The sequence below is a fragment of the Camellia sinensis genome, chromosome 1 (assembly GCF_055761805.1).
Source record: "Camellia sinensis isolate YWXY chromosome 1, ASM5576180v1, whole genome shotgun sequence".
NCBI classification, from domain to species: Eukaryota; Viridiplantae; Streptophyta; class Magnoliopsida; order Ericales; family Theaceae; genus Camellia; species Camellia sinensis.
Window position 1 is genome coordinate 189,412,565 of NC_138961.1, and position 72,089 is coordinate 189,484,653.

General features: G+C 35.1%; 2 protein-coding genes and 1 long non-coding RNA gene across 5 annotated transcripts; all 3 read left to right on the forward strand.

The window, feature by feature from the left end:
- Positions 1-14,674: 14,674 nt before the first annotated feature.
- Positions 14,675-21,680, forward strand: LOC114285842 (uracil phosphoribosyltransferase). The gene is made up of 4 exons (XM_028228921.2): positions 14,675-14,824; positions 16,425-16,483; positions 17,437-17,514; positions 21,390-21,680. Exons 2-4 carry the CDS (start codon positions 16,433-16,435, stop codon positions 21,504-21,506), a joined length of 246 nt encoding a protein of 81 aa, XP_028084722.2. The 5' UTR covers positions 14,675-14,824; positions 16,425-16,432; the 3' UTR covers positions 21,507-21,680.
- Positions 21,681-28,427: 6,747 nt separating this feature from the next.
- Positions 28,428-39,211, forward strand: LOC114285841 (beta-1,3-galactosyltransferase 7). 3 transcript variants are annotated; one of them, XM_028228917.2, is made up of 12 exons: positions 28,428-28,816; positions 28,930-29,060; positions 29,279-29,378; positions 29,489-29,535; positions 34,648-34,862; positions 34,966-35,029; positions 36,364-36,436; positions 36,521-36,641; positions 36,932-37,019; positions 38,063-38,188; positions 38,514-38,623; positions 38,711-39,211. In XM_028228917.2, the coding sequence occupies exons 1-12, from the start codon at positions 28,748-28,750 to the stop codon at positions 38,857-38,859; spliced, it is 1,293 nt and encodes a 430-aa protein (XP_028084718.1). In that variant the 5' UTR covers positions 28,428-28,747; the 3' UTR covers positions 38,860-39,211. The 3 variants fall into 3 exon arrangements, with proteins under 3 accessions (XP_028084718.1, XP_028084720.1, XP_028084719.1); XM_028228919.2 differs by having other exon boundaries at positions 28,463-28,826; XM_028228918.2 differs by having other exon boundaries at positions 28,786-29,060.
- A 6,461-nt stretch (positions 39,212-45,672) lies between these two features.
- Positions 45,673-46,753, forward strand: LOC145800833 (uncharacterized). Its single transcript, XR_014341510.1, has 2 exons — positions 45,673-45,908; positions 46,386-46,753. It is a non-coding gene; the product is annotated as an uncharacterized LOC145800833 (long non-coding RNA).
- Positions 46,754-72,089: the final 25,336 nt, after the last annotated feature.

The window sequence follows — 72,089 nt, forward strand, 5'->3', positions numbered from 1 at the left end:
ATGAAGCGCCAGATAAAGGAAAAAGGGGTGGCGACAGAAGAAGGGTGCAAAGGCAACACGCCCTCTTACCTCTCAGAAGATCGTGACAGACATGTCATGCCATTGTAAGCAGAAAGTCGGAGCCTTAGAATAGGCGACATTCAATCAAGGACTTCCAGGACTCGTTATTCCAGGTCTGAAAGAACGATGACTGAAAGGTCGTATATAGAGGGAAGCAGTTATCGACCCTCGTACACGCACCAAACGATATCTAGGCACACGAAGTTACCAAGGTCGGCTGATCTGCAAACAGTGCTCAAGGAGAGAGCCTGATAGAAAAAGGACACCAGGGCTCGCGACCCTCGCAGAGTTTCAGCCTTATAGCGATTGGCCCTAAGAACACGTAGGAGTGTCGAGGTAGGGATGCCAATACCGTGCCTTGTTTATGAACCAGCGGATAAAGTATTAGCAAGGTTACAAAGCTTGCCGTTCGTTCCGGCAATTGAGAATGCACCACTACCCTCAGGCTTCCACCAACCTAAGTTCACTACTTATAAGGGAAAGTCAGACCCCTACATGCACTTAAGCCACTTTCGCCATGTTATGGTAGTATACCGGCGAAACGAGGCTCTAATGTGTATCCTGTTTCCATCCAGCCTTGGCGACCTAGGTCTATCCTGGTTCGAAAGGCTGCCAGAAGGCAGCATAGCCTCATGGGCACAGTTGGCAGAAGCGTTCGTGACTAGATTCAGAACGAATACCAAGACACCAGTGGAGATTGACCAGCTACTCTCCATTTACATGGGCGAAAAGGAGATGTTGAGGTCTTACAACAGTCGATATTGGGAGACTTTCAACCAGATTAGGGATTGTCCTACAAATCTCGCCATCGCACAGTACAAACGGGGTTTACCAGTAGGTAACAAATTGAGGGACTCAATGACAATGATGCCACCCCTCACGATGGAATCCCTAATGGAGAGAGTACATCAACATATCCGAGTAGAGGAAGATAGCGCCCGTGCTAAAGCAAAATCTGGCACAACAGCGATGCCAAATAAAAAGACTACAACAAAAATCAATACGGTGGAACAACCAAGCAAGAATGGGTGAGGCGGGCGAGCCAACAGAGAGGACTCAGAAAAAAGGAAGTTAAGAATCCGCACTGCCGTTACCACAGTATTCAATAAACCTATATACCGGATTCTCAGCGAGATACGCGACGAACCCTTCATTCGGCGGCCAGCCAAGTTGGGAGAAGCACAAAAAGGCTATGATGAGAGGTCCCGTTACACCTTCCATGATGAGAAGGGGCACCACACTGAAATTACACACCATTGAGGCAACATCTGGAGGAGTTAGTGGCTGTTGGTCACCTGGACCAGTATATAGAATGAGGGACACAACCAGCCCCCCAGGACCTTAACAGACCAAACGGGATGCCGGTTGACGGTCCACCCCAAGGCATAATCAACGTTATACATGGGATCATCGAACCTGAGCGAGTATGTGAGCTCAGGGAGATGATCAAAAAGGCTGAGCACTTGAGAGAGGTATTAGGTGCACAACCTACCATCAAAAAGGGTAGAATAGAGGCTACGAACGTCATATCTTTCTCAGACAGGGATTTAGCAAGGCTACATTGCCCTCACAATGACACACTGGTGGTCACTTTGCGTGTCAAGAATTTCAACATTAAGCGGATTCTGATTGATTAAGGAAGCTCATGCGAGATAATGGCCCTGTTTGGTAGGGCTTATTTCTAGCTTATTTCAGCTTTTAGCTTAATTTAAGCTATTTTGATGTGTTTGGTTCAGCTTAACAATATAGCTTATAGCTTTTTGTAAGTTAAAAATCAACTTATTATTTGAGTGGGGGAGGAGAAGCTTAATTTATAAGTCAAAAATCAGCTTATATTCACAGCTATAAGCTATAAGTTGTTAGGCTATAAGTTATAATCACTTTCCCACAACTTTACCAAACGGGGCCAATGTACTACGAGACCTTCAAACAACTGAAATTGGAGGACAAAGACCTAGCACCTGCGACATCTCTCCTTGTCGGTTTTAACTCAATGCCAGAGTGGCCAGTGGGCAAGATAATCCTCCCAGTCAAGGCTGGAACTATGACAAAACAGGTGAAATTCTGGATATTGAAAGTCCTTTCCACTTACAACATAATCTTGGGATGGGCATGGCTATATGCCATGCGCTCAATGGCGTCAACTTACCATCAGGCATTACGATTCCTAAACGAAACCGGCGTGATTGAAGAAGTCTCAAGAGACCAAATCATGTCGAAGCATTGTTTCGTCACAGTAAACGACAGCCGTGCTGCAAAAGGGTTTGTTCAGATGATGGAAGAGCCAGAAAGTAACGAACTGTTTACAGATGTCGGCAAAGCAATAGAACAGAAGGCAGTGGAAGACTTGGTTGAGGTAAAGATAGATGAAAAGAACTCAGAAAAGTTCTTTTTGCTCGGCTTGTCTTTATTCAGCACCGAGAGGATAGAGGTCATGGAATTCTGAACCTCCAACATCGAAGTGTTTTCCTGGATACCATACGACATGCCTGGAATTGATCCAAATTTCATTTTCCATCAACTTAATGTCCACCCAACTGCCAGACCAATTATTCAACGAACTCACCGATCAGCACTCCACCACGTAGAGATAGTGGCAGAAGAAGTAGGAAACCTACTGGAGGCAGGAGCCATTAGAGAAGTACATTATCTTAGGTGGATCTCCAACACTGTAGTGGTGCCAAAGAAGAACGGAATATGGCGTGTTTGCGTGGACTACAAAACGGTCAACAAGGCATGTCCAAATGACAGTTTTTCCCTACCACGGATAGACCAACTGGTGGACTTCACGGCAGGGCATAATCGACTTAGCTTCCTTGATGCGTATTGAGGTCACATGATTTACAACGCCCAGAGGATTATACTGTTACAAGGTCATGCCCTTTGGCCTAAAGAACGCAGGGGCTACGTTCCAACGGATGATCACCAAAATATTTGAACCATTGTTAGGCAGAACAATGGAGGCTTACATAGATGACATGGTGGTCAAAAGCAAAGATGAGAAGGACCATCTCAGGGACCTAGATGAAATGTTTTAGATTTTGAAGTCCCACAAGTTAAGTTTAAACGCATCTAAGTGTGCATTCGGTGTAGGATCAGGCAAATTCCTAGGCTTTCTAATGACCAACTGGGGTATAAAAGCTGATCCCTCTCAGATCAAAACAATCCAAGATCTTGAGAGGCCCAATACAGTCAAAGAGGTACAACATCTCACTGGCCTAGCAGCTGTGTCCACCTGGTTCATAAGTCAGTCGTCAGACAGATGTCGACTATTCTTTCAAGCACTGAAGGCCAAATTTGAGTGGGATGAAGAATGTGATCGTGCCCTAGAAAGCTTGAAAGACTACATGACCTCTCCTCCGTTGTTAGTAACCCTGGTACTAGGAGAAGAGCTTTTTTTGTACTTAGCAGTTTCACAGCATGCAGTCAGCGCAGTGTTGGTCAGAGCGGAAGGAATCTAACACCTGTTTATCTTTTATGTTAGCAAAACCTTGCTGGGCGCTGAAACAAGGTACCTACCATTGGAAAAGATGGCATTAGCTTTGATGATGGCCTCAAGAAAGTTGTCATACTATTTCCATGCCCACACCGTGATCGTCCTAACGGCTTTTCCATTAAAGGCCTTGTTTGAGAGGGAGGATTTTTCTGGACGAATCTTGAAATGGGCGGTGGAGTTGGGGCAGTTCGATATCAAGTTTCAACCCAGAACACAATAAAAGCCCAGGCTTTAGTAGACTTTGTAGCTGAGTTCACACCAGGAAGTCATCACATCTGCACAATTGATTTGACCGACGCAACCGAAGTAAGGGGGAAAAGTGCTGCGAGAACTGCGCAACCCCTAATGCAGGATGCCCAGCCACATTGCAAGCTACACAGGATTGAGGAAAGGAAGAAAGGAGCAAATCATGCTATTCCTAGTGAGGACTCATCAAAAAGTAAAGACTTAAGGCAGTCAGACAATAAAGATCAAACCCTAACAGCAGGCATGGACTTGGAAGAAAACATTAGCAACACTCATGATCCCAAGACATCATCCGATCCCTCTACTTACTGGAAGCTATTCGTCAAAGAGATGTAGAAACTCTTCGTGGATGAAGCATCCAGTAGGCATGGTGCAAGACTTGGCGTTGTCCTCATCTCACCGGATAGCCTAACAATTGAACAAGAAGTTAACATTGGCTTCCCAGCATCTAACAATGAGGTAGAGTATGAAGCATTATTAGCAGGCTTAAAATCAACACTTTTCATGAAGGCCATCGAACTAATGGTTTACAGTGACTTCCAGCTAGTAGTAAACCAGATTTCAGGTGACTACGAGGCAAAAGATGAGAGGATGGCTAAATACCAAGACTTAGTCAGAAAGGAGATCATGAAGTTTGAACTAGTTCGGATAGAGCAAATCGGCCGAGAAAAAAATAGTAGAGCAGACGAGCTGGCAGGCTTTGCTTCAATGGCAGATACATCTATCCCACACCCATTACTAATCAACTTCTTACCCAAACCAAGCATTGAAGAACCCGAAGTAGCTGCGGTATATTGTGCCGAATTGGGTCCTTCTTGGATGGACCCCATCATAGTATTTTTAAAAGACGGCATCTTGCCTGAAAGAAAGAAAGAAGCCAACAAAATTAGAGCAAAATCACAGCGATTCTGGCTCTCTCCATTACTGACATTGTACAAAAAATCCTTCACAGGACCTTACCTAAAATGTGTCCATCCCAGCAAGGTTGAGGCATTTTTGTTCAAGATACATGAAGCCATATGCGGAAGCCACCAAGGGAGAAGATCATTAGCTTATAGAGCAATTTCACAACGATATTGGTAGCCATACATGTAAGCAGATTTAGAGAAATATGTTAAGAGGTGCGAGAAATGTCAAAAGTTCGTACACCAAATACATCAACCAGCCAGAGAGCTTCTACCATTAACTAGCCTATGGCCCTTTGCAATGTGGGGCCTGGACATAGTGAGACCACTTCCAACTGTACCCGACAATAGAAAGTTATTTCTTACAGCAACAGACTACTTCACAAAGTGGGTGGAGGCAGAAGCACTCGCATCAATAAAGGAGAAAGATGTTAAAAAGTTCGTTTGGCAGAACATCATAACTCGATTCGACATACCCAATGCTCTAATATCTGATAATGGCACTCAGTTTGATGACAAAATTTTCAGAGGCTTTTGTGAGGAATACAAGATAGAATTCTACAACTCTACGCCAGCATACCCTCAAGTGAATGGCTAGGCAGAAGCATCAAACAAAGTCGTCTTAGATAGTTTGAAGAAAAGGTTAGAGAGAGCAAAAGGCAAGTGAACTGAGGAGCTTCCTCATGTTTTATGGGCTTACCGTACCACACCTCGGCGGTCAACTGGAGAAACTCTTTTTTCCTTAGCCTATGGCATGGAGGCAGTAATCCCACTGGAAGTAGGCATCCCCATTATTAGAAGCGAAAATTTTGACCCAAGTTTGAGTGAAGAGGCCATAACCTTGGAACTTGACCTCGCAGAAGAAAGAAGAGAAAGAGCACTTGTTCACATTGCCTCATATCAGCAAGAGTTATCCAAAAAATATAACAAAACAGTGCGTTCGAGGCAATTCAAGATTGGAGATTGGGTACTGCGCAAAGTAATGGGAAATACATTGGTACTCGGAGATGGCAAGTCAGGACCTAACTGGAAAGGACCATACAAAGTGGTCGATTTAGCAAGAAAATAGGGGATTCAGGAAGACTTCGGAGTCATGTCTGCAATCGAGCTTTTCAGCAGCGGCTTTCCAGCCGCACTTGAAGAAAATATCCTTGGCGGTTTCACATTGCTGGACGTACGTCTCCTCGCCCTTCTTAAAGCCTCGGTCCTCTGCGTCCTGTATTTTTTTCTTGTCTTCCAGCTCGGCATTCTTCTTCCTCTCTAGCTTGGCCAGCTCACGTAAATAACGGTCTTTTTTCTTGGCTAAAGGCTTCTGTTTATCAGCCTCGGCCGTGCTGACTAGTCCGACAAGCCTTGAGTTTTCAGCCTCTAGTTTGGCCAGCTTGGCCTGAGCGTCTTTTAGCTCGGCTGCCTTGGATTCTGCCTTGGTGACGGCTGACCGCGCCATCTTCTGGAGCTCAAGTACTCGTTTATGAGCCACTTGGCTCTTTTGCAGGGCTTGTATAGTTCAGAGCAGTTAAAGGACTACTAATGCATTGGGACCATAACAAGTGTTCAAGTTTGAGGGGATTTTTAGGGCTTACCCGAATCATCGATTTGAATGCCGAGCAAATGGCCTTCAACTCGGTCATTTGAAGAGCAAATAGCCCTCATGCCGCTCCATGTCGGAAGGAAGGTAGACACTCTTTACTAAGTTGAAGGCCAACAGATGGTCCTTCTCGGCGCTGACGAAGTCTGAGTCCGTGATAGCGCGACTCCTGAATGTGGCTGTTGGTGCCTACGCCGGCGGGGTATGAGGATTTGAAGAGCTAGGTCGGTTGCAGCCTTGGGGGAGTGTTATTTCTTGGAGCTCGGTTTGGGATGGCTCATCCTTATCCCTTAGGCTTTGTGTGCGCGACCGTTTGCTTGGCCGAGATGACGAAGTTTGGGCTATGGGAAGGGCTACCACTGCCTCATGTGTCTGATCGGCCTATGGCACCTTGGTCTTAACCTTTGCAATTGGAGTAATGGTTTGTTCAGTGATCAGGGCTCGAACAGCTCGGCGCTTGGCCATTTCTTATTCCTCAGTAAGGGGAACAGGTTGATTTGTGGCAAGTTTGGGTCCGGTTCTGGTGATGGTTCTAGAAGAAAGACAGTTACCCTAACCTTCCTCCTTCCACTATATCGGTAAGTCAGCTCGAAGTTTAGCAGCTCGGCCCAACCTCGATTACGGTACCGGAGCGTGGCACGAAGGGCGTCTTGATTGGCATATTAGTATTGAAATTTTAGTTGGTTCAAGTCTGCACAAAGAGAAAGGCAACGGTTAGCATGGCGAAAAGTTATAAACAACAGAGCAAAAATAGAAAACTAAACCAATGTATTCATACTGGCTGTCCCTTTATTCCAGTTAATATTGTAGCCCGGTATCTGGGCTTCCTAGTCCTCAAAATTGCCAGAAACCCAAAAGAAGTCGTCGTCATTCACGTCTTTATTCGATGTGTTTTTTATAATTTTTTCTCGGCCTCTTCATACACTTAAATAACATACCCAACCGTCATCATTTTGGCCGAGCCAATATTGATGGAATAGCTCGGCCAATCCGAGGTTGAGGTCGAGCCGACGGTTTAGCTCAGCGATGCCATTTATTATCCTATATGTATTTGTGGAAAGTTGGGTGGGACAGAGTCTTATTTGCCTAAGAAATTCACAAATTAGAGGCTGGACGAGAAATCGAAGGCCGGCTTCTACAATGGATATCATGGTAAATGGGACGAAGCCCGGTTTGCCCCAAGGTGTTGTTTCTAGCTCGGCTAGGGAGAGGTGAACATCGTCCCAAATCTGGTAGTCCCTCCGAAATTCAGCTATGGCCCCAGGGGAGTCCACAAGAAATCGGTATTTACCCATGATAACTTATTATGTCAAAATTGTTCACAGTAGCCTAGCTCGGCGTATCTGAGGCTTTGGTTGGCTCGGTTGAGTAAAGCCATCTAGGGTCAAGGTGCAAAGGTGTGCCTGACCAACCTAGTAAAGTCTGCAAAGTGACAATAAAGTGTTATGCCCAGATAATTGAACCGGGCTAAGAAAACAAGCAGAAGTAAAATAAACCTAGCTCGGCTACATTTGGGTTACAGTTAGTTCTTAGTTCGGTCGTAAGGTCAGGATCAACCTAAGGTTCATGACTTGGTCTGGAATAGACCTTGAAGTCACAAGCGAGTACCTTGTTTGGTCTTAGGCGACTTTGGATTCACAAAACAAGTGCCTAGTTCGGTCTCAGAGAGATTTTGGATCGAAACATATTTTTTGAAAACTAGTTGGTGTGCCTTTATGATTGGCAATATTCCTTTCAAGTTCATAAGTGTTTGTTCAAATTTTTTCAACACACGTACATGGAAATTAAATATTAAGAGATGAAAATACAAGAATGAATACAAAGGAGCATAAGGAAAAAAGGTTTTACAAGAACTTACGAGTTTGAGTGTGAATGAAAAATCCAAACAGCAATGGAGTAAGTATAGTGCAAGGAGATACTGGAGCACAGAGGGAGTAGGTCTCAGAAGCACAATGGTGGAAGAAGATGAATAGTGGGGTTAAGATTCAGAAAATGGGTTTTGAGTAGGCATAGAAACGGTGGGACTTTTCAAAATGTTTTTTGATAAACGTGGGACGGCTGTTGCAATTTAAAGAGTCAATAGACATCTGCCACGTGTCACGGATAGAACATGGTGTCAGGAACATGAAACGACGGGTCGTGGTAGGTACAGAGCTGAAGACCGAGCTTATCCATCTCGGTGGGGTTGGATATTTTTATTCCAGAGGAGTTACTTATTTTTAGTTCGGTTCACTTGGATGTTTTAGCTCTACTGAAGAAGAATAATCTCAAATCATGCGTTGCAGATGGAATTAAGGGGCAATTGAGAGGGTAATTTATGTTTTAAAATGGGTCGAGCTGAAACCCAATGGGAAATGGACCGAGCTATGGGTTGTGGTGATGGCTTGATTAGCTCGGTCCTTTATCCTGTCAGTTTGGTCAAAACTGTTTGCCAGTAGGCTGGTTTTAATGTTCTGAACCGAGGTACAGAGAGAAGAGAGCCGAGCTGTGAGAGGCAAGGTAGAACTGAGCTAGGCAAGCTCGGTGAAATTTGCCGTAAAGCACGGTGGTGCTAGCTTGGTTGTTTTGTTATGCTACCGTGATAAAACTATCTCACTTAGTTAAGCAGGGAGGAGGGTGTAGAAAGATGAGCATTACCTTTTTGATTCCTAGGAGGACTCTGCTAAAGAGAATTGAAGTCCTACTAGGATTGTGCTATATGGATTCTATAAAAGCTCATTATAGACCTATGTACAGGTATCACAATCTTTACTCTAGAATACACAGAGTTTTTGTGTCTATTGTCTATTCCCTGACTTAGGCATTGGAGAGGTTTCCGGCACACACCCGACGGCTAGCTCATGTTTGTGTTTTCAGGTGACAAAGCGATGACGTTTGGAGGAGTGCAAACTTGATCAACAAGATTATACGAGAAGATTATTTCATACTCGTACAAATGTCTATTAGGTTGCATTAGAGAGGGGAAAAAAAAAAAAACGAGAGCAGCAGCAGAAAGCCACGGGAGAGAGAAAAGAAAAGGAGAAAAAAATTAGGATTTTGTTTTGGTGGCTTTATTAATTTTTTAATTGATTCTTTGATCTTCAAAAAAATATTGTGAGTACAAAACCCACTTCTCTTGATTTCTGTTTAATTTGTTATTTTTATTTATTTATTTTTATTTATTTGATGTTGGTTTGATTTTATATTTACATGAAGATGATTGATTGATTTTAATTATTTTGATTAGTTGTGTATGTAAGGTTTAGGGTTTTTAGATGATTGATTGATTTTAATTATTTTAATTAGTTGTGTATGTAAGGTTTAGGGTTTTTATATGGATTTATTTTATGGTTGTAATCACACTCATGGATATATGAAATTAAAATAAACTTAGAACCTATAGATAAATTCCTTATACTCTACCATGATTCCATGGATTGTTGTTTTATTTGAGTATCGGTAAGAAATAGTGTATAAAAGAAATGTGAGGATTATAAGATTTATTTGAATGTCTTAGGCTTGGCATTATTATGTTTGATCTCATGAATGGATGAGAGATTGTGTATATATATATATATATATTGTTATCTCGTTCTCATGAGTAGACGAGTACTTTGATTTACGCGTGTACGTATATGCTAACCATCTAAGGAGTGTGGGTCAAACTCGGGACGATATCCCCGTGCAAGTTTGGCTTCGGAGCGGTGTTAGGTATATACAGGAGGCACATGGGATATATGTGTTGGTCGGAAGTGAAGGGCCGAAGTGGTGGAGTTAAAGTACAAAGAATTTAATTATGAGTTTATTAGTATAGTGTGAATTGTATTGATTTGCACATCTTGAAAAATAGTAAACAACCTCAATAAATTATGAAATTTGAGCAGAGGCATGTATACGTGATTCTAGACAACTTTTGTGTTTTAACTTCTTATTAAAAAGATCGATTAGAACTTGTAATTGGATTATCTTGGTTACAATAGTTTTTATTCATTTTAGCAGGACATACTTTATATGTTGTTTTAACTCACGAAACGAGTTCATTTTTATTGGTTTCTTATAAATTAAAATAAAACATTATTCTGCACACTTTTCGTGTTTTGAACTTTTCCGAAAAAAATCATCTTAGGGAAGTTTCTGTTCGTTTTCAGCTTTAGATTTTTCGGTTTAATTCCGTCTAGGTTCTTCTATCTAGTTTTTCTCTCAACCTATTCAGTTTCTACTAAATTTGTTTGCAATGTCTTTTAGGAAATTTGATTCTGTACAACTTTTGTTCTTTGAATTTTGGTCAATTCGAATTATTTAAATATGAAACGATGTATTTTGATATTTTTTTGCAAGTTACTTATGATTAAATTATACTAACTTTATTTTTTTGCAGGATGGTAGGCCTTACTAATTTTTTTTTATATAGGGCCGACCCATCATATTTTTATTTTTAGTTTGTTTATTTTATACTCAATTTATATTTCATTGTGTATGAGTAAGAAACTAAATGTCACCGTGTCATGACCCGAACCCGCCCCCATGGGTTAAGGACATAACCGGCCAGTAATCACGAGATTACCTACGACCTTAAACCAAATCAAATAAGTTTTAACAGAGTTGAGGGGGCCAAACGGAAGCAATTTCAAACTTTTATCCATAGAGCTGTGCTTACATGGTACGTCATAACATTTCACAAACATACATTAATAACTCACATCAAGGAAAGTTAACGTATAAGCTTTACACAACAGAATCATTCAAGTCATGGTCAGCCAATCAAAACTATATACAATCGTAATCCAAAATTCTCGCCAACATGACAAAAATATAACAAAATAGCAAAAGGGCGAAAACAAGTCTCATGCGTGAGACGTATGGGCTGACTCTTCAAAACCTTGACTGTTTCACACAAACTTCACTGCGGCTGGATTTGGACCTCCCTTGGCTCACCTACAGACACATGAATGAGCGTGAGTGAAAGCCTAGTGAATAACATCAAATAAAGAAGATACACAAACGGTATTTAGAACAACATACATCAGACGGCCTTGGGCCCAATTCATATTTCTATCTAGTATATATATATACATGTAGGTTAAGTGACTGCGGTTCCAAACACAACAAACGGCCTCAGTCCCAATTCATTCATATTCGACGGCTTTTGGCCCAATCGTTCTTGTCCGACGGCCTTTGGCCTAATCATTCGCGTCAAACGGCCTTTGGCCCATTCATTTGTGTCAAACGGCCTTTGGCCCAATCATTTCTGTCAAACGGCCTTCGGCCCATTCATTCATGTTAAACGACCTTCGACCTATTCATTCTTTCATTCATGTCAGACGGCCTTTGGCCCAATCATTCTTTCATTCATGTCAGACGGCCTTTAGCCCAACCATATGGCATAGCAAATATTTGTCCACAATTCAAATTAACAAACTTATAAGACTTATAGGGAAATAAGCAATTGGACAAATAACATACTTCAAAATATCTTTATTAAGATTTTACTCACAGTGTTCTGTCGGTGGATTCACCATTGAACTCGACCCTACACATTACATAACACATATGGGTCACAAACGATTCAATTCGTTCTTAATTCATACATCCCTCTTAGGCTTTTTTCTTATCCTTTTAATTCATTCATAATGCTCAATGCATGCCTAAGAGTACTTAGAAGTGAAAGAGAACGGAAAATGAAACACATAACACCTTTACAAAATTTATGAAACAGGGGTCCCCACTCGAGCATAGGTTTCGACGCTCGAGCGGACCCTCATGGTCTGCAAAAATACTGGCTACCTCATTTTTACGCTCGAGCGAAATTCAGACGCTCGAGCTGAAGGTCATACTACATGACTCCCCGCTCGAGCGAACATCACTGACTGCAAAACTGCTGAGAGCTTGTATTTCACGCTCGAGCGGCGCTTTCCTCACTCGAGCGGACATGCCGAATTCTGGGTTTTCCAAAACTGTTCTTGAGGCTCAAATTCAACATTCAAAGGCCTTAAACTCATGATTTGTAATACAGAAACATGGAGGGACATCACCTAACATAAGGACATGATTAATTGGGAGCCAATTGACTAAAGTCATGGTTCATTTCTCAAACCATTTCAAATTCTTCAAGATTCAAACAATCAAGCTCTTTACTTACATGAATCTTGCATGCATGTACAATCCTAACTTGATTCCATTTCAAATGGTGCAAATGGTGTTCAAAATCATGAAGCTACACAAAATTACTCATACATGTAAAGTTTGGTGCTCAATTCTCCATATTCAACATGCCTCATGCTTGAATGTGTATAACCATGGCAATTATGCACATGCATGCACATATAAGCTTCAAATTCAACAAATTCAATTCAAATTATGTTCTTGATCACCATCAAGCCTTGAATTCACAAAATTACAATATTAAACTTATGAATTCATAACCAATTACTCACCTAGGAGCTCAACTCTCCCAAATTATGGTTTATTCTTGAGTTGGTCTTCAAATTACTCAAGTTTCTTGCTCAAATCTTCAATGGCTTTCCCCTCCTCTCTCTCTAGCCGACCCTCTCTCCCTTTCCTTAGAGTATTCTCAGCCAAATTGAATAAAAGAGGGAAATTGAGTGAAAATGAGCCTTTTTATAGGCTCTCTTAATCACATTCCATTAACACTAATTAATTGAGCACTATTTCATCAATTTAATCTATTTAATTTGATCTGAATCAATATTCAATTAAATTTCACCGTAGGCTCTAAAAATTACGCCAATCACAATGGCGTAGTCAATTCGGTTTCTGTGGCCGATAAGACCTTCAATTTAAATTCTAAAGCAGATAATCAAACAGATTTTCCTACGGTGAACAGATAAAAATTCAAAATCACATATATTCATATAAATGGCACTCAAAATCATATCAAACACATAATCACATTCGTAAGTAAGATTAATTAGCATAATACGGAGCAGGGTTACCACACACCGTATCTCGGGAAACTACCCATTCGTCTTGGTGTGGATAGAACTACTTGTCTTATCCTGTAACAAGAATTAAATGTATTTTTGTTTGTGTCTGGTGGACACATGGATGTTAAATCTTGTACTCATACCAGTATACCTGTATACTGACCTGTTTTGTTTCTTGGCAACTTAGGTGCGTTTTGTTTGAGCGCAGTCGAGCTTTCTTTACAGGATTAGTTGGGGCTACCACTACAAGAATTTACATATTTGGCGATCAAAATTGGCGACTAAAACAATTTTAGTCGCCAAAAATGGTCCTTTTGGCAACTATTTTTTTTTTAGTCGCCAAAGGTTCAAATTTTGGCTACCATTTTCATTTAGTCGACATACATTGTTTTTTGGTGACTAAAAAAAAAAATTAGTCGCGAAACATGTAGTTATAGGCGACTAAAAAGAAAATTAGTCGCGAAACATATAGTTATAGGCGACTAAAAAATAATTAGTCGCCAAAAGTTAATATTTTATGCTACTAATTCTAAGTTTAGTCGCTGAACAAGCTGATTTGGTGACTAAAATCTGAAATAGTCGCTAAAAGTTCAATTTTTTTTTTTTAGAGAGAACCCAATATAATTTGGCGCCCGATATGTCTGTCTCTCACACCATGGTTTTAAAAACCGGACCGGACCGGCCGGTTCAACCGGTTGAACCGCCGACCGGTCGAGGTTCCGGTCCGGGTACACCCAGTAAACCGGTCATAGTCGAAAACCGGCCTCTTTTGAGAGAACCGGAAAAACCGCCGGTTGAACCGCCGAACCGGTTGACCCGGTCCCGGTTCACCGAGTTTTAAAAACGGATTTTTTGTATTTTTTTCTTTGTTTTTTTTTATTCTTTCTTTCTTTCTTTCTTATTTTATATATATATATATATATTATATTATATATATATAATAAAAATTTAGTTGGAAACTCTCTTTTAAGGGTTTCCTCTTGTGAGGAATCCCATTGAGAGCTTGAAATTATTGTGAAAACTTCTATCTATTTATAAGAAAAAAATTCTCCCAAAAAAACTCAAGAAATCTATGTGGGATTCAATCAAATTTATTGGAGGGAAACTTAAAATTTTGATATCCCTCCAAAATTTTTGCTTTTCTTTCAATCAAATTACTTGAATTAAAATCATATGGAGGGAATATTGAATATTTGATTTCTTCTTCCAAAATTAAAATTAATAATATTTTTAAATATATTTTTTAATAAAAAAAGTATTAAGAGAAATATTTAAGATTATTAAAATTTTTAATTTATAATTTTATTACTTATATTTTTATTTAAATATAATTTTAATATATTTATGACGTCACGGTTCGATTCCGGTTCAACCCGACGGTTGAACCGGTGACCCGTCCACCCGATCATTTTTCCGGTTCACTCACCGGTCCGATTTTTAAAACATTGTCTCACACACACGCGGTATACACTGTCTCAAACAAATTTCCCTCTCTTTCGACACGACCAAGCCTTACCCCGCTCACCACCGTCGTTGGCCACCGGCGAGAGAGACCGTCGCACATCGCCACTGCCACCTGCAAAGCACCAGCGCCACTTAATCACAGGTATGTTTCTCTCGCTCTATCGCTCTCAGTCTCTCTCCCTCTCTGTCGTTCTCAGTCTCTATCTCTATCTGTCGATGGAGCTCTCTATCTCTCTCTCTCTCTGTGCATCTTGATCTCCCTCTCTCTTTCTATCTATCTTCCTTCCTCTATTTCTCCATTTCACACTTGCCCTAGGGTTTTATATGATTTTTGTTGTTTAATTTTGTGTTGAATTTGAGTTAATGTTGTGTTGATTTCCCACACTTGGTATAGGGTTTGTGTTGATTTTTACACAGAAATCCCAAATTCAAGCTGGATTGAGCAAGAATTTGGGACATGATTGGGGATTAGGAAATCCCAAATTCAGTAACTATATTCATTGTGCTGGTTTGGGAAATCTCATGTGTTTCCTCTTCCATGTAACACACCCATCTATTTTATACTTATCTATACACGTGTATAATAGTCTATTGTCATAGAAAGTTGATTGGTCACTCAAAATTATGGCTCCCTTAATATACTCTGGACATTTGAATCCAAGTTTATTACATTAAATTTTTAATTTTGTTTTGGTATGTATTGCTTGGTTCATTTTAATTTCATTAGATGAACAAAATGTGCACTTCAAGACCATCAGTTGAAGGTTTAGGTCTATCATTCTTGGAGCTCAAAATGCTATTTGGTGAGTTTTGAAAATAAAAAAACTACTGTCTTTTTGAGTGACTGTATTGAAATAGGATGCCCATTAACAAAAGCGATAGCATTAGTCAATTGGTATTGCGCTGAACATTTAACATGTTGCACATGTTACACAATTGAAATTGAAGTATCTTTGTTTCAAACAAGCATTAGGGCTTCTGAATTCACCTATGCGATCCTAGTTATCTGCTCTACCTTAGACATTTCTAATATGACAATGTGGATATGACCATTCTCCTCAAATTCCTGATGGTGATGATTTAGATGAATTTGGAATAGTGGAGATTGACAAGTTTGTGCATAAATGAGGTGAATTGGTCAAACTCCTAAAGATGGTTGGCAAATTTTAAGCTAATTATTATTTAAGTTGCCTTATCAAGATATGATCAATTAATCAATAAGTATCCGCACATCAATTGCATAGAAAATAAATACGAAACATTTCTTAATGAACTCTTAGCTCTTTAAGGTCTTATGCTTATTGTTATGTAGGACACATGAAATTGTATCGTGGAAAACCTTGAAGATTTGAGATTTCAGTCTAATTAACTCATTCTAAATTATCTCTCGAAGTTTATGTTTTTAATTTTTTAATGACTTGAGATGCCATTAGTGCAAACTCATTTCCGTTGCGGTCGTTCTTGAGAATATCTACTCTTTCAAGAACTAGAAGTCTTTAAATTCCTTTGTATTAGAATATGCAAATTTATTTTATCTATCTTGATTGTATTTGGTAAAGTTTTAAAGAACTACTTCTTCGTGTCCCTTTTTAGATTTTGTTTCCAAAATACAGTCTTGCTCTTTTAAGGTTTTCATTTTCCAAAAAAATTGTATTGCTTCCCATGATTTGTTACAACTTACAAATTTTAATTTTTTTTCCTTATTAATACATTAATGTTATCTGTTATCATATTTATTAAAGAAAATGCCATGGCTGAGTTAGGGAGGCTGCTCATGTATGAAGCATCAAGGGATTCGTTGGTGAGTTATTACATTATGCATGTTGTTTGACTAACAACATTAGTGTTAAAAAACTAACAATAAAAATTGTCTTGATATGGATGAAGAATGCAAGAGGAGGACCTTTGATGGGAAGGAAGTTCCTATTTTTAGAGTGAAAAGTGGATTATTATCATTTTTGTATAGTTGGTTCTCAAGGAAATTTGATCCATCCTTGAACTGATTTTTGGATTTTGTTGAAGAGTTTGAGTAATTTGAATGTATAGATGAGATAGGTCTTATGGACTTTTGTATATGGGTTGTAGCCCCTTGGTGCTCCTTATTTTATGATACACTATATAAAGACATTGATAAAATTAGTATTTTGGCAGAGCTAATGCATAACTCTAAAAATGTGGCCATTGATTTATAGGGATAAGGTTTATCTGTGTGGAGAACTTTCCTTAATATCAATTGTAGCCTGTTTATAACAAGTTCATTTGAGAATAGTTAGAATGTGGTTGTTAACATTTGATTGTATATGTCTCTTCTCCTATATATTTACCACATAAGAGTTACAAGAAAAGAAATGCATGAATAGTTAATATAAGTGTTACTCAAAGAATCTAGCCAAAGCTATTTGTTATCTTGGAATATATGCATCCTAGCAACTTAGTCAATGCTCTCTCTCTCTCTCTCTCTCTCTCTCTCTCTCTCTCTCTCTCTCTCTCTCTCTCTCTGTATGTGTGTGCATATGTATACATTTCTTCTTTCTTCCTTAATCTCCAAAGAATTTGCTTTCCAAGGGGATTATGGGAAGCTTGCGAGGAGGTAGTCTGTGAGCAATGTTGGGAGCCTGACACATCTAGTGTCTGCATTTTATATGAGCTTTTTGGGTCATTAAAAAGTGGATGTTCCGTTGGAAGCTATTTTGGTTTCTTGCCTTTTTATGTGCTTATGAATAACTATTGTTGCTATGCTTTTATTGATGGCAGCCTACCATAACATGGGAGATTCGGTCACCAATGGGTCCTACCTCTATAGAATTTATTGATCCAAGGGAACCTGTGGTGGTTAGTATATTACTCTTCTTTGCTTTTTTCTTTTTACCACTGTTACTCATTTCATTGTAATGGATAGACTGAATTAATTCCCTATCCTGCCACTGTATATAGAGTTTAGGAAGTTCCCCCCATTATGCTCGTTGCAACTTGCAAATGATTAAGACATAAATGTTTTAATAAAATGTTTACTAAAATGGTACTTCATAGCACAACAATTAATTCTCAACTAAGTTTAGGTACTTCATAGCACAACAATTTATGGTTTACTAAAATGTTTCATTTGGTACTAGTCAAACTTAGAAGTTAAAAGGGTTATGATCATGGGTATGGTATGATATTTCTATTTTGTCAAAATCTAGTTTTATCTCTTATTCGACTTGTGCTCATACTGTTACTTGCTGCCCTTGTTAATTCATAACAATTCAATTTCAGTTAGTGTCCCACAATATCATAGGTCTTATTTCTTATTATAAGGTGTCACTCTACATGGATTGATTTCAGGAAATCCTGGCTTTTGTAACTATATCTGCATGTGCTTTGTCTATTGTCATTGTTAATAGAATGATCTTAGGATTGAAGTTCTTGGAATATGTGCAGACTGCAGAGGAGGCTATGACATCGATTGAATCAACATTTTTCTTTCGATTGACAACCCCATCATACCCCATCATGCCATTGTTCAAATTGTTTGTTAGGCTCTAATTTATTTAGCCATGAATGATATTATGTTTCTTTTTTTATTGTTATTTTTATTTCAATTGATAGATTTAGTTTTCTTTTTCTTTATATTTTTCCAATTATACCTTTTAGTTGCTGCCTTAAAAGGATAATAAATTGGATTTGTGTAGTCGAAAAAGGGCGTTTCGGGGGTGAAAATTCAAAACAGCCCTTGATCCGCTGTGTGGTCGACACGAACACCTTCTCCATGCCAAATAGGACTTGTGACAAATGACGGAATGTTATTTGGACCCATATGTTGGGATTTAGAGCTGAATACGCCCAAAACTTAGTTGAAAAAGGACGTTTCGGGGGTGAAAATTGAAAACAGCCCCCGAACCGTCGTGTGGCCGACACGAACACCTTCTCCATGCCGAATAGGACTTGTGACAAATGACGAAATGTTATTCGGACTCGTAGGTTGGGATTTAGAGACGAATACGTCCAAAATTTAGTCGAAAAAGGGCGTTTCGGGGGTGAAAATTCAAAACAGCCCTTGATCTGCCGTGTGGCCGACATGAACAGCTTCTCCATGCCAAATATGACTTGTTACAACTAACAGAATGTTATTTGGACCCATATGTTGGGATTTAGAGCTGAATACGTCCAAAACTTAGTTGAAAAAGGGCGTTTCGGGGGCAAAAATTGAAAATAGCCCCCGAACCGCCGTGTGGCCGACACGAACACCTTCCCCATGCCAAATAGGACTTGTGACAAATGACAGAATGTTATTTGGACCCATATGTTGGGATTTAGAACCGAATACGCTCAAAACTTAGTTGAAAAAGGGCATTTCGGGGGCAAAAATTGAAAACTTCCTCCGAACCGCCGTGTGGCCAACACGAACACCTTCCCCATGCCAAATAGGACATGTGACAAATGACGGAATGTTATTCGGACCCGTAGGTTGGGATTTAGAGACAAATACGTCCAAAACTTAGTCGAAAAACGGCGTTTCGAGGTGTGAAAATTCAGAAAAGCCCTTGATTCGTCGTGTGGCCGACACGAACAACTTCCCCATGCCAAATATGAATTGTTACAACTGACGGAATGTTATTTGGACCCATATGTTGGGATTTAGAGCTGAATACGTCCAAAACTTAATTGAAAAAGGGCGTTTCGGGGGCAAAAATTGAAAACAGCCCTCGAACCGCCGTGTGGCCGACACGAACACCTTCCCCATGCCAAATAGGACTTGTGACAAATGACGGAATGTTATTTGGACCCATATGTTGGGATTTAGAGCCGAATACGCCCAAAACTTAGTTGAAAAAGGGCGTTTCGGGGGCAAAAATTGAAAACAGCCCCCGAACCGTCGTGTGGCCGACATGAACACCTTCCCCATGCCAAATAGGACTTGTGACAAATGACGGAATGTTATTCGAACCCGTAGGTTGGGATTTAGAGACGAATACGCCCAAAACTTAGTCAAAAAACGGCGTTTTGGGGGTGAAAATTCAAAACAGCCCTTGATCCGCCATGTGGCCAACACGAACAGCTTCCCCATGCCAAATATGACTTGTTACAACTGACGGAATGTTATTTGGATCCATATGTTGGGATTTAGAGCCGAATACACCCAAAGCTTAGTTGAAAAAGGGCGTTTCGGGGGTGAAAATTCAAAACAGCCCCCGAACCGTCGTGTGGCCGACATGAACACCTTCCCCATGCCAAATAGGACTTTTGAAAAATGACGGAATGTTATTCGGACCCGTAGGTTGGGATTTAGAGACGAATACGCCCAAAACTTAGTCGAAAAACAGCGTTTCGGGGGTGAAAATTCAAAACAGCCCTTGATCTGCTGTGTGGCTGACATGAACAGCTTCCCCATGCCAAATATGACTTGTTACAACTGACGGAATGTTATTTAGACCCATATGTTGGGATTTAGAGCCAAATACGCCAAAAACTTAATTGAAAAAGGGCGTTTCGGGGGCGAAAATTGAAAACTGCCCCCGAACCACCGTGTGGCCAACACGAACACCTTCCCTATGCCAAATAGGACTTGTGACAAATGACGGAATGTTATTCGGACCCGTAGGTTGGGATTTAGAGACGAATACGCCCAAAACTTAGTCGAAAAACGGCGTTTTGCGGCGAAAATTCAAAACAGCCCTTGATCCGTTGTGTGGCCGACATGAACAGCTTCCCCATGCCAAATATAACTTGATACAACTGACAGAATGTTATTTGGACCCATATGTTGGGATTTAGAGCCGAATACGCCCAAAACTTAGTTGAGAAAGGACGTTTTGGGGGCGAAAATTGAAAACAACCCCCGAACCGCCGTGTGGCCGACACAAACACCTTCCCCATGCCAAATAGGACTTGTGACAAATGACGGAATGTTATTCGGACCCGTAGGTTGGGATTTAGAGACGAATACGCCCAAAACTTAGTCGAAAAACGGCGTTTCGCGGCGAAAATTCAAAACAGCCCTTGATTTGCATTGTGGCCAACACAAACAGCTTCCCCATGCCAAATATGACTTGTGACAACTGACGGAATGTTATTCGGACCCGTAGGTTGAGAAAATGCAACTTGTAATATTGCATGGTTACAAATGCCAATACAAAACAAGGAATGCTAGGATCATATAAATGTTAGTGATAAATGAGGGAAAATATGTCAGTTCATCTTCTCGTTATGTGAATATTGTGTTAATGCTTGCAAATTTTCTCAGTGCATGTCGAATATCTAATTCTAGTGTCTGTCTGGATTAATTTTCTCAGTGCATGTCAAATATATCCAAAATGATGTGTTAATGATATTTATAAAAATTATGGGGACAACTGTGAAAAATGTGTTGAAATCGATAACAAATGTTTCATGTTCTTGTTGTTTTTTCCCCCTCATGTTCTGGTTGATTTTCTTCTTTCTTCTCATCCAAAACATGATGCGATGGTCTAAAACAACTGGTTAGCTAAATTTCATGATTATATTAATGAAAAAGTCCAGTCCAAGTATTGACAAAGAAAAAACTCTTTATAATATCTTCCTAGCATGAGTATTTTTGTTAAATGTTTTATCAAGCTCAAGTTCAATTTTTTTATTAAGCTCCCTCGATGGCACATGCAAGGTTACTTAATTATGTTAAATGTTTCATAATAATATCTTCCTAGCATGAGTATTTTTGTTTCTCGAAATGACTTATTTTCGTATTGTAGGTAAGGGACCTTGTTACTGGAAGACTTTTACAAATTCGAGCTTTTCTACTACCAATTACTGGAATAGTTATTGATCCAACAGAGATGAAGTTATTTTCTGGTGGTATAGATTACTAGTGGATATTTCTTTTTTGTATACAGAGGACATCATTTTTGTATGATTATCTATTTGTATGGAATTATTATTTTGGGTTGGATTATATTTGGTTTGTATAGAATTTGATGTTACAAGACCAAATTTTTGGATGGTTGAAAGTGAAATAGAAATAGACATATGTATTGTTTTGTTTATATACAGGGTGCAGGTTGCACGAAATAAATGCAGGTTGTGCAGAAATTAATAATAATAAAAAAAAATAACACTAAATAAAGTTTTTGGTGACTAAATGTTTAGTAGCCAAAAAAAACAAAATGAAACTTGTTGGCTACTAAAAATTTAGTAGCCAAAAACAAACCAAAGATTTTTTGACAACTAAAAATTTAGTAGTAAAAAATATACGAGACTTTAGAAGACTAAATAGTTTAGTAGCTAAAAAAATATATGAAAATTAATTTTTTTTGGCGACTAAATATTTTGTAGCTAATAATAAATGATATTTTGGGCGACTAAAAGTTTTAGTCGCTGAAAATGAAATTTAATTTTATTTGAAAACTTTTGGCGACTAAATATTTAGTCGCCAATTTATGACTTTTGGCTACTAAAAAATATTTAGTCGCCAATACCTCGTACTTTTCCCTACTAAAACATTAGTAGCCATTTATAGGACTTTTGGCGACTAAATTTTTTTTAGTCGCCAAAACCTTCCTCGACCGTTTTCCCGCGACAAATCTAGCAACCAAAATATTTAGTCGGGAAAAGACTTCGGCGACTAAAAACCTTACTTTTGGTGACTAAAACTTTAGTTGCCAAAAGTGCATTTTCTTATAGCGTACGGTGGTGACGTGCAATAACTGTAGTTATTGGATATGTCTTTTGGACTTCTTTTGATTTTGTTGAGCTTAGGATTGATATTAGTTTATGTATTTATTATTTTTTTATGACCTTAGTATTTTTGACAATTTTGCATTGCTGGTTGTTTTTTAACGTTACATTATTTAAGTTGTTTTGACTAGTTGTTGCTACTTTAATGTTGGAGGTATTTGTTAGTTATGAAATTACGGTGGATGGTTTGCTTGGTGTTTTGTTAGTTTTTTTTAAATCCCTTGTTATCTTTTAAGCATGAGAATTTATTTAAACCTTATGGAGACGAGAACGTTTAGATTTTGTTTCACCCCTAGGATTTGGATGATGGAATGTTGATTGAGATTTAGTCATAATTTAATATTTAATTGTCCAAACTGTGAGGCGTGACATTTTAATTTTTTGAAAAAATTATCAAAAAAATTCCATATAGGAATCAGTTATTCTAATAAGTTCCATGAATTTTTTTAATACAATGATAGATCTTATTTGTTTTAATAACTTTACCGTGAGACCTTATTTTAAATTTTGATATGATTTGGTAGACATTTTTACCCTTATTCATTGGAGGATGCTATCTAGGAAAGTTGGATTCAAATTTTGGATCACGTTTCTGTCACTCCAATGTAACACTCAAACTTAATATTAAAAACAAAAAATTAGTATACTTTTTTCAAACGTAATACTAAAAAACTCCTCTAAAGTAACACGTTAAAAAATTCATTGGTATACTTTTTATAGACATAACACTCCAACACTAAAAGAGTCCTCAATGTATTTTTTTCAAACGTAACATTTCAATAACATGACACTTAAAAAATGTAACACAATAAAAGACTTCATAGTGTATTTTTTTCAAACTTAACACTCCAATATAATCCCTCAAACGTAACACTTCAATGTGACAGACAAATGAGTCATTGTACATTTAGAAAAATTAAATAGATCACACATAAAAATATAGAATTATATAAATCACAAGCCTAAAATATGAAACGATCGTGCTACGTAGCTCGAAAACAGGGAGCCCGAATGGCTCGATTTTTTTTTTTTTTTTTGCAGAAGAAGAACGAAGACCAGGAAGAAGAAGGAAGAAAGGAGGAGGAGGAGGAAGGAAGGAGAGGAGGAAGGAGGGAGGAGGAGGAGGAGGAAGAGGACTGGAGGGGGCATAATATTCGCTGGAGGAGGAGGAGGAGGCGGAGGCGGGGCGACGGCGGTCGGAGGCTGCGGCGGGGCTGGGCTGGGCGACGATCGACGGACCTGCGGCTGGGAGGGGCGACGATCGGCGGCTGGCCGGGGCGACGATCGTCTTCTCTCTCTCTTCCCCTCTGCTTCTCTCTTTCTCTCCCTCTACTTTTCTCTGCGTCTTCTCACTCGAGCCATTCGAGACAAAATGTTTTGAGCTACGAAACATTTCCCATTATGAAACTTATTAGTCAATCTCATTAAATTATTTTTGGGCACATTTTGTTTGGAGGGAATTTAAAGATTTGTACGGCAGCCAGTTTTGTGGAAAATTATGAAAAGAAAAAAAAGGGAAAGAAAGGAAAACAGGAAACGAGAAATCAATGGCGGCTCGCGCAATCAGCGGTTTTTGACCAATGAAAATCAAAGAAACGGTATGCCTATTATAATAACATAAAAAAAAAATGTAGTATAATTTATGCATATATGATTCAAATGGGGTAAATAATAAATTATGATTTGCTCCTTTTGTGTTTAGTCATTTTTTATTTTGATTCTTAAAATTATTTTTTTTTTTTCAGTTTAGCTTTTTATGTTTTAAAATTTTCTCAATTTCCTCTTAAAGCTAATTTTTGTTTAAAATTAAAAATAAAATATCATAATAACTATCACGTAATATAAAAATATATGATTATATTAGGGTTTAAGTTTATGTAAGCAATGTGAGTTATATAAAATAAAATATTTTCATACAACGTGATTGTTAATATATTAATTTTTATCTAATTTTTAACAGAAATTAATTTTAGGAATAAATTGAGAAAAACTTGTACCATAAAAGGCCAAAGTAGAAAAAAATAAGTTTTAAAAATTAAAATAAGAAAGTGGCCAAACATAAATGGATAAAATATAATTTACTCAATTCAAATTTAACTCATATATTATAAGATTTACAAACAAAATGAATTTAGGCTACAAAATGATTTTATAAAATGTTTAGGAGAATATTTTTTTTGTACCTAAGGCCCCGTTTGTTTGGGGTTATGGGGAGGGGATTAGGTTTGATAGTGAGGAGGGGATTGAGAATGGAGTGTTTGTTTTGAGAGATATAGAGGGGATTAGTAATCCCTTGGTATTAGTAAGGAGGAGGAAGGGGGATTGGTAAGGAGGAGGTAGAGATAGTATTAGAAAAATAGTGAGGGGATTAAATTTTTTTTAATTTTTTTTTATATTGGGAATTTTTTTTAAAATATAATGTTTATTTTTTTATATTTTTTTATTTGTTTTATTATTTTGTATAAAAATAATTTAACAATTCCTCACTATTAATCCCCTCACTATTAATCCCCTCTATTCTATCTCCCAAAACAAACGGGGCCTAAGATTGTTGTTATAATAACTAGAACAATACTACATACATTAAAATAAAAGAATCAATAATCTACATTTATTATAAGTGTGATCTATATTTAACTAATTTTAAATGTAAACTATACAGTTACTTTGCAAATAAGATTGTAATAAATTTTAATTTTAATTTTTTTGTAAGGATAAATTCTACTTTGTCTTTTTTATGTTTGATCTACTTTCACTTTAATTTAAAGTTTATTTTTTTCCACTTTGGCTTTTCACATTTCAAGTTTTTCTCACTTTATTTAAAGTTAATTTTGGTTAAAAATTAGATAAAAAATGTCACAATAACTATCACATAACATAAAAAATATATTATTATATTAGAGTTTAAATTTATGTCAGATGTGTGATTATATATAATAAAATATTTTTATATTAAGAGATTGTTATTATGATAATTTTTTGTTTAATTTTTAACAGATTTTAGTTTTAAGAGTAAATGAAAAAAATTTAAAATATGAAAAGTTAAAACAAAATTTTTTTTTTAATTAAATGATCAAATATAAAGGAAAAGGTGTAGTTTACCTTTTTTTAATTTTATTTATTTATTTATTTATTTTTGTAATAAATAGCTCTCAGGATCCACTCCTTTGTCCTCCTTTGTCAATATTCCCAGCCTAATCTCCCAATCCTAATAATAAAGAGATCAAGCAGAAAGTCAAAATGGAACAATAACTAACCTACATAACCCTAATAAAGAGATCAAACAAAAAGTCAAAATGGCACAATAACTAACCTACATAACCCTAATCTTAGCTTCCCTTAGGAACACGCCAATTTAACATTCTATCTAGATCATTTCATTAGTAATATGAATCATTTAACCGGCCACCAAACGCAACCTTGTTTCTCTTTTAACAATATTAAAATCACCAATAAATATATTAACTCAAATATAACATATATTATGTGGATTGGAACCCATATTTAAGATTTGACTCTTGATTGATTTGTTTATTTATATATTTGTTATTAATGTATATAACATTATTTATTCATTTTTGCAACGGAGTATATTATTAATGAATTAATTCACATTGATGCAGCCATCCATGGTCCATGCCATCATATAGTATCAACATTTTTTTAGAATGTAATTTAATATTTTGTTTAATGTTTCCTATTTAATGTTACATGTAAAATCACACATAAAAAAAAAATATTAATATGATTTTATATTTTTAATCATGGGATTTATACAAAAGATTTGATGATCATTTTTATTTTATTTTATTTTTTTTTTTGGAAAAGGGAAAAGATTTGATGATATATTATAAGTAATTTTAGAGTTCTATCATAATTATACCGAGCTCTCTTTTATTTAAATTTTCATCACACTTATCCTAGTATCGCTAGTTAGTTGATGAAATTAAACTAAACTAAACCAAACCAAGCCTTAAGTCTTATTAAATAGAATTGGTTACATAAATTCTTATTCTCCATTCGATTCTATCCAAAGCCACTTCGTTAGTTAAATTAAGGAGATTCATATCTCCACTTACTACACTAGTCCACGTCAATCTAGATTTGCTCATTCTCTTAACATTTCCATCTATCGTCATTGTATTGCATCTCTTTATTATTGCTTCAGTTGGTCTTCACTAGTTAGCTGTCAAAGTCTGTAACAAAATATTCTTGTATCTTAGAACACCAAACCTTGGAGGTGGAGGCGAATGCAAGAATCGATGTGGATTTTGTAGTGGAAGGGTTTTGTCAGTGTGGTGAAATTGGAGAAGGAGATTGTGGAGATTGAGCGAGTGAATGTAGATGATGAGGATTTGAGTAACGAAAATTTGGTTGGGCAGTAAATACTTGAGGATAATATTTAAGGTTTGAAATTTGAGTCATTCAATAAGCTATTGAAAGTTTGTTTGATCATTAATTTTAGGATTTTGAGATTAGTCGAAATACGTACAAACTATCCATATACCTAATTATCAGAAAAACTTGGAGGGTGTGGTAATGGGAATTAATTGTGGGGGTGTGTGAATAGGGTGGTTGAGGCTAGGTTTTGTTACGGGCATTCGTAAGTGTTTACTACGGTGGTGGTGGTTGTATATCTGTCTTTTTGGTAGTGGTGGGAGTTGTGAATTGTCAAAGATCGTTCTCAAGATGTGCTTGAGGGCATTGGATGTAGAAGACAGGGGTGGCCATGTTTTGGGGAAAGAAAATGGAGAAAATGAAAGGCAAATATATTTAAGAATAAATTAGGGAGTTATTATTTTTATTCTATTTTGTTTTAAATACATTCTTTTTTATTATTGTTATTATTTTTTTTTTGGGTATAGATGACAATGCATTTGAAATAAAGTAAAGTAGGAATAGTAACTATATTATAATAAAGATAAATAATGTAATATATTTGGAACAAAATGGAGTGGGAATAACCACTCCCATAAATTATTATATTTTAAAAATAATATAGCCTGATTATCTAATTATTTTTGTCTAATTAAAATGGGAGGTTGACCAATAAGTTTCATATTTTGGATTTGTGATTCATATTGTCTTATTTTTTCTTGTGATCTATTTAGTCCTTTTAGACGTGTTATGACTCATCTGGTCACCATATTGCAGTCACATTTGAAAAAAAGTACACTAAAGAACTTTTTAGTGTCACATCATACTCGTCACATTAAAGTGTCATATTTGGAAAAAGCACACTTAAGAGTTTTAAATTTTTTTAGAGTGTCACATTATACCCGCTATGTTGAAGTGTCACATGTCACATTTGAGAAAAGTACGCTGAGGAATTTTTAATTTTTTTTAGAGTGTTACATCATATCTGCCACATTGTCACGTTTGAGAAAAATACACTAAGGAATTTTTAATATTTTTAGAGTTTCACATCATATTCGTCACGTTATCACGTTTGAGAAAAATACACTAAGGAGTTTTTATTTTTTTAAGTGTCACATCATACCCGCAATATTGTCACATTAGAAAAAAATACACTACAGATTATTATTTTTTGAAGTGTCACATCATACCCACCATGTTATTATATTAGGAAAAAATACACTAAAGAGTTTTTATTTTTTTTTGAATAAAAGTTTTGGAGTGTCATATCATACCCGCCACCCTGTCACATTTAAAAAAAATACACTAAGGAGTTTTTAATTTTTTTGGAGTGTCACATCGTTAGAGTGTTATATTAATACCTGACATATTAGAGTATCTCATCATACATGTCACATTAATAAAAATGTATAATTGTCCACCAAAATACTACCAAAATAAAAAAATAGAACTACACGGAAAGAAACTCTCTACTAATAAGGCTTAACAGATCAATAGAAAACATTTAAAACTAATTGGAGTACTTGTTTATGAGATAAAATTTATTAATAAATATCTCATTAATTTTTTATATAAATATCCCGCTATAAAAATAATAAAATTAGCTATTTTAATCACTAGTGTGGCTATAACATCATATTTTTAATTTAATCCGTTTCCTTCCCAAATAAATGAGTTTTGTATGTATAGAGGCTCGGGGTTGAACTAGACCAATAAAAGATAAAAAATAATTTCATAAAAAAATACAAAAAATTGTTGAGAAAAATTTGTGTGTGTGTTTTTTTTTTCTACTGCATATCAAACTTGGAAAATAGCTGGTAACTCAAAAGTGAAGGGTCGATTGGGTTGAAAATATTCTCTTACCGGTAAGAGAATACAAAAAAAAAACCTAAAACAACGTGGTTTTGAGATTTCGAGCCATTCGACAACTGCCAATCGGAGTTGATCAAACTTATGGCATTGACAACGGTGGTGAAAAAACCAGGCGCGTAGGAGGATCATGTTAAATGCACCCCCGCGGACTCTGAGACTCTCTCTCTCTCTCTCTCCCTCCCTCATACAGAGAGAGGTATGAAAATGTATGAACAGACATATACAATCATATAGATTAGACACACAAATCACCCAACACAACATAGGCATAAGAATTAGAATCATACACACAAACACGTATATATGCAGGTAAACGATACAAGAGTAGTTGGTGCATCGAAAACAACCATGAAGAATAGAAACACTGGAAAAGTTTCCCCTCAATGGATTATCATCCTCTGCATCTTCAGCTTTGCCATCGGCACCCTTTTCACCAACAGGTTGCTCTTCTCTCTCTCGATTCTTTTGGACTGTTTTTGTTTTCCCAATTGAAATTTCACCTCATTCAAAAGGAACAAAAAAGAAAAAAAAGACGATTAGCTACAATTCGAGTAATTATTTCCAAATTTGCATTACTTTTTATATAGTTTTTTATTTTTTATTTTTTGGGTTGAGCTGAGCTAAGATATTGAAGAGAATTTGGTTGTTGATGTCGTAGATTGTGGGCTCCTCTTCCTGAATCCAACGGTCGGACCATCTCACGGCCTCGACATGATCAAGAATTGCAATTTGTTTCCGATGATTCTATCACACAGAAGGTCCTTTTTGTTTCCCCCTCAAAAATGTTTACTCTTTATATGGTTGATTTTGATTCTTTATGTCTCTTTTTAATGGGGGTTTTCAAATATAATTGTTGATGCTTGGACAGGGTAAGGATGTAATGGGGGAGGTTCACAAAACCCAAGAATCCATTCAGTGAGTATTTGAAATTTTGGCTTCCAAATTGATGGGATTCCAACTCTTCATTCTCTTTGCTATTGTTTGTCTGCACCTCCACTGGTATTTGGACATTATTTTATGCTATGTTTCAAAATTTTAATGGAAATTGTAGATCGTCTAGGTAGTGATGACCAGGGTTTTGTGTTCGTTGGAGAGTGGAAGCACACATTAGGGAAACATGAGACAAAGGAAATGTCCAGCTGAGAGACAGAACAACCCAGTAGAGAGAGACAGAAAACCGTGATGTGAGCAAATACACTGACTAGCAGTGATGACCTCTCTAGGGTTGTTGTTAGATTTTTATTATTGGTAGTCCCGTTTGACAAAACTCCATGCAGTTGTAATTTTGTTCAACTTTTATTTCAGTGAGGCTATAAGTTTTTAGATGCGAATCCAATCTGAATTGTGCTTTGCAAAGATGTTTCGGAAGTTAATTCTTTTATGTTTGCTACTTCGCTGACTATGTTAGGGATTGAGCTGCCCGGTTAGCTCGTGGGGGTCGAGGGGGCAGAGCCTCTTGGCGGGTCCAGGGTAGCGCCTAGGTGGGGTCGAGGGGCAGCACCCTTGAAGCCAGAAGCAAAATTGTAGTTGAAGTTGTTTGGTTGCTTGAGCGACGGAGTGTGCGCTCGAGCAAAGAATCCTTGGTCCCAAAAGTTTTCACTGACTGTAAAAATATTGAGAAGTTGCATTTCTCGCTCGAGTGACACTTTGGTGGCTTGAGCGAAGACACTTGAAAAAGCACGCGTTTTAGTCTCCTCGCTCGAGCGAGAGATCTTTCGCTCGAGCAACCTTCGCGGCCCGATTTTCTATAAATACGTGTTTCAGTCAGATTTTAGGGTTACGACTTCCAGATCTTCTTCTTGGATATTAGGGTTTGTATCTGGAGCTTCTTTGTTAGTTTCTTTGATGTTTGTTTGTGTTTAAATCTGATTTGAAAAGTATACATCAAAGGATTGTTCGTTTAATACAAAATAGAGTGTTATTCTTTGGTGGATTCCGTGGAATTTGGGCCTGAAATTTTAGTGGATTCCAAAGTGGCTCATTGTCGTGATTCAACATCGGCGTTGTGGATTCAACGTTGGGCAAGACAATTCCGAAGTGAAGACGGGGCTAGAAGAGACACATAGGGTTCGGTTCGATTTGGGCATAGATTCCCTAGGTAATTGAGAGTACACTTGTGTAATTCCTTTATGTCTTCTTAGTGGATTGTTTTGTGGCTTTTGCCCGTGGTTTTTTATCACAATTGGAGACGTTCCAATTGTAGTTTTTCACGTTAAATCGTTGTGTTGATTTGTCTTTGATTGTTTGATTGGGATTGCTATTTACTCGTTAAAACTGATACAAATCAATATCTAGGGGATTTTTAGATTTTGTAGTTGTGTTGTGGGGAGGGTCACATGACCTGTGACAAACTTCTCGGATATTCCGAAATTCAGTTAGAATATGCCAGCTCATGTATGTATCAGAGCCTATTAGTTCATTAGGATTTGCCTTTATCTCCAAGCCTTTGTAAATTAGTCAAGTTGCATAGTTTTCTCTCTTGGTATGGTAGGGTTGGCCTAAGGTAATGACACCTACGGCTTGCCACACAGAGCGATACCTTTGTCTCTAGCCATCAAGCCACAGAATCTCGAAGTCCCATTGTCACGACCCGAACCCGCCCCCATGGGTTAAGGACGTAACCGGCCAGTAATCCTAAGATTACCTACGGCCTCAAACCAAAATAGACTTAACACATCAGAGTAAAAGGGGCCAAAGGGAAGCCAAATTTAAAACTTTGTCCATAGAGCTGTGCTTACATGGCACATCAAAACAAACCATACATATGTACGTTAATAACTCACAACAAAAAGTGTAATGACATAAGATTCTATACAGACAGGATCATCCAAACTAAGTCAACCCATGAAAACTATATACAGATATATTCAAAACTTCGCCAACCTGACAAAATGTAAATATATAACAAAAGGGCGAAGACGAGTCTCGTGCGTGAGACACAAGGGCTGACTCTCTTAAAACCTTAGTTGCTCCATACAGACTTCATTGAGACTGGGTCTGGACCTCTCTTGGCTCACCTACAAACACATGAATGAGCGTGAGCGAAAGCCCAGTGAATAATATCAAATCAAATACAGAAGTTACATAACAATGTAGAACAACATGTTCCAAACGGCCTTAGGCCCAATTCCTATTTCTATTTAACGGGCATATAACTATACGAAATTCAAATCAAGTGACTGTAGTTCCAAACATTCTGGCCTTTGGCCCATTCAGATTTCCATTCATGTCAAAACGGCCTTCGGCCCGTTCATTTACGTCAAAACGGCCTTCGGCCCATTCATTTCTATCAAAATGGCCTTCGGCCCATTCGTTTACGTCAAAACGGCCTTCGGCCCATACATTCATGTCAAAACGGCCTTCGGCCCGCTCATTCATGTCAAAACGACCTTAGGTCCATTCATATATGTCAAAACGACCTTTGGTCCACTCATTTCTATCAAAATGACCTTCGGTCCATTCATTTCTGTCAAAACGGCCTTCGGCCCACTCATTCATGTCAAAACGACCTTCGGTCCACTCATTTCTATCAGAACGACCTTGGTCCATTTATGTTTATCAGAACGACCTTTGGTCCATTTGTTTACGTCAAAACGACCTTAGGTCCATTCATTTCTATCAGACAGAATGACCTTAGGTCCATTTATTCATATCGAAACGACCTTTGGTCCATTCATCTCTATCAAAACGACCTCTGGTCCATTTATTTCTATCAAAACGACCTTAGGTCCAATTACTTTCATGTCAGACTTTTGCCCACAATCCCAATCAGCAATTCCAGCAATTCATAAAGCTTATGAGGGAATAAACAACTGGACATTCACAATTATTCGAATATCGATATTACTCACAGTGATCGGCTTGTGGATTTGCCCTGGAGCTTGACCCTACACGTTTCATGAACACAAAAGGGTCATTAACAGTTCAATCCGTTCTTTAATTCACATATTCCTCTTTAGGCTTTATTATTATCTCATTAACTCATTTACAATGCTTAACATATGCCTAAGAGTGCTTGCAAGTGAAAGAGAACGGAAAACAGAACACAAAATGCAAAAACAGGATTTCAGAAAATAGGGTCCCCGCTCGAGCGTGGACTTCCCCGCTCGAGCGGACCCTTAGGTCTGCAAAAGTACTGGTTGCCTTCAATTCCAGCTCGAGCGTGAACTCGGCCGCTCGAGCGTACTGCCTGTCTACATAGCTTCCCGCTTGAGCGTCAAATTCCCCCGCTCGAGCGGGAACCATGTCTGCAAAAAAAAAAAAATGCTGGGAGCTCGTTTTCTCCGCTCGAGCGGCACTTCACCCGCTCGAGCGGACATCGAAAATCTGGGTTTTCCAAATTGAGTTCTTGAGCTTCATCTCGATATTCAAAGGCTCTAAATGTATGATTTCGGTCCAAACTTCACATAATCATGTACTAACATGGTACAAACATAGAATTACAACATATTGAAGCTCAATTTCATAATTTATTTGCATGCATGTCCCAAAATATCACAACCTCATCACCAACATGCTCAAATTCAAACATTCAAGACTTATACTCCCAAGATTTCTACATGCATGCCCTCTTGACTTCATATTCACTTCAAATAATGTAATTAGTACTCATTCCCATAAAATTTAACAAAGACCTGCTTGCATGTGGGGTTACACTACCAATCTTTCATAATTTCACAAATTACATGCTAGATTTGTGATTCCATGGGAGTTCATTACATGCATGCACATATCAAGCCTCAATTTCAACAAAATGATCTCAAATCATGCTCTTGATCACAAACAACCCTTGAACACACAAGATTACACATTAAACTCATGAATTCAAGAATCAATGCTTACCTAGGGGCTCAATCTTCACAATTATGGCCAAGTCTTGCACCTAGCCTTCCCAATTCACAATTTTGAATCAAAATGCCCAAAGGTGCCTCCCCTCTCTCTCAAAGTCGTCTCTCTCTTTTCTAGAGAGTTAAACTTCAGCTAAAATGATATAAGGGTGAGGAATTGATCATAATAAGGCCCCTATTTAGCCCCACTCAACACATTATTTCATTATAAAATATTTGGGGCACTTAATTTATCAATTTAATCGATTTAATCTGACCCAAATCAATTTTCAATTAAATTCCACCGTAGGCTCTAAAAATTACGCCAATCACAATGGCGCGATCAATTTCGGGTTCTGTGGCCGATAGGGCCCTCAATTTAATTCCCAAAGTAGTTTACTCAAACAGATATTCCTACAGTGAACAGATAGAATTGCAAAATCACATAATGACACATAAAGTCATGCTGAACACATAATCATATTCAAATTAAGGACCAATTTAGCATATTACGGAACAGGGGTATCACACCCATGTTGCCTAAGTCCTGCCTCTTGATGTAGTTAATTAAATCGGTGTGGCGTGGTTACCTCAAAGATGAAGGCCACATGGATTTACCCACCTTGGTACTGAAGTCAAGTAAGACTACTTGAGTCATGTGGTTTAACCAGCTTGCAATAACTCATGCACGTTCAGTAAGAACTCCTTTTTAGGACTTGGGCACATTTTCTCTAGTCTTCCTAGTATACTATATAGGCAGGTATCCTTCTTAAAGGCTTACACGGAAGTTCCCAATCTGACGTGTAAAGTACATGCCATCATCGACGTGTGCACAACACCTGAATGTGTCAGAGATATCCACACATAGTCTTTTATCTTTATTTGCAACAAAAGCAAGTTGGTTCATTGAATTCATGACATTACCTTGTTTTTCACAAATGCTAACAAGAAAAAGTTTCAAAAACATGCTGGATACATTTCGAATCCTGCAAAAAGCTGCACTTGCTTTCCATGGAAAAAGAAGATGAAAAAAAAAAAAAAGAGAGAAAAAGGAGCTTACCAGCATACATTTCCATGGGACAATTAATTCAAATACCATTCTATGTTTCCTTGTTTTTCTCTTCACTTACTACCTTTTGTTTTCTTTAATTGAGTTAAATAACAATATGGTTTCTATGATGAATTATTTGGGGGATATCAGATCATTGCACAATACGATATCTAAACTTCGAATGGAGGTCGGTGCCACTCGGGGTTTCCATGGTGAGATGGAGAATCCTGACAATTTACCTGATGTGAGGACATCGTCTCATAATAGTCTGCCAAAGAGAAAAACATTTATGGTTATTGGAATAAACACTGCTTTCAGTAGCAGAAAGAGGCGTGATTCAATTAGAGAAACCTGGATGCCTCAAGGTATTACTCTCGCTATTTTTTGTTTCCTTTTTAGATTTTGCTTCCATATGCTGTGAGTTTCTTTACTGCAGACACCGGTGCTAACCATATTGTGTTAGATTAGGTGACAAGTTACTCCAACTAGAGCAAGAAAAGGGGATTGTCATCCGCTTTATGCTTGGTCACAGGTAAATCACTGCTTCGATATACTCTGGGTTTATGTATGTATGTGTGATGTTGTCCTTTTGTTTCTAGTAAATAAATAATTTTTATTGATAAAACAAATTACAGCACAATACAAGGAGGTATACCTCCTAAAAAATAAAAAAGAAAGCAATCAATTTCAGTCTGCTTTCCAAAATATAAACAGGAAAGCGCAAATTAGATTGTACAAGCCAATAAAGCTCTGTTACATCCCTATATTAATTACAAAAAAGCGCTATCATGATGTTCCTGCCATAAGTGATAAGCAAACACTGTAAGATGATTTTAGTACACAACCTAACATGCCTTTTTCTTGCTAAACTCTGTGACACACAATGAACTAGGCTCTTCCAGTGAGCAACCGCTGGAACAAAAGCACTACTTTCCATTTTGTCATTCCAAATGTCACAAGTAAAGATATAGGATACGATAAATGGTTATGGTTGTTGACAGGAAGTTTGCAGAAGTAGCAGTTTATCGAAGAAATAGCAACAAACCATTGGGGGCGGTCCTGACTAGTCAAGTTTTCCTTAGTCGCTAGCTAGAGAATAAAAGTAGTCCTTGAAATTGCCTTGGAATGCCATAACAATTGAGCCCAGCTAACTCAAGATGATCTGCTTCTCACAAGTTTCAAAGCCGAAGCAACAGTGATCTTACCTTTAAAAGGATGCAGCCCACTTGAGCCTATCTTTTGTAGAAAATTTAGTTGAAATGTGAATAGCACTTAATTCCTCATTTCCGTAAGCTGAATTGCATTTGCAGAGGGCCATCTCGATGTACCATTATCTGTAATAACACTTAACTGTTACAGCACGTGACAAACTGAATCATTGGCTACTTTTCTCCATCTATCTAGCGGCTGTAGAAGATGCCAGTTGTTGAAACCAAAATGGAAATGGAAAGTGGATAATGAGGTCACCCTCACTGTCTTTGTCACGAGCTCTCCTCTAAATTGGTCCACCTAGGCAATGAAACATTCCACATGCACCATGTCCTTATCTCCTCTTGGTAAGGTAGTCCCATTGGAAATCAGAAGAAAGCACCCAAAAATGAGGCCACATGTGCTTGATTAAATTGCTTAGATTGTTGATATTTGACATGATGTCTGCTTTTTTTTAAAAATACAATATAACAATTTTGAAATCAAATTTTCATATGAGCAATTCTTGAATCTCTGTACCTTAATTACACTTCTATGCCTTGAAAAAAATAGCAGTTGTGTTCTTGTTTTCTACAGAGAGTGAATCAACGCAAGATTGCTCTGGTTCATACATAATAATATATGGCCTTCACTTTCTTTTTGTACTGATCAATGCAGCGCAACATCCAACAGCATTCTAGATCGAGCAATTGACTCAGAGGATGCTCAACATAAAGATTTTCTTAGGCTTGTAAGGAAAGCTTGATTTTTTTTTGTCAACATGAAATGTATGTTTCTAGGACGGATGGTGAACAATGTTATGTTATTGTTACAGGAGCATGTTGAAGGGTATCATGAACTATCAGCAAAGACAAAAACCTTCTTTTCCACAGCAATTGCAAAATGGGATGCTGAATTCTATGTAAAGGTGGATGATGATGTTCATGTCAATTTGGGTTTGTGCTCCCCCCCCCCTCACTCTTTTTTATTTTTATTTTATTTTTATTTATTTATAAATTTTGCCCTCACGAGTTATCTTTAATTTCTAGCTATTATCTGACTTGTATATACATTTATATATGTATGTATGTGTATGTGTATGCATGTGTATTTTATTTAGTGTCTGAATCTGGAAAATGGTCAGGTATTGGGTAGGTTGAGTTAAGACTTTGCTATAGCTCTAGTTTTGGCCTCATTCTATTGAATCACAGGAAACTGAAACTTTCTACTTTTTTTGTTAATGCAGGCATGCTAGCTGCAACTCTTGCCCGCCACCGTACAAAGCCAAGGGTATATATAGGATGTATGAAATCTGGACCAGTTCTTTCTCAGAAGTATATTCTTAAACTTTATTTATTTATTTATTATTTTATTTTTCCACATTATATAGTATTTATAAAGCACGGATATGGATACAATATGATACGGATATAGCGATATGACAAAACCTCAAAAAGTAGGATATGGGTGAGGCTAGGATACGTTAGTTTAAGAAATTTTTACAGATTTTATTATTGTATTATACATAAGCTCAAAAAATGGTATGAAACAATTATTTAGAAATTATGTATTAATTGAAGAGTTAGTGGTCAGTTTACTTTTTAATTTTTCAGTAGGTCCTATAAAAATTTCATTTGCAATATCAAGTCTAAACTGCTTATATTGCCCATGTGCTTTTCCCTTTCACACTTGATATGCAAAAGTGTGAATGCTATGGTTTTCCCTTTCTGTGAAGTATAGATACGGATACGGGACACATGCATAAGATATTAGATACATCAATTTGATAAATTATGAAAAAAAGTAGGGAACTACTTTAGGGGGTGTTTGGCAAGAAAAAAAATAGCATAGTTTAGGCTAAAATTCACAAAAAGACAAAATAGGCTAAAATAGCTAATAAGACAAAATATCACATCAAACCCATAATCATTTCACTTTTTCTCTCACAAATATCACATCCAACTACAAAAAAATCCAATCATCTTCCCAAACACAAAAATTTTAGCCTACTAAAATAGCCAAAAACTAAAATAGCCTACTAAAATAGCAACTTCCCAAACGAAGCCTTAATATCACTATTTTCTTCTTCTCTAAGAACTAAGCAAAGTGTTGAAAACTATTCTTGTATTTACCCTAACAATTATACTCTAATGCTATGCAAGGTGTATCACAATCTAAATTTCATAATTGTTCGGATATGTGACCTAGAATATCCGAAACATATCTAATACTTCTCAAAATTAAAGAAAATTAATTTCAAATTCTGGATATGTTTAGGAAGTATCTAATACAAAATCGACAAGTATCCAATATTTTCATTCATGAACTGAACCACCTTTTCGACTTTCTTATTTCCAACTACTTGTTTCCTCCATAGGAATGTCAAGTATCATGAACCCGAATATTGGAAATTTGGTGAGGAGGGGAACAAATACTTTCGGCATGCAACTGGGCAGATTTATGCTATCTCAAGGGATCTGGCATCTTATATCTCTATCAACCAGTAAGAATTATAATGCTGAAGTAGCGACACTCTTATAACAAGCATTATCATGTTATTTTGATCATAGAAAATGTTCATTTATTGAGAAGAGAACATTAAATTGTTACATTCTGATCAGATATTTCATTATTTTAGGGCTTCTTCCCCCCCCCCCCCCCCCCCCCCCCCCCCCAAAGTTGTCGAGAAAGAGTGGCTATAGTTTAACAGGGCACACAACCCTTTTAACTATGATTTATGACTAGCCAAAAAAAAAAACCCACACTTCACTATTAATAGCATATTCAATCCCACTAATGCTAGTGTTTTGGTAATTCTGAATGTGAAGGCCAATATTACACAAGTATGCAAATGAAGACGTGTCACTTGGTGCCTGGTTTATTGGTCTTGAAGTTGAGCACATAGATGATCGGAACATGTGTTGTGGGACTCCACCTGGTATGCCTTTCTTTGAGATACCTTTCATAGTATTGAGTCTTTAGAACTTCATAGATGGATTCTTAAGAATTTTGAATGCCTTTCCAGATTGCGAGTGGAAGGCGCAAGCGGGAAATGTTTGCATAGCTTCGTTTGATTGGAGCTGCAGCGGAATATGCAAATCAGTGGAAAGAATCAAGCTTGTTCACGAGAGGTGTGGGGAAGATGCTGCTGCTATCTGGAGTGCTCTCTTCTAAAATTTTAGTTCAAATGTTGGTATCAATTCCCATCATCTTCATTTTCTGTTGACCAAAGAGATCACATGAAATAGCATGTAGGAGCTCACAAGTTTGGAGAATTTAGATAGGAAATCTGTGTCACCAAATGTTGTAAATCTAACAGTTTCATAGGGACTTTCTGTGATGAGAAAATGCATTTTTCAATACTTTTCTTGCAAAATTTTCTTACTCAAGACATCTTGTTATTCATGAATTTGAGACTCCATTCATGAGATATGCTTATGCATTTATACACATGTTTGTATGGAGTGGCCTTTTGATGTAGGTATATTGATCCTCATATATATGAAAGATTATGCTATATTTGGGATGGGTTGTACTTGGGCTCAGGCTCAATAGTTTGACTACACTTCGACCCTGGAGTCTATATTTGTGTATACTTATGTTATCATTATTATTGAATTTTAGTCATATCATTAATTAATACGTTCGCTTGACTATTTTGATTGGTGTTTGATAGCGAAGAGGATTGGTTACTAGTCGGTTGTAATGCTTAATTCGCCGACAGTGGGATTTGGGGGGTGATATTCTCATCCCTACATAACATTACTACGACGGTCAACCCCATTTGCTCTAGAACACTGTTTGGGAACCTAGGACAAAAAAGAAAAGAAAATTGATTACCCATGTAAAAAATCTAGTTAAGTTCTTTGCAAGCCCATTTCAGGTCGTTCAAATTTTCGAAAATTTTATAAACATGTATTACTCGGTTGATGTGGCACCTACCACATTATTGTAATGAATCATGTTTCAGATTCTAAATCATTAATGCACGTCACATAAATGACCGAAAAATGCTTCTAGAAATTAGGGTGAATCGCGCTAACGGTCTCTATAGTTTGGAGCTTGTGTCATTTTGGTCCCTAACTTTTTAATTGTGACACATATAACCCTGAATTTTGAATTTTGTTCAAAATAAGGATAATTGAAGATACCATTTGATTTTTTAAGGGCAAAACCATCAATTTGATAAAATATAATTAACTTGACAAAAATAAATGCCAAAAAAATGTTTTGGAATTTTTAAAAATAATTTCTACACACTAAAGATAAAATTATGTAAAATTAATAAATTTTTTTGACATTTATTTATTTATTTATTTTACCAAATTAATTTTTATTGTGTTTGGATGATAATCATGTAATGGGTGGTTGGTTTTGTTTTCATTAAATTAGTTTTAATTTTTCCAAAATTCAAATATGGCAACAACTTTGATATCATTATTAAACTAATCCATTAAATAAAAAAAATCCAAAACTAAAAATATTTCATATATTAAATGTATCATTTACACATTAAAAGTTTAACAACTACCCATTACATAATCATCATCTAAACATAATAAAAATTAATTTGATAAAATAAATAAATAAATAAATAAATATCTAAAAGATTTACCAATTTTACATAATTTCATCCTTGGAGTGTAGAAATAATTTTAAAAATTTTAAAGATATTTTTTGACATTTATTTTTGTCAAATTAGTTTATATTTTATCAAATTAACCATTTTACCTTGAAATTAAGCAATGGTATCTTTAATTGTCCTTATTTGAAACAAGATTCAAAATTTAGGATAAAATGTGTCACAATTGAAAAGTTAAGGATTAATGTGACACGAGTCCCAAATTATAGAGACAATTAGTGTAATTTGCTTAAAAATTAAGTTTGTATACAAATTTTCATACTTACAGGAATTTCCAGGCATTAATTTATGCTAGTGCCTTAATTAGATTAGAATGACAATGCCCACAAATAGGAGTGCTCATCACACAATAATTGAACCTTATTCCATATATATAATTGATGAAAATAATTAATGCAAAATATTAATAGAAAAATTATTAGGTGTTCCTGTAACAATATTCCACACTTATTATTAATGGACACATCTTATGCTATATTTTAAAACAGAGAGTGATAGATCTCACTACACGAACTAATAATTATTAAGTTGCGGCACCAAGATTAAAATGAAGTGAATTTGGGTTTGGGAGGATTAACCAAATAAATGTCAAGAAACTCATCCATAGAAGTATAATTGTAGTCTGGATAGAGCTTAGAGGCCTCCAAGTCTTCCTCAGTTAGCTCAAAGCTCATCTGATCCCCTTTTATGAATATGTTGCGTAGGATAGTCATTCTTATGTTGTCTGGGTGTGGTAAGGCTGTAAAAAAATCAAAAAAATACTGGAAAAGTTAACAAATTATTGAAAAACTTAAAGTTATATATTTTAACAAATTATTGAAAAACTTAAAGTTATATATTTTAGTCATCCGTTGTTTTTTTATTTTTCATATATAACTAAAAAAGTCATTCTCAAACGTATAGTTTTTTTTTTTCACCTCTTAAAAAAATCAAAAAAATTATCAAAATAGCCAAATCCCAAACCATGGCGTTACACCTATGGTATCATCAAGGTGCGTCTTTTAGTTTTTAAATTTTTATTATTACATAGCATATCACTTAGTAAGAAAAATACCTAAATTTGTTTGTAAAGTATTTTTTTAATAATAAAAATCATGCTAATGATAGTCTAATGAGATGTTAATAAAGGAAGGAAAATGTCAAAAAAATAAAGGGCACATTTTACCCCTTTTGATTTGGTCTATATACTTTTTTTATTTGAAAATAACCAAGTAACCTTTTATGATATTATATACTAGTAGGAATCCGTGTTATGCACGAGATTTTGTAAATTAAAAAAACATATTATAATTTTTTTAAAATAATTTAATATTTTGTCTTGTGGTATACATTTAATTTATAAGTTAATTTTTGGGCAAATTATATATACCCCTCGAGGTTTGGCCAAATTACAAATTTTCCCCTGAGTGCTATATTTACATAACAAATTAGGGGTTAATTTGTTATGAAATTTAAACCTCAGGAGGCAAATTGTTATGAAAATACAAACCTTAGGAGGCGGGATGTAATTTCCGAAACCTCAGGGAGTATCTGTAATTTAGCCAAACCTCAAGGGAGGTATATGTAGTTTGCCCATAATTTTTATGTTTATAACTTTTTAAATTATTAGTTTAAATTTTTTAAAAAAAATGTATATATAAGTCTAATTAGTGCAATTTTGATAATTTGTATTAAAAAAAAGTTAAATTTGATTAAATGGGATTAAATGAGTTATGACATACCTCTTTTTGTTATGAAAATATACAAATTTAAAAGTTATGATTAAGACAAATATACAATTTTATTATTAAATGTGAAATGAAGTGATATTTAACAATAATTAAAATGATATTTTTATTATTAATCCAATAATTTAAGTTACATTTCTTTTGATTTCAATTTCATAACTGAAAATACAATATGAATATAATACACACAAGAATTTTTAGTCTTTAATAATATGAAGGTTTCAAAATATTTTCAAATTTTCATCATTTTCTTTTAATTTTTTATGTATCTAATTTGATTTTAAATTTGAATAAATTTTTTGATTTTATATGAATTACTTTAACTTTTTTATTAAATTTTTATCAATTTTTAAAAGAATTTCATTCTTATCCCAATTTTTTTTTCTTTTCACCAATTTTGAAGAAAAAAATAATTTCCAACATTTCATCTTTTTAAATTTTTATCAAATTATAATTTGATAAAATAAAATATTAATGATTGAAGATTCTCTTAATTGGAATTATAGTGAAATAAAATCTTAAAAATATTCAAAGTTTAAGTTTGTGGTTGATTGAAATATATAATTTAATTAATTCTCTTCTCATATTTGTATAAAAATTGACACTTATGACTACGTCATTATAAGTCAGATTATGGAAAAACTTTGAGGTGTCAAATATTTTCCATTTGTAAATATCCTACATATTAAAAAAATAAAAAAAGTGTAACTTTTGGATATGTATTTATCAGTTTTGTTTTATGGACATAAACAATTAATGTTTCAATTTAAAAATTAAAAAGTAAAAAAAAAAATAGATTGAGTGTTTTAGAGATAAAAGAATCCATCTAACTCTTTTATATACTATTTAAGATGGACTATTTAATCACATAAAAAAATATAAATTATATTTTGAGATTATCCTTATGTATTATGCTATTATATACAAATATAGCTGTAACAAATTAACTATAATATATATGAAAAGTTATATTAAGCTTTTATTTTCAATTACTTGAATCATAATTAACAAACTAACAACTACCTGCTATTGTATATGGGATGGAAAGAGGATAAAAATAAATAACACAATGATATTTAAAAGTTTTAAATTTACCTAATGTTATAGTAAAATCTTGAATTCTCAATAATTTTTCATGTTTTCTATAAAATAAAATGTCAATAAAAGAAAAAAATTTGGTACCCACTTTTTAACTTCAATTTTATGGTCTTCATTGAAGAAAACAAAATTCGATCAAAATCTTTGACACATAACGGACATAGATACTTTGATTGCAACCATAATCACCAATAATTATTCTCCACCATGCAAACCTGTAAACAAACACATAAATCTCATTAAAACCCAAACCGAAACCAAACCAAACCAAAACCAAAACCAAAACCAAAACCAAACCAACAGCACAAAAAGAGAATCACACGTGGAAAAAAATAAAATTAAAAAACAAATAAATTTATGGAATGAGAGAATGTTACCTCGAACAACTTATACCTTACCTAACCCAATCCGTTAGTTCATTCGCCAGTGCCCACGAAGTTTAGAAGTTCGGATGACTAATCAAATTATTCTTTAAATAAGTATTAAAAATTGATTAATTTGTCCCATTAAGTGATTTAAAATTTTGATAGATATACACAAGAAAAATAGATAATTATATTAGTAAATCATAATTCAAATTTAGATATTGTTATATTTTTTTGAGGTCCGTATCTAAATTTTTATCCTTTTTTTTTGTGGTTTTTTTTTTTTTTTTTTTTTTTTTTTTTTTTTTTTTTAATCAATTTATTTAAGATGGAGTTGTAGGCTTCTATTTTTTTTTTCCAATTTAATTTATCTATAGTTTCTATTTGTTTTTAATTATTATTATTTAGATAAGTTATGATGTGAGTTACATATGTGGTAGACATGTAGGTTTTATTGATTTAAAGTATGATGGTGGGAGATATTTTCAAATTAGATTTGTTTAGATAAACTTTAAAGATTTTTAAAATTTACAATTACATATTGAGATGTAAAATAAATATTTTAACTGAATAAATAAAAATCAAATTTATTAATTTTATCTGTTTGTATATCTGATTTTTAGTTTAGCTTTTTTTTTTTTTTGGATATGTTATGTTATAATATAATATATAAGATATAAGATATCGATAGATATTAATAACTTTCATAAAAAATATTATCTGATTTTTTGAGGAAGAGAGAAGACAGACAAGTTTTAATATTTTTTTTGAAAATTGGTGAGAGAGATTAGAATGGAAAGATTATGAAATATTTTTGTTTTCTTTCCATTTGAAATTCATAAATTAAAGGATGATTATTATTTCTAAAATAATTAAATAAATAAATCAGTCAATAGTTTTTTTTTAAATCTATTTTATAAATTGAAAAATCAAAAATTTTAGAAAATTGATTAATTTGTACTATTAAGTGATTTAAAATTTTGATTGATATACATCAAAAAAATAGATAATTATATTATTAAATCATAATTCCAATTTAGATATTGTAATATCTTTTTGAGATCCATATCTAAATTTTTATCTTTTTTTATTTTTGTGTGATTTCTGTTTGTTTTTTTTTTCCAATTTATTTTAGATGGAGTTGTGGGTTTTTATTTTTTTTAAATTTAATTTATATGTGGTTTCTATTTGTTTTTAATTATTATTATTTAGGTAAGTTATGATGTGAGTTAAATATGTGATAGATATGAGAGTTTTGTTGATTTAAAGTATGATAGTGGGGGATATTTTCAAATCAAATTTGTTTATATAGACTTTATAGATTTTTAAAATTTAAAATTGGATATTGAGAGGTAAAAGAAATATTTTAATTGAATAAATAAAAATGTAATTTATTAATTATGTCTGTTTGTATATCTGATTTTTAATTTTTTTTTTTGGTTATGTTATAATAAAATATATAAGATATAGACAAATACCCACAATTTTCATGAAAAATATTATCTGATATTTTGGAGGACAGGAAAGGAATGCAAGTTTTAATTTAAAAAAAAAAAAAAAATTGGTGAAGAGATTATGAAATATTTTTGTTATCTTCCCATTATTATTTCTAAAATAATGAAATAAATAAATCAGCCAATAGTTTTTTTAATCTATTTTATAAATTGAAAAATCAATAATTTTAGAAAGAGAGTTTGGAACTCTTAAGAGGCTTCTCATTAGAAACCCCATTTTTTCTTATACCATATATAGATATAGATATTTATATTTGTTTTTGATATTCTTTTAATATACAAATTATTATTTTTAGATGTTTTATAAAAATAATTTAATAATCTCATCACTAATTCTAGTGTATGAGAGAAGCTGAAAAGGGTGCTGTAGTAATTATGAGAGAAGTCAAAAAGATTTGTAGGTTGGGAGAAGTCAATAAATATTGGGATTATTTATTTATTTTTAAATAAAAAAATTAAAAAATTAGGATTGAAATATCGGAGTTTCTAAAAAGTTTGTTGGTTAAAAATCCCATTTTTCTTATATAATATATAAATTTTTCCGAATTTATAATTCAACAACGATTTATAACTCGAAAGAGTATGGCTCGAGAGTGGCCCAAATGTTGTTTTTTATCCTTTGTGGGTGCGTGCTTGAATGAAGTCCCATAGCCAAACATCATTTTATTTGGCAAAACAATAAAAAAAGAAAAAGAAAGACAAGAACAGAGATTAAAGAGAGAGAAACATGTATCGTTCGTGACCTAGTGGCACAATGAGAGGAGCGATCTGGGTCCTGTTGCTGCCGTGGGTGCCGCAAGCTGCTGCTGTTGTGTCGTCCATAGTTGAATAAGAGGAGTCCTCATTGTTTAAGTTGCATAAATTGCTCTGTCCATAGGTATTTTTGTTTCCCCTTGTGTGATTTGCTCTTCAAGACAAGAAATCAACACTATTTTGGGTTGAATCTTTGATAGCGAATTTTGATTTCTAAAATACAGAATTTATAAATACAGAATTTCTGTCAATACAGAATTTACAAATTCTGTCAAAACAGAATTTGTAAATACTGTCAATATTGAATTTTGAGTCTTTAATACTGTCAACACAGAATTTGAATCTTTAATTTGAATCTGTAATACAGAAGTTCTATTCAACAGAATTTTGATTTGTAAAATTTGAATCTTTGATTTGTATTTTACACTGTTGTGGTACTAATTTGTGCTCAATGACAAATTCTGAAGGTGGCTGCCATTAAAGTGGATGCCATGTCCCTTTGTCATTCTTTGTATTTTCCTCCGATTCGCTTTGTGACCCCATTTTCCATAAGCTCTGTTAGACCACACACTGACACTACTTTGCCGATTCCCCCCCCCAGGATTCATGTTCATATAATAGAGGATTTGGAAAGTTTTTACACTAGTTGTTTGTTACCTAACAACTACTCTTCTTTGAAGCCTGCATCTTACTGTAGAAAGCTAACAGACAAGGGGTTGTCAGCTGTTGCTGAGGGCTGTCGTGACCTGAGAAGCCTGTATCTTACTGTGTTACAAGCTCTTTCCAAGAATTGTCATAATGTAGAGGAGTGAAACCTGTTGAACTAGTTGAACATGGACCATTCATACTCAAGGTCTTTTAATGCTTCTCATTTAAAAATAGAAACATGTTGAACACGGACCATTTATGAGTGAATTTCAGAAACCTGTGTGTATGCTTCTCATTCATGCCAACAGATTTCTTGAAATATTACTTATTCATTCAACAGGCTCATTCAAGGCCCTTCACCTTCAACCTATTCATTCAACAGATTTCATATCAAAGAAACCTGTTATACACATTATTCATCTCAAAGAAACAGGTTCATTCAACAGGTTCATTCAAGGTCCTTCACCTTCAACCTGTTCATTCAACAGATTTCATGTCAAAGAAACCTATTATACACATTATTCATCTCAAAGAAATAGGTTCATTCAACAGGTTCATTCAAGGTCCTTCACCTTCAATCTGTTCACTCAACAGATTTCATCTCAAAGAAATAGGTTCGCAAATATTCATCTCAATAGCAACCATCACATTATACACATTATTCATCTCAAAGAAACCATCACATTATACACACTGTTAAGCAACCATCACATATAATAACAGAGCCTACATTCATAAGCAACCAACAGATTTTTAAGCAACCAACATAATTCTATTAAATAAGCAACCAACAGATTTTTCACCTATTAATTAAGCAACCAACCAACAGATTTTTAAGCACCAACAAAAAAATACAAAACAAGTAGAAAAATATATTACATTCATAACATGTTCCAAAACCTAACAATTGAGTCATTTACATGATAAAGTACAAAAATACACAAAATACAATGACATAAGTCATTGCTTTGAAAATCTTCTCCATCATTTGAAGTCTTCTATCATGCTCATGAATTGCATTGTCCATCTTATCAAGCCTTCTCCTTAGATCATTAATTTCTTCTGTTCTTATATCTGTCCGACGTCCAACATTGGAATGGATTGTGGAGGTAACGTCGTCGTCATCATCATTAGTGAACCTAAAGTAATTGCAGTGTTCATCCTTACTCTACAATGCACAAGAATCAGTTAATCAAATCAGACAAATGAAATTTCTAAAAAGTAAAAGATTAATTTATATAATAGATACTTACATATTTTGTTGGGCAAACAAAAAACACACGTCCTTGATTTCCATTCTCATTGGTTCATACAATATACACGGAAGCTGTTCTTCTATAATCTCACAATCTTGGCTTTAATCTTATGTTCCTATTATTAGTAGAAGATGAAGCCATTTTTTTATCTGCATAAAAAATACCAACAGATTCAACTACCTCATACTGATGGATAAGCGTCATACTGATGCATAATTACGCATTCATAGTGATGTGATCATAAACAGGAACCATTCAACAGATTTCCCTTTTGCCTTTTTTTTCCTTTGATTCAAAACTATATTTGAATCATTATGTTATGATGTTTTGATCACTTTTTTGTTATGGGAGTTTGAGAGCTCCAGGAAATGCAATGAATCCCATTTAATTGGCACTAGATAAATCGGTGAGGCTTTATATCTACTTACTTTGATGGTCACTGCGTATTGTTTACATAATTCTTAGAACTATTGTTTTAGATAATAAGGGCACTTTGATATTATATGTTTGTATCATTATGTAGAATTCTGTTGTGATCAGAAAGGTAGCGAGGGGACTGTTGAAGAATTAAATTGATCGATGAACTATATGGCTTTAGAAAGAAGATGAAGTCAGGAACATTTGAGTAGATTTTCAATCTGTGACCTTCATAAAGTTGTGTTTGTTGCTAAGCTAATGTGGATAGATGTTTTATTGAATGTTGTCGAACTGTGGGCTGTGTGATTATGTGAAATCTATCTAACAGATTGCCTAAATGTGGGCATATGAGCATTAAAAAAATAAAAATAAATAAGCATATGCATCAACTACATATTTCACTGAGAGGTGGGTGTTTTTATTTGTCCATTTATTCTGACATGATTATATTATAATCTTTTTATGATTTATTTTGTATATATCAGGCTTTAGCAATATGAAAGATAATTTAGATACTAAAAATGTTGTCACAAGTGCCACTAACAAATTTGACTTGTTTAATTCGATGCGGTGGTAATGTGTTATTTCATTATTCAAAATGTTAATCACATTCTATAACAATCTATGGTTATTTTCCTTCTTTCATAATTTCCTTTTGTTTTTCAGTATTTCAAAAAATTTATAGTCGAATCCACATTTTATCGTGAGACAGATTCAAAGGCAAATCCCAACAGGTATATTTTGCATGACCAAACTCATCACAGATGCATATTTCAAGCAAAACCAATCAAATGTATACAGAGGATAATAAATTCAAAGGCAAATCCCAAACCCTAATACATCACAAATTAAAGCCAAATCCCAAACCCTGACACAAATTGCAAGCAAAATCTAACCCCAAACACTACCAATTGACTAATTTCTACAAAAATTGAACCCAAACGTAAACCCTAACTTTGCAATTTCTGGTTTACCTCAGATTTGCTGTCGTAGGCTGTCGTTCGTCATCCGTCGTCGTTCGTCATCCTTCGTTCACCGTCTCGTCGTCTTTCGTACTCCTTCAAGAGACAGGTGAGAGAGGCGAGACTGAAGAGATAGAAAGCAGAGAGAGGCGAGAGTGAATGAGAGGAATGAGGCGAGAGAGGTGAAAGGGATGCGGCGAGAGTGAGAGAGAGGTCAGATAGTGAACTGCTAAGGTGGAGAGGGAAGAGATCGAGAGGAGAGAGAAACTTGTACTTTCGAGCCATTCGAGCCCGATATATTCAAGCTACAAATCATTTTTGTTTATAATTATACTTACTTTGAACAAAAATTATAATTATACTCTCTCACTCTCGCCACATCCATCTCATTCACTCTCGCATCTCTCTTCTCTCTATCTCTTCAGTCTCGCTTCTCTCACCTGTCTCTTGAAGAAGTACGAAGGACGACGAGACGGTGGACGCAGGATGACGCAGGACGATGAACGATGACGGAGGACGAACGATAGCCTGTGACAGCGAATCTGAGGTAAACCTGAAATCGCAAAGTTAGGGTTTACGTTTGGGTTCAATTTTTGTAGAAATTAGTCGATTGAGAGTGTTTGGGGTTGGATTTTGCTTGCAATTTGTGTTAGGGTTTGGGAATTGGCTTTAATTTGTGATGTATTAGGTTTTGGGATCTGCCTTTGAATCTATTATCCTTTGTATACATTTGATTGGTTTTGCTTGAAATATGCATCTGTGATGAGTTTGGTCATGCAAAATATACCTGTTGGGATTTGCCTTTGAATCTGTCTCACAATAAAATGTGGATTTGACTATATATTTTTTGCAATATTGAAAAACAAAGGGAAATTATGAAAGAAGGAAAATAACCATAGATTGTTGCAGAATGTGATTAACATTTTGAATAATGAAATAACACATTACCACCACATCGAATTAAATAAGTCAAATTTGTTAATGGCACTTGTGACAACATTTTTAGTATCTAAATTATCTTTCATATTGGTAATGCCTGATATATACAAAATAAATCATAAAAAGAATATAATATAATCATGTCAGAATAAATGGATAAATAAAAACACCCACCTCTTAGTGAAATATGTAGCTGATGCATATGCTTATTTATTTATTTATTTATAATGCTCATATGCCCACATTTAGGCAATCCATTAAATAGATTTCACATAATCACACAGCCCATAGTTCGACAACATTCAATAAAACATCTATCCACATTAGCTTAGCAACAAACACGACTTTATGAAGGTTACAGATTGAAAATCTACTCAAATGTTCCTGATTTTATCTTCTTTCTAAAGCCATGTAGTTGATTTTATCTTCTTTCAAATGTTCCTGATTTTATCTTCTTCATCGATCAATTTAATTCTTCAACAGTCCCTTCGCTACCTTTCTAACCACAACAGAATTCTACATAATGATACAAACATATAATATCAATGCCCTTATTATCTAAAACAATAGTTCTAAGAATTATGCAAACAATACGCAGTGACCATCAAAGTAAGCAAATATAAAGCCTCACCAATTTATCTAGTGCCAATTAAATAGGATTCATTGTATTTCCTGGAGCTCTCAAACCCCCATAACAAAAAAGTGATCAAAACATCATAACATAATGATTCAAATATAGTTTTGAAACAAAGGAAAAAAGGGCAAAAGGGAAATCTATTGAATGGTTCCTGTGTATGATCACATCACTATGAATGCATCATTATGTATCAGTATGACGCTTATCCATCAGTATGAGGTAGTTGAATCTGTTGGTATTTTTTATGCAGATAAAAAAATGGCTTCATCTTCTACTAATAATAGGAACATAAGATTAAAGCCAAGATTGTGTGATTGTAGAATAACAACTTCCGTGTATATTGTACGAACCAATGAGAATGGAAATCAAGGACATTTGTTTTTTTGTTTACCCAACGAAATATGTAAGTATCTGTTATATAAATTAATCTTTTACTTTTTACAAATTTCATTTGTCTGATTTGATTAACTGATTCTTGTGCATTGTAGAGTGCGGATGAACACTGCAATTACTTCAGGTTCGCTAATGATGATGACGACGACGTTACCTCTACAATCTGTTCCAATGCTGGACGTTGGACAGATATACGAACAGAAAAAATTAATGATTTAAGGAGAAGGCTTGATGAGATAGACAATGCAATTCATGAGCATGATAGAAGACTTCAAATGATGGAGAAGATTTTCAAGGCACTGACTTGTGTCATTGTATTTTGTGTATTTTTGTACTTTACCATGTAAATGACTCAATGTAGACCGCCCCGAACTCTCTCCGCGCGTGAGGACGCGAATTGGGTTCATAGCTACTACAGTTCGGACTCCTATCATGGTTCTGAATCTAATCTCATAAAGTGCAATGTAAGCCTGATAAATCACCAAAGAGTCCAAATCCAACAAATCGTTTTGGAAAATCGATTTTAATCAAAAAGCACCAAACATGGACTGCTTTGCCAGATTTCAGAGTTGCCACCTAAATATTTTGTTTTGGGGAAATTTAGGACGCCCTGACTCGTGCCGAAGGCCACGTGTCCGTCATCACCAAAGTTGCCTCGACTGGGGAACTTGGGTACGAGAGGGGAAGGTCCTGAAATGAGCACCCACGCTCGCCCGATCAAAGGATCGGCCTCTACTAACATGATATGTTGTTTTGAAAACACGTGTTCTTTTTCTGGTTTATTAGCTAACCTTACTATGTGATGCGCACAACATATAAGTATAGACTCAATCACGGCAATTAGAACAAAACAATTCAATGTTTGTTTTTGAAAATGGTTTGAAAGTGCTACTCGCAAGTAGGCTAAAATGCGGATTTGCCACCCTCAAGTAGGCTTTAAAACATGATTTTGCCACTTCGCAAAGTGGGCTTAAAACTCACAATCATCAAGTTGTCTCAATTCAGGCAATCAAACCTTCATCCATAGGCATTCATGCAGTTGAACACATAAGCACATAGCCTCATGGCAAGCATGCTATCATGGTAATCACTTATACACATGCAAGGATGCTAAAGCATAAACACTCACCGAGTACTCTGAGCCAAAACAGAAGCTAGTTAGAAATCCATGCATAATTCTAGCTATGTTAAGATGCCTAATGCAATGCATGCAAAATGTAGCTAAATAGGCTCGGCTATTCTAAGATGGCATATGAATGCAACACTTGATAACATGCTTTGAAACAAGTATTCAAGTAAGTATTGAAATTCAATGCAATTTGAATGATGCGCCGAGCCCGGTGCATACAATACGAATGAATGATGCATGCATGCAAAACATAGTATGCTAATTGAAACATGCCCTAAAACTAACCATCAAAAGTTGGTAAATAAAAGGGAGAAAGACGTGGGGTTGGAAGACATTCACACACACACGCACACTTATTACAACATTTACCCTCTCGACGGAGGGTCCGAATAATAAGCTAACTAGCTACGCTAATTAAACTAATTATTACAAACCAAAACTAATTAACTATTCGTAGTTAACTAATTATTACAAAACAAATCGATTAATTAAGCACATTAACTAATTAAGTACAAAACCCACGAATTAGCTAACTAAGTAAAGCAGCTAAAGCAGTTAAAAGAGGTCCTCGGGGCGAGGGGTGCATGCATGCTCGATCGCCTCGCTCGGAAATCCATTGCTATGCCCAGAATTGCCTCTGTTTGTATTTGATTTGATCTCTGAAAAGTGCACTAACTTTCAAATTGCTTTTGCTCCAACCTGGGGACCTCCTGGTGGGCTGCCGACTAGAAAAGGGGGCTGTAGACTAGAAAAAGTGGTCGGTCGACTACCCTACTGGTCGGCCGACCAGTTGATTTACCAAGCAGTTTTGCTGGAACAGAGATATGTGTGCACAACCACCCTCCCTATTATTTCTCAAGCTTAAGAGGGTGCGGTACTGGACTCTTGGGCCATTAACCGAGCATCGCAATGCACGATGGCCGAGAAGCCAAGTTTGCACAAGTCAATGTCAATGAATGCACAAATAACACATAAGGGCCTCCACGTCTATCATGCTTGATCAAGAGGGTCGACGACCAAGAAATGCTACACGCTTCATTGCTTTGAGTATGAAACGTGCGACATTCCTCGTGTTTGGATTAACGTCCAATCCAAACACATGCAACGCAAACAAGATGATCAACCTTTAATGCTAAAGTGACATGTGCAAGACTCTATCATGTAAGCAATGCATGCATGGCATGCTTAAAAGCCAAGGCATCAAGCCTAATGAAACATATTACACATGAGGCGTGCACTATCAATCTCAAATGGTCAAACTAACCCCGGACAGAGGTCAAACATGCCAAAACAGCGGCTGAAATATGTTAAGATCAAGGCATATAACACAAGGAGAACATGCTCATTTGATGGCTCATTAACAATGCACAAAGACACAACTCTCAAAAGCTCTCAAGGAATGAAGGAAGCGAGAACATGACACACGTACATGCTCTGAAATAACATGTTAAACGATGCCCAAACATGCAACCATCATAAATATAGCATAGTAGGGTGCTCAGAACTCAAGATTACCTAAGGTACTTGCACCATAGCCATATCAAACAAGCCCCAAAGGGCCAAGATGACTCAAAACAATCCCAATGTAGGTCAAAGAAATGCTAAAACATGCATGGAGTAGAGTTAACACATGCTAGAGTGGGAGGCATAAAACATGACGCATGCAAGGCCAATGAGTGGGATTACACTACACATACCAAAACCAAGCATGAGGTGACTTTGCTGACCAAAATCAGAGCTAAGGCATGCCAAAATATGAGTAAAAGCTTGCTGGAGTGGAGCCAAAAACATGCTAAAATGGTGGTCCAAAGCATAGAGCATGTTAGGCTAACTAAGAGGATTGCACTACAAGTACATGAAGCATGTAAGAAGCAACCAAACCAACCCAAAACAGAGTTATATCATGTTAGAATAAGGCCTAAAACATGCTAAGATAGAGCCTTATGATGGTAGAAAAGCATGCCAAAGTGTTAAGCCAACAACACATGCAAACAAAATATAAGAAAGGGGGACCACCCCCATCCATTTTGGGTCTCAAAACCCACTTTCCACCACTGAAATTCCTCTAGAATTTAATGGTTAAAAGGCCAAAACAAGGTGGTTTGAAAGGCCTTAAGAGATAGAACAAAACAAAGGAAAATAAGCCACCAAAAGGGGTAAACCACCCCTAACTCAAACAAAACCTCAAACAAACATTTCAAACACTTAAAAACAAGAGTTTTTGCAGTTGAAATTAAGGCCTAAAAGAGCATGCAAGGATGGCCAAATACTTAAGCAAAACAAGGCTTAAAGAGGGTAACTACTCACCCTTGAAGTACAACTTCAAAACTAACCACTTCTGAGGCAAAACCAAGCCGAAATCACTCAAATGCAACCTCCAAGAACCTTAGCTCAAGAGTGAAGATGTTTCACTAGGTGTTTTAGTGCAAAAGTGTGAAGAAATCTCACTTTAAGGCACAAACTAGTACAAATATAGAGAGAGAGGGATATGTTTAGCCCTAATCCAATTTCTTTGAACCTTGAACAAGGGGGAGGAAGCTCCCCTTATATAGAATTTCATGCCTCAAGCTTGTTAGACAAGCTAGAGGCTTGGTGCAATCCCTTCATACACGTGTATGGAGGATGCCTTCTGTGCCCAACAGCTGGCAAGGAAAATATCTGTAGAAAGTGCAGAAAGGCCGCCGAGCAGTTAAAGTGGTCAACCGACCACCCTCCCTAGTCGACTGACCACCTCAAGTGGTCTACATGGGAGAAAACTGGTCCGCAAGGGAGAAAATGAGTCTACAAAGAGAGGAGAAGGTGGTGGGATGCTGCCGACCACTTTAGGTGGTCTACAGACCACCTACCCTAGCTAACCGACCACCAAAAGTGGTCCATAGGGAAGAAAAATGGTCTACAGGGGAGAAAACTAGTCTACACCCCTGTTCCACCCTTCAGGCAAGGGTTAACAAGGTTTGGTTCAAAAACAAACCAAAAAGGAAGAAAGACAAGAGTCCGCAAGACAAGGCACTCAGTCAGAAGCCCCGAAAATTAGTCTACGGGCTACTACAAGCGGCCTACGAGAGGGAAAGATAGCCTACGGCTTCAAAAAGTGGCCTACAGGCCTTTGTTTCCCTCTATGCAAAGGCAGCAAGGCATGGTCCAAAAACCAGGCCAAGAGGAGAAAGTTAAGAGGTCCCGAGACAAGGCGCTCTGCCGAAGGCTCCAGAAACTCAAACAAGCACAAACATGCACAATCACCAAGTGCACAGACGATGACGTTTGAGTCTTAAGGTCGGTCAAAAATGGGGTGTCTACACTCAGTTGTTAGGTTTTGGAACATGTTATGAATGTAACCTATTTTTCTACTTGTTTTGAATTTTTTTGTTGGTGCTTAAAAATCTGTTGGTTGGTTACTTAATTAATAGGTGAAAAATCTGTAGGTTGCTTATTTAATAGAATCTGGTTGGTTGCTTAAAAATCTGTTGGTTGCTTATGAATATAGGCTCTGTTATTATATGTGATGGTTTCTTAACAGTGTGTATAATGTGATGGTTTATTTGAGATGAATAATGTGTATAATGTGATGGTTGCTATTGAGATGAATATTTGTGAACCTGTTTCTTTGAGATGAAATCTATTGAATGAACAGGTTGAAGGTGAAGGACCTTGAATGAACCTGTTGAATAAACCTGTTTCTTTGAGATAAATAATGTGTATAACAGGTTTCTTTGACATGAAATCTGTTGAATGAACAGGTTGAAGGTGAAGGACCTTGAATGAACCTGTTTCTTTGAGATGAATAATGTGTATAATAGGTTTTTTTGACATGAAATCTGTTGAATGAACAGGTTGAAGGTGAAGTACCTTGAATGAGCCTGTTGAATGAATAAGTAATATTTCAAGAAATCTGTTGGCTTGAATGAGAAACATATACATAGCTTTCTAGTTTGGCAACACATACACACAGGTTTCTGAAATTCACACAACAAATTCACTCATGAATGGTCCATGTTCAATAGGTTTCTATTTTTAAATGAAAAACATTGAAGGACTTTGAGTATGAATGGTCCATGTTCAACTAGTTCAACAGGTTTCACTCCTCTACATTATGACAATTCTTGGAAAGATCTTGTAACACAGTAAGATGCAGGCTTCTTAGGTCACGACAGCCCTCAGCAACAGCTGACAACCCTTTGTTTGTTAGCTTTCTATAGTAAGATGCAGGCTTCAAAAAAGAGTAGTTGTTAGGTAGCAGACAACTAGTGTAAAAACTTTCCAAATCCTCTATTATATAAGCCTGAATCCTGTGGAAAAAAAAATAAAATCAGCCAAGTAGTGTCAGTGTGGTCTAACAGAGCTTATAGAAAATGGGGTCACAAAACGAATCAGAGGAAAATACAAAGAATGACAAAGGGACATGGCATCCACTTTAATGGAAGCCACCTTAAGAATTTGTCATTGAACACAAATTAGTACTACAACAGTGTAAAATACAAATCAAAGATTCAAATTTTACAAATCAAAATTCTGTTGAATAGAACTTTTGTATTAAAGATTCAAATTAAAGATTCAAATTCTGTGTTGACAGTATTAAAGATTCAAAATTCTGTATTGACAATATTTACAAATTCTATTTTGACAGAATTTGTAAATTCTGTAATGACAGAAATTCTGTATTTATAATTTTTGTATTTTAGAAATCAAAATTCACTATTAAAGATTCAACCCAAAACAATGTTGATTTCTTGTCTTGAAGAGCAAATCACACAAGGAGAAACAAAAATACCTCTGGACAGAGCAATTTCTGCAACTTAAACAGTGAAGACTCCTCTTTTTCAACTATGGACGACATAATGGCAGCATCTTGCGGCACCCATGGCAGCAACAGGACCCAGATCGCTCCTCTTACTGTGCCACTAGGTTACGGACGATGCATGTTTCTCTCTCTTTAATCTCTGTTCTTGTCTTTCTTTTTCTTTTTTTATTATTTTGCCAAATAAAATGATGTTTGGCCGTGGGACTTCATTCAAGCACACGCACACAGAGAATAAAAAACAACATTCGGGCCACTCTCGAGCCACATTCTTTCGAGCTACGAATCATTGTTGTACTTTGAAAGAGTTTGATGATAGAATCCTCAGTCATAAATCAAATCCAATTGGGAGACAATGTTACGGTGTGGCCTACACAAAATTACTTTATTGTGGGCCCTTGGATCCGTAGCTGCTTTGCTTTTATAGTAGGGCAAATTACGCTAACAGTCTTTATAGTTTGGGGGTTATGTTACTTTGGTTCCTAACTTTTTAATTGTGACACATTTGACCCTGAATTTTGAATCTTGTTCTAAATAAGGACAATTGAAGATATCATTGCTTAATTTCAAGGGCAGAATCGTCAATTTGATAAAATATAAACTAATTTGATAAAAATAAATGTCAAAAAAATATTTTTGAATTTCTAAAAATTATTTGTGCTCGCTAAAGATAAAATTATGTAAAATTGATAAATCTTTTAAACATTTATTTATTTTACCAAATTAATTTTTATAATGCGTTTCGATGATGATCATGTAATAGGTAGTTATTTTTATTTTCATTAAATTAGTTTTTATTTTTTCAAAAGCCAAATATGGCGACAATTTTGATATCATTATTAAACTAATCCATTAAATAAAAAAAAATTCAAACTAAAAATATTTCATATATTAAATATATTGATTATACATTAAAATCCCAATATCCACCCATTACATGATTATCATCCAAACACATAATAAAATTTTTTTGATAAAAAAAGAAAAATGTCTAGAAGATTTATTAATTTTACATAATTTTATCTTTGGTGGGTAGAAATAATTTTTAAAAATTTAAAAATATTTTTTTGACATTTATTTTTATCAAATTGGTTTATATTTTATCAAATTGACAATTTTGCCCTTGAAATTAAGCAATGGTATCTTTAATTGTCTTTATTTGGAACAAAATTCAAAATTCAGGATCAAATGTATCACAAATAAAAAGTCAGGGATCAAAATGACACGAATCTCAAATTATAGAGACTGTTTGTGTAATTCACCTTTTATGGTATACACAGCCATGTCTTTCTCGTAATTTAACACGTACCATTAATTAATTAATTAGTTAATAATTTCTAGTACGTAAGAGCAACAATGAGCAATTATTTTTAAGTAATGTTAGCGGGTCATATTTACTATTTAAAATTTTAAATAAATTTTTTACTGTTTTATCTATAATAACGTGGAATAATAGAGATCAACTTTTAATTTGTGGGTTTTTACTTTCTTACTACATCACTATAGATCTATTTAGAGACTTGAAATGTAGATTTCTAATACTATTCAAATCACTCTCTCCACCCTTCCCCACCCCTTCTCACCCCCACACCCATCCAAAATGAATCAAGCAAACCTAACCCAAGGACGAATTGATGTGGTTTAAGGGAATTTTCGGTTTATTTGCCCACCCTAGCTAGTAAAGAAGACCACCTAATATCATGTAATTAATAATGTTTTCTTTTTGGATAAAAAAAAAATGAAAAAAGCAGCTGATATTAAAGGGTTCCTTATCTTGTACAGCAATGTTTTTTATTTTATTTTTTTAATTTGCCGATTAAAAAAAAAAAACACTTACCCTTGGCTTTACCAATTTTTTTTTTTAACAGCAAAAAGAAGCTTTATTGATGAATTTAGCAAAGGATATGCAGAAATACATTAGTAGAGCAAAAAGAAAGACCAAGATTGGTGAGAAGCCAATCACACAGCCAACAAAAGAACAAACAAAGAGAAGGAAGAAGATCAAACTATAGAAGCACCAACTGGAACAGCGCACCACACAGGAACAAAGTACCAAATTGAAACAAACTGCAATCTGTACAAACCAAGCCTCACCCCTGAGATGTTATAAGCATAGATTGACAGTTAAGACTATCACAAACCTCGCCTCACCCCTGAGATGTTATAAAGGAAATCTGAAATCGAAAAATGGAGCTCCTTAGAAGCAGCCTTAAGCCAGAAAGCCAGCCGAATGAGAATCAGTTCTTGCAGGTCCTGCAAATTTGGGTGAGACGCATTGAAGCAGCAATCATTTATGTGCTTCCAAATTGACCAGAGTGTTACTAGGGGTATGGCACGCCAAATCCGCTGTTCAGCTTTCCTATAGAAGTACCCTGACCACCATTGCAATAGACCATGGACAGAATCAGGAACAGGCCAAGAAACACCCCACCACTGCAGCAGACCAGACCAGACTCTCCAAACAGATGGGCAAAGGATAAGAACATGCTCAATTGATTCCTGCTGAGATTTACAAAATACGCACAGTGTAGAAGCAAAACTATCCAAGACTCCAATCCGCTGCAGGAATACAGAGGTTTTGATCTTGTGCTTCCATGCGAGCCAATCGAAGAATTGCACATAGGAGAAAGGTACTTAATCCACACCAGACGACTGAAACTTTTAGTACCTCCAGAGACACTGCTGGTATGATTGTAAAGGTTGGACACAAAAGATTGCCCTGGCTTGGCTACTCTCCAAATTGCACTGTCCTGGGACTCCAGCTGAAAGGAGGGGACTGGACCTACAATGCCATAAAGCCTGAGCAGTTCATTCTTTTCCCAAACAAATAGAGGCCTCCTAAATGTGAACAACCAGTTCTTAGTTATGCCAGATACTTCCGTAAATTCCTTTAGCAGACCTTTCTTTTGTGAAGATAAACTGAAGAGCCTAAGGAACTCCTCTTTCAGGCAAATATTTCCACACCAAGAGTCAAACCAGAACCTCATACGACAACCATTGCCCACCTTTAACTAGAGGTTGCTAGCATAGTATAGTGAAAGAGACTGATTTTGTTCACCTGCTGGCACTATGCCATTCCAGATATAAGAGGATGAGGTGTTTAAAACTTGGGTTTGAAACCCATTTCCCACCAAGGAACCGATATTTGCTGCATAATACCCTATACCAAAGTGACACTGGTTCAGAAACAAATCTCCACCACCATTTTAGGAGTAGACACACATTCACGTTTCTGATTCTTCTAACACCCAAACCACCTTGCTTTATGCTCTTAGTAACCTCTGACCATTTCACTAAATGAATTTTGCGCTTCAGATCTGGCCCTCCCCATAAGAATGAGGCTTGAATTTTGTCTAACTCCTTGGTAATTCCCTCAGGTAGCTTAAATAATGATAAGTAGTACACAGGTATACTTGATAACACTTCTTTCACCAAGGTTAATCTACCTGCATAAGATAGTAGCTTCCTTTTCCACCCGGCTAGCCTTAGTTTTACCTTATCAACTACTGGTTTCCAAGTTTTCTTTCTTTTAGGGTTTGCTTCCATGGGCAGTCTTAAATACTTGATTGGTAAATTTTGGGTCTTGTAGTTGAAGAGGGTAGCAAACTCAACAAGGGCAGATCCGAAGATGCTAATCCCACAAATCACACTTTTGTGGTAGTTGATTTTAAGCCCTGAAGCCACTTCAAAGCATCTAAGAATTCTTTTCAGATTTAGCACCTCTGATATCTCAGCTTCACAGAATAAAAGGGAATCATCTGCAAATTGAAGGTGAGACAATTGCGCCTCATCATTGGCCCCAACAGATACACCTTTGAGCAATCTCAGGTCCATAGCTCTATGAAGGAGAATATTTAATGCCTCAACAACCAAATTGAATAAGAATGGTGATAAGGGTTCACCTTGCCTGAGCCCTTTTTGGGGATTAAACTCTTTTGTTGGAGATCCATTGACAAGGATTGAAATTCTAGCAGTAGAGACACACTCCTGTATCCAAGAGATCCACTTTTCGCCAAAACCAAAGTTTGCTAACATTGAAAAGAGGAAATTCCAGTTGATGGAGTCAAAAGCCTTCTCAAAATCTATTTAAAAGAGCAGCCCAGCTTTCTTGGATTTGACCCAGCTATCCACAACTTCATTTGCAATCAAGACACCATCCAAGATGTTTCTACCTCCCAAAAAAGCAAATTGTGAATCACTAATTATCAAAGGCATAACTAACTTCAATCTATTTGTTAGGACTTTAGATAGAATTTTGTAGACGGAACCAATCAGACTAATAGGTCTGAATTCATTTAGTGTTAAAGCTTTCTCCTTCTTAGGGACAAGAGTAATGAATGAGCTATTCAAACTTGGGATTAAACTGCCACTGGCATGAAAATCTTGAATAAATTTGAGGACTTTACCTTTAAGCACCTTCCAAAATTTCTGAAAAAACATGATATTAAAGCCGTCTGGTCTGGGGCTTTGTTCCCATTACAATCATTTATTGCTACCCAAATTTCTTCTTCAGAAAAATCTGCTTCAAGAACATGAAAGTGGGTACTAATCCTAATACTTTTGAATTCACCTTTCAGAGTTGGCCTCATTTTCCAATCATCCTTGAACAGGTTTGAAAAGTGAAGTCAAACCTCATTCTTAACAGAAGCTGGGTCCTCAAGAATCACACCCCCAACTGTGACGGAGTTGATAGTATTTCTGGTTTGTCTACTAGTGGCCATGACATGAAAAAACCTAGTGTTCCTATCCCTTTTCAGATTCCAGTCCATCCTAGATTTTTGGAGCTACTCCCATTCCATCTTCATGCTCAGTGACCACATTTCATTCCTTTTCTCTCTTTGCAGCATTAATTCACCATCATCCAGAGGTCTAGTTTCAGCTTTTAAATCAAGATGGTAACATGTTTTCTCTAGGATGGAGCAAGTAATCAACAAAATAGGCAGCAAATGAGTTTGCACAAACACACGTGTATGGTATCCTAGCTGCCTCTGTTGCCCTTCTCATCGTCTTCTTGTTATCAAGCACTAGTTGGAAAGGTGGTAGTGCACTTACCGTATCAAACACGTGTAAATATTAGCTATTAAGTAGATGGTAAGATTTGAATACATAATTTATTATTTTATCTCTAATAGATCATCTATATAATATGGGAAGAGGGTTTTTGAATTTATAGTAGAAACAATTGTCCTACTAGGACATTTGAATGGTCAAGATTTATTTGTTTATTTATATAGATGGCTGAGATTATCCCTAAATATATACCTACACATACTTCCCGCCCAAAGAAAGAGTGAACTTCCTCCTCTCCCACGTCTCTCCTCTATTCTATCCTTATCTCTCTCTACTCCCCTTCCCGCTTGCCCACGTCTCCCCTCTATTCTATCTTTATCCCTCTCCCTTCTCTGTTCTCATCAGTTTGTAACCGACGCTCCTCTTCATCACTGACGCTCCTCTTCATCACAAGGTATTCCGGTCCTCCTCCCTCTCTCTGTTGTATTTTTTTCCCCTTTTTACAATCAGTTTCTGGATCAGATTTTAAGTGAATCAATCTGTAAGTTTGTAACCGACGCTCCTCTTCATCACCGACGCTCCTCTTCATCACAAGGTATTCCGGTCCTCCTCCCTCTCTCTGTTGTATTTTTTTTCCCCTTTTTACAATCAGTTTCTGGATCAGATTTTAAGTGAATCAATCTGTAGATTTGGTGTGTGTGGGTCAATAGGTTTCAGAGGTTGCAATTTCAGAGGTTGCGATTTCATCGCTCAGGTATGGCAATGTCTATCACAACTGTTCTTCTCAGCCTTCTGAATCTTTTTATTTTCATCATTTCAGTCCAGGGCTTCACACCCATTAGATGTTTGCTTGAATCTGAATTTTTTGTGGGTTTTGTTTGGTTGGGTTGATTTTTAACTGAGTTTTGAATCTAGATATTTTTCATCTGTAATCAGTACTGGTTTTCTTGCTGGTTTTCTTGAGTTAAACCAGTAAAAAAAGGGGAATAAAAATGGAGGATTAGAGAATGACAATGTGGGTTTTGATGAGGCCGTGTGTTTGGGGACCAAGAAACCCTTCCAGAAATCAAGGAAAGTGAAACAGAAACTGAAACACAGAAACAACTAGAACAAGAAAATGAAAGAAAGGAACTGCAGTAACAGACAAGTGTGGTTGTTGTGGGAGGAGTGGAATTGCCAAGATCCATAGTAATTGCAATCTAATTGTATACCAATTGATCAACCACTGGCCAACTTTCTTTCTCTACTCTTATTTATTTCTTTATTTATTTATTGGGTTTCACTATATATATATGATTAGAGAAGATTGGTTGAGTAAATCACCTGCCCATAAGGTTTCTAAGCAAATGGCCAACTTTCTTTCTCTACTCTTATTTATTTCTTTATTTATTTATTGGGTTTCACTATATATATATGATTAGAGAAGATTGGTTGAGTAAATCACCTGCCCATAAGGTTTCTAAGCAAAATTCAGTTGATAGTTCTGATTAATTCTTGAATTAAGAAGCACAAAACAAAGAGGGTTATAGAGATTTTTGTGACAGGGAATGGGGATAGGGAAATGGGTTTGTTTTATTATTTTTTTATGTTGTTATGAGGGTAACTACTGTTTGGATTTCTAATACAATCTGCAGAAACTATTTGGATTTCTACTGTTTGGATTTCTACTGGGGATAGGGAAATGGGTTTGTTTTACTCTACTGTTTGGATTTCTATTACAATCAGTCAATACATGTTCATGCACATGGTGGGCTAGAGTAATTGCAGTGAAGTATCCCCATTCCAGATTGACATCACTAACCCATTTAGCTAAAACCCCAAGGAGTGATGAATTAATGATCACGAACTCTGTTTTAAGTAATAGCTATCTTTATTATGTATAGATCTTTGTGTTTAAAATTTCAATGCCATTTTGTAAGATATTTTTTTACAGGTTATTATTTTAAAAATTATTTATATTATACTTAATTAATTTAATATTTTATAAAATTAAAAAAAAAAAATCAATCTGCAGAAACTGATTCAATTTTACTTTAATCCCATTCAAGAACAGATTGTATCTTTAATCAGTTTCTTATTATTTTAAAAATTATTTATATTATACTTAATTAATTAAATATTTTATAAAATTAAAAAAAAAATCAATCTGCAGAAACTGATTCAATTTTACTTTAATCCCATTCAAGAACAGATTGTATCTTTAATCAGTATGAACATGATAACTTTGGTCTCCATTGGCTCTAATGTGGCCCAGTTATGGTGTCTCTTTTTAGTGCAATTTTATCCAAATGAAATGAATCACATTAAAGTTTTAACTTGAACTGATGATCAAAATGAATGCCCACGTCTGCATTACTGCTATCGCTAATTTTACCTACCATTTAACATTTTTTTAGAACAAAAGGACATCGTTCATGATGAAGATATACAAATAAACCAAAATTTTACAGCATTCATGTTAATCTTTTGTGAAGAAAAAAAAACCCAATGTAAATAGCTAAATTTTTGCAGTTGCTTTTCTCTGCTCCCAAAGAATTTTCATATTTTAATTGGAAAAAATATGAATGATATTTGGTGATTGGTGAAGTAGGCTTGGAAATTTTATCTTCGGGAATTGACACATAGAGAGATGGGCTGAATTTTAAAAATAATTCAATTTCTTTTAGCTAATTGCAGTGAAGTATTTTATTTATTTATTTATTTATTTACAAAGAAAGATAATAAGGTCAATGAAGTACATATAGATATATATATCAGTGATTTTTCAAGATTTAGTGATGTCAATTGACCGATACTAATGTATGTGGCATAGTGGCATGATCTATGGTTCAATGCAACTGATAAAGTAATGGGTAAAAATAGACAAAATATTTGTTATTTTTAAAAAAAACTTGATGCTTTAGACAAAAAAGTATCAAATTGCTTCTTAATATAAAAATGTCTAATATCACATTATTTTGCACATATCTATCCTATCAATTTATACTATTATTCATGAATTTCCTTCTCTCTTTTTACCAAGTAGCCTTCTCTTTTTATGTCAAGTGTTAATTTCTACTAACACTATTTACTTGACTTACTAAAAAATACTTTCATTACTAAAACAACATAAAAAATAGTGTATGAATTCAAAATATACTATCGTATGCCCGTGCCTGAAGACACGGTATAAATAATATTGGTACATATATTTGGAAAAAATCAATTAACATATATTATTAATATTGGTATCACATCCTTTACACGGCATAATTGTTTTAGAGAGGGGTAATTTTATTTAGCCTTTCTGCACATCCATTTTCGGGATCAAAAAATAATTGTTTTTTTTTTCCACAAATTACCAGATTGTTGTCCATGTTCCTCATTGGGGATGCATACAAGTTGATACAAAGACTTTTTCAAAAGTAATGAGGAGGAAGTTTGGGCAAATACATGTTTGAAGACACATTATTGACACATCTTATGTTAAGAATACATATTCTGGAAAGCTTCGACCCACTTTTTTTTTTCTAGAGTTTTAACTCACTCTTTTAGCGTATGATAATATAATGTTTGTTTTTCTTATGTAGTTAGAATTTGATTGGCAGCAGTAACACTAACTGATGTGCATTTTAATTTTAATTTCTTTTAAATTGCAGAGTATTGGCTGGTGTGCATTATTTGATATTTAATTTTTTTTTATATTTGATGTGTTTGAAATTGTAAAGTGTAGTCTATTAAATAGATTTTTATAATTACATTTTAATCTTAAATTTAAATAGTGTTGCGATAACAATCACGGGCATACGCTAGTATGTATATAAGTTTGTCCAAAAAAAAAAAAAAAAAAAAAATGAAAAAAGAAAAAAGAAAGGGAGGATTGGAAAAAGTACAAATAGATCGAAACTAATGCAAATGTAAACACTAGAATAAATAAGGAAAAATATTCATTTTAGTATAAAAGAAATAAGAATATCATTTTTTCATCTATATGAATAATGAATTATTGATGAAAAGAAGATTAAGTATTATGTGAACTAAAATTTTAAAATGTCTAATGTAATTACATCAAAATTATAAGGATTTACTGTATTTTTCTTCTTCTAAATTTCAGTATAATTTATCCAAAAATAGAAAATAAATTGCACATAAGGAGAGAAAATGAATAACCTTTTTTTTTTTTTTTTTTGATAACTCAGGTATCCCCACAGCCGAAGCATGGGACTAATCTTGAGGGCCCTAAAGTTAACGACCGGGCAAACCTCCAGTGGCCCGCACAGTAACCCGTGGGGAGTGGGATTCGAACTGAAGTTAACGACCGGGCAAACCTCCAGTGGCCCGCACAGTAACCCGTGGGGAGTGCCCTGAAGTTAACGACCGGACAAACCTCCAGTGGCCCGCACAGTAACCCGTGGGGAGTGGGATTCGAACTTAGGACCTCCAGGAAAAGCAAACTCCCAGATGCCAGGTTTTCTTCCCTCACCCACTGGGCCACCCTTGCGGGTTGAGAAAATGAATAACCTTAATATTGCTAGCCTCTTTGATAGCAACAATAATTTGGAGTCGTAGAAGATGTTGAGGAACCGCAAGTATAGAGATCACAACATCAACCTGTCGAAGCACTGAGACCATCTTCTCATGGACGGATTTAGAATTATTATTATGGAGGTGTGGGGGTATGTGTCAGAATGTAAACTTGTTTAATTTTAATTATTTTAAAATAATATATAATATTTTAAATTTTTTTGGGTTGTGATGGCCCCACCCGCACCCCTTAGATCCATCCTTGCATCTTCTCATGATCATCTAGTTCTCCCTGCACCCTTTCACATGCAAAATTAAAACCACCACCCATTTTAGTATTCAGTATAGTTTTAATTTTTTGAAAATTATTTTTTTTAATTTTTGTGTTTTTTTTTAGTGAATATTTTTAAAATTTAAGTTTTTTTTTTTAATTTTTTTAGATGCACCTTACTTAGATGTATCTAAAAAGTAAAATATTTATGAAAAAATATTTTAAAAAATTAATAAATACGCAAAAATACGAAAAATACTGAATTTTCTTATTTTTTTTTATATTTTTGGTATTTAGTGAATTTTTTTAAAGATTTTTTCAAAAAAATTATCCTTTTTAAGTGTATTTATATTAGGTATGTCTAAAAATTTAAAAAATTGCTTAAAATATTAAAAAAAATTCAGTGAAAATAAAAAAATGCAAAAAATAAAAAAATAAAATTTTTTGAAAAGTATTTTAAAAAAAAAATGGAAACAAATATAGTGATGATTATTATTACCATAAAAAGTTGTGTACTAATGTGTGGTTTAAAGGTTTGGTGAGTAAAGAAAAAAAAGAAAGAGATCTGTTAATAGCTTTTTAAGGAAGTTGATTATTTTAGTTAGATATTTGACTTTTTGGTTTGGTTAAAAAAGTTGTGTTTTGAAATTTTAGATATTTTTTTTGTAGTTGATTTAATAGTTGTGTAAAAACAATAAAATGATTGTGTGTTAGATATAATATATTGTCTTATTGACTATTTTAATCTGTTTTATCTTTTAGTAAGTTATTTTAATCCAACTTTCTTCCCAAACAAGGCCAAAATTTATTTGGATGATTGGAAAGGTAAGGCATGATAAAAAGGGGAGAGAAATTGTAATAGAGAATTTTTATTTTTATTTTTAACTGATGGCAGTTTTATAATTCCAAAAAAGAAAATAAAAAAAAAATCATTCACAATTTGTAATCAAAGATCCAGAGTCATTCATGGTGTCGTCCCACAATAAAAAAATATAAAAAAAAAACTTAAAATATACACTAGATTTGAAATTTTGGGTAAATTACATTTACCTCCCCTGAGGTTTCTGACAAATACAGGGACCTCCCCTGTGGTTTGAATAATTACAGTAACCTCCCCTGCTTTACCTGACAATGTCAAGATTCCCCCATTCCGTCAATTATGTACAAACAACGTTAGTTGCCTATATAAAATGACCATATTACCCCTTCATTTGAGGGCAAAAAGACAAAATACCCTTTGTTCACTTCCTCATACAACCTTATCATGCACCTCATTCTATTTGATAATTATCCATCTTCATCTCTTTTCCCTCTGCATTTCTCCTCCACTACACCCAATTTCTACCTTCTCCCTCTACCTGCTTCGACTCTCCATTGCCACCAACCTCTAACTTCATAACCCCCAACCACCACAAATCTCCATTGCCCTAACCGTATACGCTACTATATCTCAACAAGTAGAAAATCGAGACACCAAACCCATGAGGAGCACAGAACGAGACAACAATGCCAAAAAGAGATAGAGAGAGAGATGTCGAAGGCAGATTCTCAGTAGTGTCGATCTTGATCTTGCTGATCTTGCCGATCATCGTACACCACCAGATCTCATCATCTTAATGTTCGTCGTTGTAGGAGTTCATGGTGATTAGTCTTTAAGGGAGGTGGCATCGGCGTCCATGGAGTTCTTGATCACTATGGCTGTAGATATAATGGTGTTTGTCTTGATTTCGATGTTGTTTGTTAGAGGTTAAGAACAGAGAAAGTGGAGATGGAGGTTGAAACAAAAAGGTTTGTTGGCAGAGGGGGGGAGATAGAGGGAGGCAGTGGTGTGTGTAGAGGATTTGAGGGCAAAAAAAAAAGATGAAAGGAAGAGTGAGACATTGGGGCAGTGAGTGGTAGAAGTTGAACCAGAAGATGGATATGGAAACAAAAAAGGGGGGAAAAAAAATTCACCTTATTCTCCTACAATCTTACTCTTTCTTCTATTTCCTCTTTTTCCCCATGGATGACCATTTATTTTCTTCTCTCTTTCATGCTCTCCAATCAAAATTCATCTACTCCCCCTGATTTAGTTTTCCCTTCTCTCATTTGTTGCCCACTCTCATCCTTTCTAATTTAAAACCAAATCACACCAAAAAAATAAACCCAAATTCCAATTAAAAAATAATCACAAATCTATATCACTATCCAAATCTTCCAAAGACTTGACTGAAACCTCAAACAAAGATTCAATACAAAAAATCTCATTAAAGCTTAAATCCATAACAAAGAAATAAATCTCAAATCAAATAAAAATTCAGATGAAATAATTTGCAGGTTTTGATTTGGTTGCCTTTGAGAAGGGTGAGAAGAGATGAAGAAGAAAGTTGTTGGTGATTGTGCTCTGTTGGTCAACGTAAAAAGGAAGGAAGATGATTGTGTTGTGTTGGTCAATAAAGCAAAAAGGAAGAAAGCATAAGAGGAATAAAAAAAGGGTAGATTCAATCTCATGTAGCCCAATTCATGGAGTATTTTGAGACACTTGAGGGCATTATGGGTATTTCATTATTTATCTTTGATGACATCATCAATTTCTGTTAGTAGTGTGAACGGCAGTTAAAAAATGGGGGAATCTTGACATTGTCAGGTAAAGTAGGGGATGTTATTGTAATTATTCAAACTACAGGGGAGGTCCCTGTATTTGTCAGAAACCTCAAGGGAGGTAAATGTAATTTACCCTGAAATTTTTGATAGATTTCTCATTAATTTTCTGAATGCAAACTTTTTCTAAAACTCGAAGATGGGTCCTGCTGTGCACCCAACATAGTAGATATCACTGTATATTTATATGGGCTCATTTCAAAGTTAATTTTGATAATTCGTGCAGTTTATATTTTAGAATAGAGTGAATTACACTAATAATCCCTATAGTTTAGGACCTGTGTCACTTTGACCCCTGACTTTTCAATTGTGATACATTTGACCCTGAATATTGAATCTTGTTCCAAATAAGGACAATTGAAGATATCATTAGATTTTTCAAGGGTAAAATTGTCAATTTGATAAAATATAAACTAATTTGAAAAAAATAAATGTCAAACAAATATTTTTAAATTTTTAAAAATTATTTCTACCCACTAAAAATAAAATTATGTAAAATTGATAAATCTTTTAAACATTTATTTATTTTTTTTACCAAATTAATTTTTATTATGTGTTTGGATGATAATCATGTAAAATTAATTTTAAAAAATTAATCATATAATTTTTATCAATTTTACATAATTTTATCATTGGTGGATAAAAATAATTTTTTAAAAGTTAAAAATATTTTTTTGACATTTATTTTTGTCAAATTAGTTTATATTTTATTAAATTGATAATTTTGCCCTTGAAATTAAACAATGGTATCTTCAATTGTCCTTATTTATAACAATATTCAAAATTTACGGTCAAATGTGTCACAATTGCAAAGTCAAGAACCAAAGCGACACGAGTCCCAAACTATAGGGACTATTTGTGTAATTTGCCATTTAGAATATATTGAGTAGAACATACCTATAAAAAATTAAATTGATCGGATATCGTTAACTATTTCATCAAATAACAGTTGTATATGTAAAAATAAATGACAATTATTATTTGAAGTATAAAAATAATTTTTTTTTGAATAGATGAAAGGATTAACGATATACGATTAATTTAATTTTTTACAAATATATTCTAATCGATATATTCTAAAATATGAATGATTCGAATTATCAAACTGAGCTCCGAAATGAACCAATTTGACCGCTTGTAGCATTTTTATAATACCTAAATTGTGCCGATTTCAGAGGAGAAAAAGTTTTGTTTTTTTTTTGTTTTTTTTTTTTGGTCCATTCAAACGAAATAATGAGAAATCTTTTCTCCAAAAATTCTCCCTCCCTATCCCAACTCACTGTTTTGGTCAATATTTTTCTTTCTTGAGATTTTTACTTGATCTAACAATTGTGAGTAAAATAGGATAGAAAGGCAAGATATTTTTGAGACATAATTTTTTACAATGAGAATTTATGATATTTTCTTTTATTTTTCCAATTAAACTAAAACTTGTAAGCTATGTCTGGATCATGTATTTAAGTATTTCTTTTCAAATTTTTATTCAAATATACGATTCAATATTTTTATTTTAAAATATTTAAATTTATGATCTAAACACAACAATAGCTAGAGGGAGACAGACATCCAAACCACACATGTTGGCTATTGGAATTAGGAGAAAGTAAGAATTATTACTACGTAATAGTACATGGAAAAGAGTGACTCCAAGGGATTGGAAATGGTGGTGAAGTTGGAGCTTGGAAGGCTCAGAATTAGGCTTGATTGGGCGAAGGTAAGCATAAGTTGGATGGCGTGTAGAAAGGCTAGCCCTCAACATGTAGTTGCCAAGGCAACCACTTCCCCCAAATGTCATTATCTTGCTCTTTCCTTCTTCTTCACTACCCATTATTTTACAAGGAAATATCATTTTGTTCTCCAAATTTTTATTCATTTTTCAATTTGATTCTTAATCAAATTAATCAAAATTCATATTAATCAAATTAATCAAAATTCAGCACATTCTGATTAATTTGATTCTCGTCATATTCTGTTTACAATTGAACAGAATGTGCTGACGTGACACCAAAATTCATTAAAAATTTCATTTTACCCCTCAAACTATACCTTAAAATCAATTTACCCACACACTAGCACATTCCGTTCAATTATAGACGGAATGTGGTGGCAGGGGTCAAATTGATCAAAATTTTAAAAATTTAGATGTAAAATTGATATTAATCCAAGTTTAAAAATCAAAGTGAAAAACATGTACAAGTTTAAGAAGTGAAATGATATTTTCTCTTATTTTAATGTCTTTTCTAACAATGCAAATTTCTTATTTTCTCTCATCCTTTCAAAATTTATTTATTTATTTTTTTGGTACATTGGAATTGATCTCCTTTCAAACTCACTCCCAATAATATGAGATGCACGCATGTGCATGACCCTTTTTATAAGGGTAGACAAAAATGTGTTTTGTCTGGATATTCTACCAACCAAACGCTAGGGCTGATCAAAGAATTCGTGAAATTTGTAATCCGATTAAATTCAGTCCAATTCAGTAGATTTGAATTGGTTTTTTGAATTTGTGATTTGGTTTCGGATTGAAAAATTAAAAATTCGTAGTTCACGGATTGGTTCCGGATTGAACCCCACGATTCCGGATTGGAACCGATCCGGACCGTATACAAATAGTCTATATTTTTATTATACACCCTCCTGCATAGTATCTTCTCTTCTTTCATATAAAACTTAAATCCAAGCCTAAACTTACATAGTATCTT

Bases quoted from the DNA above. Each gene is read 5' to 3' on its own strand.
- LOC114285842 (XM_028228921.2), top strand. From the start codon at position 16,433: ATGGCTGAGTTAGGGAGGCTGCTCATGTATGAAGCATCAAGGGATTCG. The intron at 16,484-17,436 runs GTGAGTTATTAC...TATTGATGGCAG, and splicing joins AAGCATCAAGGGATTCGTTG to CCTACCATAACATGGGAGAT. The intron at 17,515-21,389 runs GTTAGTATATTA...TTCGTATTGTAG, and splicing joins ATCCAAGGGAACCTGTGGTG to GTAAGGGACCTTGTTACTGG.
- LOC114285841 (XM_028228917.2), top strand. From the start codon at position 28,748: ATGTTAAATGCACCCCCGCGGACTCTGAGACTCTCTCTCTCTCTCTCT. The intron at 34,863-34,965 runs GTATTACTCTCG...GTGTTAGATTAG, and splicing joins AGAAACCTGGATGCCTCAAG to GTGACAAGTTACTCCAACTA. The intron at 38,189-38,513 runs GTAAGAATTATA...CTGAATGTGAAG, and splicing joins TCTTATATCTCTATCAACCA to GCCAATATTACACAAGTATG.